Source organism: Lygodium microphyllum, chromosome 13 (genome assembly GCF_053477565.2).
Source record: "Lygodium microphyllum isolate KBCC chromosome 13, Lygodium_microphyllum_v1.1.10, whole genome shotgun sequence".
Taxonomy (NCBI): domain Eukaryota; kingdom Viridiplantae; phylum Streptophyta; class Polypodiopsida; order Schizaeales; family Lygodiaceae; genus Lygodium; species Lygodium microphyllum.
In genome coordinates this window covers 146,940,615-147,012,703 of record NC_141147.1, presented here as the reverse complement: position 1 = coordinate 147,012,703, position 72,089 = coordinate 146,940,615, and the positions used below count along the sequence as shown (strand labels likewise).

The 72,089-nt window shown below is 41.0% G+C and overlaps 1 long non-coding RNA gene across 1 annotated transcript; it reads right to left on the bottom strand.

The window, feature by feature from the left end:
* Positions 1 to 36,442: 36,442 nt before the first annotated feature.
* On the bottom strand, positions 36,443 to 70,074 carry LOC148027322 (uncharacterized). The gene is made up of 3 exons (XR_015692971.1): positions 68,154 to 70,074; positions 67,959 to 68,051; positions 36,443 to 36,479 (listed from the first exon to the last, which is right to left on the bottom strand). It is a non-coding gene; the product is annotated as an uncharacterized LOC148027322 (long non-coding RNA).
* Between the last annotated feature and the right edge of the window lie 2,015 nt (positions 70,075 to 72,089).

Sequence of the window (72,089 nt, the reverse complement as noted above, 5' to 3'; positions counted from 1 at the left end):
TGTCTTGACTATGAATATTGATAAAGAAGTAAAGTGAATTGGTCACTTGACTGAAGGAATACGTGGACGTAGTTTCTGAAGAGTTAACAAAAACGCCCACTTCAAAGAGAAGTAGATCATGAGATCAAGCCAGTAATAGGAGCTGTGCCAATTGTGAAGAGAACCTATAGAATGTCTATATCGGAAGCAATTGAGTTGAAGGAACAACTCAAGCAACTACTAGATTAGGGCTACATCCGTCCTAACAGTTCACCATGGGAAGCACCAGTACTGTTCCAGAAAAGAAAGATGGAACACTTCACCATGTATTGATTACAGTGGGGTGAATCAATCAACAGTCAAGAAAAAGTATCCTATTCCTAGAATAGATGAGCTTCTTGATCGCCTTCAAGGTGCAAAGATCTTCTCCAAAATTGATCTCAGGTCAGGCTACTATCAAATCAGGATCAAGGATGAGGACATTCCAAAAACGGCCTTCAATACAAGATATGGGCACTTTGAATTCTTGGTTATGTCATTCGGACTTACAAATGCACCTGCCACCTTCAATAGATTAATGCAGGATATTTTTAGACCATATCTTGATGACTTCGTGCTTGTCTTCTTCGACGACATTTTAGTCTATTCTAAACAGGAAGAAGATCATGAACCTCAACTACGGATTGTTTTGGAGACAATGAGGTCTCATAAGCTGTATGCAAAAATGAAGAAGTGTGCATTCTTCAAACGTCAGATTGAATATCTAGGATTCATAGTATCATCAGAAGGAATATCAGTAGATCCAGCCAAAGTCAGAGATGTGCTTGAATGGCCAATACCATTATCCGTCAAAGAGATACGCAGTTTTCTTGGCTTGACAGGATGGTATAGGGTCTTTATCAAAAACTATGCTTTGATTGCAGCACCTCTTACCGACTTACTAAAGAAGCAGACTTCCATTACATGGTCAACTCCCGAGCAAAATAGCTTCGACCAATTGAAGCAATGTTTGGTATCAGCACCTATTCTAAAACTTCCTGACCTCAATAAGGAGTTCGAGGTAGTAACTGATGCCAGCATTCTTGCCTTGGGGTGTGTTCTTATGCAGGAAGGTCATCCAGTAGCATATTCTTCAAGGAAATTGAAGAGTCACGAAAAGAATTATGCCACTCATGATCTGGAGTTATTAGTTGTCATCCATGCTCTAAAGCTTTGGAGACACTACCTGTTGGGAAATAAGTTCACTCTAGTAACCGATCATAAGAGTCTCAAATGGATTTTTACCCAGAACGAGCTTAACATGAGGCAACGTCGATGGATTGAAGTATTGGAGGAATATGATTTTAAGATCAAGTACTGACCTCGACAGGGGAATGTAGTTGTTGATGCATTCAATCGCAAGGCATTCCTTAATTCACTAATCTTGCAAAAATCTATCAATAGCTAGATCTCTAGCTACAGAGGTGTCCATGCTAAACAACCTAATACGTGAGCTAGCTAGAGAGGAAGGATGCCATGATCTAGCCTATCAAAGGATGCTAAGGGAAGTCTTTATCAAGGACCAGGAACAAAAGCTAGAGGCTAAGTATCGTGAATTCTCTGTCAATAATGGACATGTCTACTATAGAATGAGAGCATGTATACGAGCAAGCCAGTTATTTAAATAGAAGATATTGTGCGAAGCTCATGATTTCACTTTATCGGGACATCAAAGCTGCGAAGGATAGACAGAAGGCATACACGGATTTGAAGTGTCAAGATAGAATATTTGAGGAAGGAGACATGGTCTTCATTCACGTATGCCCAAGGAAGAGTTCTCTATCCTTATTAGATTGCAGGAAGCTAAGTCCAAGGTATTGTGGACCATACAAGATCCTCAAGTGCTTAAGACCTAATGTTTATAGACTGCAAACTTCCTGATAACCTAAAAGTTCACAATGTATTCCATATTAGTCTCTTGAAAAAGTATGTACCCAACCCAAATCATGTACTTGATGACCAACAAGTTGTAATGCCTAGTCAAGGAGTCCTTGAACTAAGACCGGAAAAGATTTTAGATGCTAGGGTGAGACAACTGAGATCCAGAACCTTGAAAGAATGCCTCGTCCAGTGGAAAGATTATCCTAAGGAGGACGCTACCTGGATGGATGAAAGCTCTCTCAATCTTCGATATCCCCAGTTTATCTCGAGATGAGGACATCTCGATTTTTCTAAGGGGGAGAGAATGTAATATTTCCGCACACTGCATGCCGCAAATATTGACTTCCCGCACGTCGTGTAAATCTCGTGCAAAGATTATCACTAGTGCCAGCAGCTAATCTATAGCCACACGTGGGAAATGGAGACACTCCACCTTAGGAAAATAAGGCCGGGGATTCAATCCTACATAGCCGCGGGAAAACTCCCTCTTGGGAGGAGGATAAGGGGATAAAGGTGAAATTATTGCAAATTTTTTTATTATTTTCCCCAGCCGATGTGTGGCTGGGGGAAAGAGATGGGCTAGGGGAGCATGAGGACGTGGGGGAGAGAGCCATGCAACAGGCCACGTGGGGAGGTCCCCTCTCCCCCCTTGGACTATAAGAACCCCCTCTTGGGGGGGGGAAAAAAAAAGGGAGGATGGCTGCGACAGACTGCTTGAAGGGTGAGAGGAGGGAGAGGCTGTCAGACTGTAGGAGGTCGCCGTATGGAAGAAGGCAAATCTGGGACTATCGTGGAGAGGCGATGGAAGGAGCATGAAGGAGGGAGACGGCAGAGTTTCTGTCGTTGGCTCTTGGGGGGGGAAAGGTAGCATGGGAGGAAGGAGGAGAGCCGGACGTGCTAAAGGGGGTCGGACGTGAAGAGTGGAGGGCGGGCTGTGAGAAGGAGAAGGTCGCCGTCACCAGCCGCCACGCTGCCGCCCAGTCCGCCAGCCGCCAGCCGCCCTAGCTGCCGCCCCAGACCGCCTGACTGCTTCAGTGCCGCCGCCGCCCGCCTGGATCACGAACCCCCCCCCCCCCCCACCCCCCCGACGTGGACACTGCTGGTAGAAGCTTCTTAGAAGCTTCTCTAGGAAGCTTCTAAGGGGGCTTCTATAAGCCCCCTTCCCGTGGGAGTTCCCTTATAAGCCCATTTTTACCTCGGGATTCAATCCCCCTTTCCCATTGCATTTCCACACAGCCCATATTAGCCGGTGTAAGCTCCCCCCCTTCTCGTGGATTCCCAACACAAGTCCCTTCCCACCAATCACCCATAAACCTTCTAGGCTCGGATTTAAAGCCCCGTCCCACTAGATCCTCCAAAAGTCTAATTTTTTTCCCTCGGGTTTCGAAGAGGAAGCCTGTAAGGCCTTCCCACCAATCACCCCCAAAGCTGGGCCTAGGATTTTTGGGAAGGAGAAGAAGAACTCTAAAGCCCCATTCTTGCAAGGCCCATTCGCAAGAGGCCTTTTCCGCGAACATCATCGACCTCATAAGAACCCTAAGGCCTTCCCCAGTCAAATTCCGCAAGTCGGAACTTCGGTCAAGGAAGCCATATCTCAAAGGAAATTGCGCATACAAGGGAGACGGACCAAGGTCATAAAAACTGCAAGCCAAGGCAAAAAGTTGAAATCCACAAAGGCTAACTGGAGATCGAATTCGCGATGGCCTCTAGAAAGATCACAAGGTGCGATGCGGGAGGTTCACCCCGAGCATACGTGGATATTTCCCCAAGTCCGCAAATCCAGGTTTTATCTATTTGGATTCCACACAAAAGTATTTACGATAACTTCACGAATTAGGAAGCACGCATGCATGTTCGAATTCAACTAGTCAAGTTAAATGCAATTGGAAAATGAATTGGCTATTTGAACATTATTAGAAATAGCTTAAGTTATGGAAATTGATCATTGGTACGTTCAAAGGAATGAATGAAAAAGCATAAGGTGTCTACACTATTGTAGGACCTTATTAGCAAGTTTCCTTTTGGTGTATTCAAAAGTAACGGGCCTAGGACAACTGCTGCCTCATTACAAGGTTGAAATTATTGAGGTACACCTTTTTACTAGGTATGGAAAGATTAATGGCATGTCCCATTTTTTAGATAGATCTTCCTTGTAATGATTCATGAGGAAAAGTTAACACCCATAAGACGTTATTCGAAAAGGAATATAAGGGCACAAACATGATCTATGGACTTGCAAGTGGCATGATTATTTGATGTAAGTCCTAGTAGGACCTAGGAAAGTTAGTGTCCGGATTATCAGGCATTTTTACCTTACCAAGGAAGGATAGGGTTATTGTGAACCATGTGATGCGTAGAAGCAGTGAATCGCATGTTGACACGTATTGGTGTAGTTGTAACTGTTGTTCTCCATTAAATCTAGTTTATTACCTTTGGGAAAGGTTCATCCTTGTCGCAGGACAAGTATATTGTGTTGTCTAAATCACATAAACCACACGGGATTCATATGGGCATGGTTCAGACGATATGACAAGTATCCCAAGTGCTAACTAGGGTTTAGTGCGATAAGAATTCGACCTAGTTTTACACTTGTTGCCAAGTCAAAACCCGCAAACCCAAAGATCTTACACACATTCACTAAATGTTGAGTCAATTGGATGCTCATGCATGAAATGATCTAAGGTTTTATCCCAAGGATCATTCGTTTAAAATGATGAAACTCCGACGGAGTTGCCTATTTTTAGGATCATGGGCCAACATAATTAGGAATGGTTTGGAGGATACCCTAAAACCCTGCCACTCGGCTGGAGGTAAATTCCGTGACCGGAAAACGCTAAGCAATTGGGTAGAATGATCCCGTGGAATGATGCAACGCATGTGCAAAAAGGTTGCAACATCGTATAGACTTGAGATTTGTCCACAAGAGAGTTTTGTCATCTCTCGAAATGAGGTTGGCAAGTTATTGAAAGAATTTAACTTACAAGAGGATGAGTAATCATCCTGTTACTCACTTTTCTTGGGGGATAACTGCCAAGGAAAAGGAAAGGTTAGGTGTTTGCCTTGAAGCAAATGACCAGACAATAAACTAAAGCGACATGGTCGCTGGATCCTGCCACAACAAAACCTAAAGTATTGGTAGGGTATGACCCTAACCCAAGAATGATAGGAATCTTGCCAAGTTGCAATTGATTCCGGATCGAATGCGGGTTGCATTCGGAGAAAAGGAGTCACTCCTTAACAGTTTGCCAGCTAAACGACCACTGGAATTTGATTGTGCTTGTAACAGTTTAGGAAGCACTGTTTGCATTGTTTGCTCAATGAACTAAAGGACGAAAACATATCTAAATACTTCAGGTTGAAGCCTGAAGGGAGAGGCAGCTTCAGTTACCCCCGACTGCCTGCCTGACCCTAACCAAGGAGGTTGTTAGCCGCGCCGGGAACGTGGACCGAACCCGCCGTGAGAGGTCTCTCCGTTGAGTTCTACTTGGAGCAGGAGGACGCTTGGGTGCCAGGGGGGGCTCTGGCTGTAAATCCCTCGCCTTCCGGGCCCTGCACAAGAGACTAACGTGACTCGGGATTGGATCTCGAGGCCCGCATACTAGTCTACGGGCGGAAACTTGGATTAGTGATCCCTGGTGGATTACTAGATAGCCTTCGGGCGGATTATGAATACGCCTACAGGCGGGAACTCCTTGTATTTCAAAGATAAAAGGATAAAATGATAATAAAGAAGTTGTTTAGCATTGTTTTCTTTATGTCCTGTGATAAGATTACGTGAAGGAACCAGTGCATAACAGGGTTAATCAAAGAAGTTGTTTGTATATGTCAAACTAATGTGGTAGGTAATTACATAACTAAAACAAACTGAGGAAAGTGCGGAGGATGGACCATGGGTCCGTCCTATGGATGGGTGGTCCCGGTTAGCCGGGAACTTTTCTCAAAGCATTTGACGAACAGAAGGACGATCGACATCACCGAAACAAGTAATGAGAACGATGACTCGGAATTACCGATTACCCGATTCAAGCTGTTTTAGGGGAACGGAATGGGACTATGCCTTTTGGCAAAGAGGTCAAGCCTTGCATCCCTCTCGTTTCCCATTCTCCTTGAACCAAGTGCAGCATGAGTCCGCTTCAGACCTGGCGTTTCTGTGTAAAGTAGTTCGATCAGGTCTGACGCTAGTCGCTGTTAGTAAAAATGACCAAACAATTCCAGTCGATCCTAGTGGGAATGGCCAAGACGCTTCCGTTACGTGGCAGACGCGAAAAGTCCTAGATTGCAAAACCCGCAACATTCCGTGGGAGTGCCGGGTGGAGTTTTCTAGACAACCTTTCCGATGGACTGCTAAGACGTGTCCTAGAGGATTCTAGTGGACACGTTACACAAACAGGAAGGAGATCATGAACCCCAACTTCGGATTTTCCTTGAGACAAGGAGGTCACACAAGCTGTATGCTAAGATGACGAAATGTGCATTCCTCAAACATCAGATTGGTTATCTGGGATTCATCATATCAGCAGAAGGAATCTCAGTAGGAGCTGGCCTAAGTCAGAAATGTTCTAGGATGGCCAAATACCAACAACTGTCAAAGAAATACGCAGCTTTCTTGGATTGACAAGATGGTATAGGGTCTTCATAAAAAACTATGCTTTGATTGCAGCACCTTTGACAGACTTACTGAAGAAGCAAACATTGCATGGTCAACTGCCGAACAAACTAGCTTTGATAGGTTGAAGCAAAGTTTGGTATTAGCACCCAATCCTAAAACTTCTAGACCACAGTAAGGAGTTGAGGTAGTAACTGATACTAGCATGCTTGCCTTAGGATGTGTGCTCATGTAGGAAAGTCATCCTATAGTATAATCTTCAAGAAACTGAAGAGCCATGAGAATAATTATGCTACCCATGATCTTGAACTTTTAGTTGTCAAGCTTTGGAGACACTACCTGCTGGGTAACAAGTTACACTAGTGACTGATCATAAAAGTCTCAAGTGGAACTTTACCTAGAACAAGCTCAACATGAGGCAATGTCAATGGATTGGAGTATTGGAGGAATATGACTTTGAAAGCAAGTACCGACCAGGGAAAGAGAATGTAGTTGCCGATGCACTTAGTCATAAGGCATTCCTAAATTTCCTAATCTTGTAGAATCCATCAACAGCCATATCTCTAGCTACAAAAGTATCTATGCTAAACAACCCTATACTTGAGTTAGCTAGAGAGGAAGCATGCCATGATTTGGCCAACCAAACAATGCTAAAGGAGATCTCTATCAAGGTGTAGAACCAAAAGTTGCAGGTTAAGTATCAGGAATTTTTCCATTAATAGTGGACTTGTCTACTACAGAACAAGGCTGTGTATAGCAGTAAGCCAGCCACTTAAGCAGAAGATATTGTGGGAAGCTCATGATTTTCCTTTCACAGGACATCCTGGCTATGCTAAATCTCTTAATCCAGTTAGGAAGAGCTACTAGTGGGAGAGGCTCAAAGGTGACATTGTCAAATATGTCACTGAGTGTTGTCTTGCCAACCTATCAAAGCCGAACATGTCATGATGCTGGAGAAATTGCAACCGCTTGACATTTCCCAAATGAAATGGGAATTCATCAGTGTGGATTCTTGTTGTAGGCCTACCCCAAGTCCTGGGAGGATACAACTCCATCATGGTTGTGGTTGACATGTTTACCAAGGTTGCACACCTGATACCAGTAAAGACAAACTATAAAGCCTCCGACATTGCAAGATTGATTATCAAGGAGATATTCAAGCTACATGGGCTACCTAGAAGAATCATTAGTGATCATGATTCTGTTTTCACATCACATTTTTGAAAAGCTATCTTTGAAGCCATTGGGACTCAACTTTGTTTTAGCACCGCTTACCATCCCCAAATGGATGGCCAAACAGAGCGAGTAAATCAAATCATCGAAAATATGCTTAGGGCATACGGCTCTCGAGAGCCGAAGAGGTGGATTCAATACTTGCCATTGGTTGAATTTGCCTACAATACTTCTTACCAGCAGAGCATTCTGATGACTCCTTTCCAGGCATTGTATGGTCATGATTGTCGAAGTCCCCTAAACTTTTCTGATCCAACCATAAGAGTTGAAGCATCAAGGCAGATGTTGGAAGACATGGATGATCAAATAAAGTCAATAAGACAAGACATACAAGCGGCCAAGGATAGACAAAAGGCATACGCAGATTTGAAACGTCAAGAAAGAGTCTTCGAAGAAGGAGACATGGTCTTCATTCGTGTACGCCCTTTAAAAAAAAGTTCTCTATCCGTAGGAGAATGCAAGAAGCTAAGTCCAAGGTATTGTGGGCTGTACAAAATCCTCAAATGCCTAAGACCCAATGCCTATAGATTGCAACTCCCTGAGAATCTAAAGGTTCACAATGTATTCCATATCAGCCTCTTGAAAAAAATATATAACTAATCCTAACCATGTGCTTGATGACCAACAAGTTGTAATGCCTAGTCAAGGATTCCTTGAACTACGGCATGACAGGATCTTAGATGTTAGGGAGAGACAACTGAGATCCAGAACCTTGAGGAGATGCCTCGTCCAGTGGAAAGATTATCCCGAGGAGGATGCCACTTGGATAGATGAAAGCATTCTCAAACCATCAATATCCCTAGTTTATCTCGAGATGAGGACATCTCGATTTCTCCAAGGGGGAGAGAATGTAATATTTCTGTTGAAAATATTACGAGGCCGTGTGAAGTCTCGGGCATTATAGTCATGGATGGTGCAATCTTTGAATGGTATACTCTCCACGGGCCAATCGAGACTTAGAACTAAGGTTTAATAAAAATCCACATTCTTCATAAGAACCTCCTCTTGGTAGGAGGCCAAACAGATAATTGATGGATTTATGGCAAATTTTTTTTAAATTGTTCCCTCCTTCCCCCAGCCGACTATCGTGCATGGGGAGAGAGAGGGAAGGTAGGATGACTAAGCATTCGTGCTGGATGCTTGGGGGGGGGGGGGGGGGGGGGGGGGGGGGGTGAACCCATGCAGGATGCCGCATGGGGGAGGGAGGATCCCCTCCCTTCACCTAATAAAACCCTCGCTATGGGGTGGAGGGAAAGGAGGTGGAAAGGCTGACGGTCAGCAGAAAGTAGTACGGGCCGCCATTGACAAGAGAAACTGAGGAGATCGTAAGTTTGCATCGTGAGGAGGAGCTACCGTAGATGAGCCGTGCTGCCATCATTTCGCCTTCTGCCGCTAGCTCTGTCTAGATCCACCGCCGCCTGGCCACATTGGCTACCGTCCTCAAAAGCTCATTTTCACGCCACGTGCTATTGTAGCCAGAAGCCTTAGAAGCTTCTTAGAAGCTTCTAAGGGGGGGCTCTCTAAGCCCCCTTTCTCACTGCAATTTCCACCCAAGTCCATTTAAGACCCTTCCCGTGGGATTCCACCAAAGCCTATAAAGCTCACCTTAACCTGGGGTTTAAGCCCCTTTTCCCCCCTTCCATCCTCCATAAAGCTCACACTAGCCGTGTTTTTAAGCCCCTTTCCATAGCATTTCCACAAGGCTTTTAACCTCGTTTCCTTTTAAAGCTTCCCATTGCATTCCTACACAAGCCATATTAGTAGGTTTTAAACCCTCTTTTCCATTGGTTCTCCGTAAGTTCACTCTAACCACCCGATTCAAATACCATCTTTCCCATTTCATCCCCCACAAGCCATTTTATCTTCAGGTTTTTCTTAATCCCCCTTTCCGTGAAGATCAATTGTATTCCCGAAACTTCTACGAAAAGAAGGGGAGTTCATAAGTTGCCATTTTCAAAGCCTAAATTCCGCAAGAAGGTGCATTGGTCAAGGAAGCCCTATTTCAAAAAGGGAATTGCGTGTGCAAGGGAGACGGGCCAAGATCATAAGTCTACGGCCAAGGCAAGAGGGTCGAATTCACGATGGCCCTTAAAAAGGCAAAAGGCACAACCGCAGGAGGATCATCTCCTAACATTCATGTGGATATTTCACCGAACCCACAAGTCCAGTTTTTCTTCCTAATTTTAGTTTACGTCGAAGTATTGCAATTGTGCATGGATAATTTATGGAATTAGGATGCACTTTTATGATTGAAATACATTGGCTATTTTAAAGGAAATAACTCACGAATGAAGATTGGTCAATTGTATTTTTTTAAGGGAATGAACGAAAGATGTTTATGCATTTTTAGCAAGTGGCTTCTGTGCATTGCAAAGTAACGAATCTAGAACAAACAATGATTATTATCTACAAAGTCGGAATTATTATAGTACACCTTTGACTATGCATGGAAAGATTAAATCACATGTCGCATTATTAGACGAATCTTTCTTAGTAATGATTCATTAAAGAAGATTGCTGACAACTGTAGGAATTTGCAAGGCATGGAAATGATTCTAGGGCTGCATGAAGTAGGTTAAACTCTAGTCAATTGGCATAAATCGCAATCAACTACGTAAGTAGTTAGAGAAAGGTTGTGTAATGCTTATTCATCGTACGAATATTTCATTAAGAAATGAAATTAGGGAAAGATTGCATGGTTCGTTTTAACATAAAACCCTAAAAGCTTAGTAGCATGAATCATGAATGGATTAATGGAAATTATGTCGTAACTTAACATACGCTTTGATCTTAACAAGAAAAGTTAGGAGTTGTAAATCTAATCATAGGTAGGCAATGAATCGTGTATGGTATCGTAATGCAACTAGTTTTTCTTCTCTTTGATCAAGACCCTAAACACCTAAACCGCAAAGGACTTGCTTAGGACTGGTTAAATCGATGCAACATATCCTAAGTGCTAACTAGGGTTTAGCACGTTGAGGACATGACCTAGTCACACTTATTGCCAAGTTGAAACTCTTATACCTTAAAGACTTGCCCTCATTCACGGAATGTAGGGACAATGGGACACACTTGCGAGAAACGATCTATGGTTTTTACCCTAAGGATCGCTCGCTAAAAGAATGAAACTCGATTTGGACTTGGACCTTTAGGACCGACAATATCGACCTAGTGCAATCAGGAACGGATTGTTATGAAGATACCCTAGCCCTATTTCCTATCTAATCATGATTTCGTGATTAGACAACTCCATTCGATGGGTAAAATAGTCCTATGATTTTGATGCGACACTCGCGCAATAGGTTGCAGAGTCGCATGATCTTGTGATTTGATCAAAAGGGAATGGCCAATTCCTTGGAATGAGATTGGCAGATTCTTACACAAGTTTATCTTGCAAGAGGAGAAAGAATCATCGTGATATAGTACCTTTCTTGGGTAAAGTAACCAAGATACGAGGATTAGATATTTGCTTGGAAGAAAAAGACCAATTAGTAAATTGGAATAACATATTTCATGCTAATAGAACTTAAGGTATTGGTTAAGTTGGGTTAGTAGGGTACGGCCCTAACCCAAGGATATAGGGTTAACAAACAAACCCTTGGGGATCTTGCCAAGTCACAATTGATCCTGGATCGAGTGCTGGATGCATTCGGAGAGAGAGATTCACTCCTTAGCAATTGGCTAACCAAACGACCACTGGAATTGATTGTGCTTGTAACAGTTTAGAAAGCACTGTTTGCATTGTTTGCTCAAGGAACTAAAGGATGAAAAGATATCTAATACTTCAGGTTGAAGGCCTGAAGAGAGAGGCAGCTTCAGTTACCCCCGACTGCGTGCCTGGCCCTAACCAAGGGGGTTGTTGACCGCGCCAGGAACGTGGACCGAACCTGCCGCCGTGAGAGGTCTCTCCGTTGGTTTCTACTTGGAGCAGGAGGACGCTTGGGTGCCAGGGGGGGCTCTGGCCGTAAATCCCTCGCCTTCCGGGTCCTGCAGAAGAGGCTCACGTGACTCGGGATTTGATCTCGAGGCCCACATACTAGTTTACGGGCGGAAGCTTGGAATAGTGATATAATGATGGAATGATAATAAAGAATTTGTTTGATATTGTTTTTCTATGTCACGCGATAAGATTACGTGAAGGAACCAGTGCTTAACAGGATTAATTAAAGAAGCTGATTTTTATATGTCGAATTAATGTCTTAGATAATTACATAACTAAAACAAACCGAGGAAAGTGCGGAGGATGGACCATGGGTCCGTCCTACGGTTGGGTGGCCCCGGTTAGCCGGGAACTTTTCTCAAAAATCTCGAAGAACAGCGGGATGATCATCATCATCGAAACGAATAACGAGAGCGATGACCTAGAGTTACGTCTTACTCGATTTACGCTGTTTTAGGGGAATGGAATGGGACTATGCCTTATGGCAGAGAGGTTGAGCCTTGCATCCCTCTCGTTCCACATTCTCCTTGAACCAAGTGCAGCGTGAATCCGCTTCGGACCTGGCGTTTCTGCGTAAAGTAGTTTGCTCGGGTCTTACGCTAGTTGGTGTTAACTAATGAACAATCAGGAAAACCCTAATTCTGGTCGATCCTAAGTGGGAACGGCCAAGATATTTCCGCTACAACGCAGACGCGTTACTAGTGGACACGTTACAGTTGGTATCAGAGCAAACCAACAAAGGACTTGTTTTTAAGAAATTTTAATAAGAAGAAGTAAAGCAAATGTTACTGTCCCAAACATTTCCTTACTTTCAATGCTGTCTTGCAGAATTATGAAGCATGGAACAGGTTCTTAGTGTTCCGAGTCATGTTTATGACCGCGATGCATTCCACGGATTATCGACAAAGGGTTGAGATGATGAGCATCCTAGACCGCATTTACAATCCATCGCCAGTGTACGTGGAACGGAGATGGATGGGTGTTTCAGGGATCTATTACATAACTGCCCATCGACCTGCGTACCTTCAAATTAACTTGAAGAGAATTAAGTGGATGGAGGATTTGAAAATCGTAAAGCTGTTCATCTTTGTTGAGGCTCACGCAAATGCGACCCTACAGGTCGGGGGTCGAAGGGTTCACCAGAATAAGTATGTGTACGGGGGAGTGATTCAAAGAATCCTTGTCGACCGAATCAAGGTTTTGGGACATCATGAGAAGAATGGATATCAAAGGAAAAGATACCCTAATCTTCCAATGAACTATTGATTATTGAAAATCGATGACCCCAATCCGTACTACTACTCAATTCCTGTAGTTGAATGCAACAACATCTTATTCTCCTCGAATTAATAAAGAAGTAAAGTGATTTGGTCACTTGGCTAAACAAATACGCGGACGTAGTTCCTGAAGAGTTAACAGAACTCCCGCTTCAAAGAGAAGTAGATCATGAGATCAAGCTAGTAATAGGAGTTGTGCCAATTGCGAAGAGACCCTATAGAATGTCTATACCGGAAGTAATTGAGCTGAAGAAACAACTCAAGCAACTGCTAGATCAGGGCTACATCCGTCCTAGCAGTTCACCATGGGAAGCACCAGTACTGTTCCAGAAAAAGAAAGATGGAACACTTCGACTATGTATTGATTACAGAGGGTTGAATCAATCAACAGTCAAGAACAAATATCTTATTCCTAGAATAGATGAGCTTCTTGATAGTCTTCAGGGTGCCAAGATCTTCTCCAAGATTATCTGAGGTCTGGTTACTATCAGATAGGAATCAAAGAAGAAGATATCCCAAAGACGACCTTCAACACTAGATATCGACACCTTGAGTTCTAGTTATGTCATTAGGGCTTACGAATGCGCCTGCCACCTTCAATAGGTTAATGCAGGATATCTTTAGACCATATCTTGATAACTTCGTGCTCGTCTTCTTTGATGACACTCTAGTTTATTCCAAACAGGAAGGAGATCATGAACCCCAACTTCGGATTTTCCTTGAGACAAGGAGGTCACACAAGCTGTATGCTAAGATGACGAAATGTGCATTCCTCAAACATCAGATTGGTTATCTGGAATTTATCATATCAGCAGAAGGAATCTCAGTAGGAGTCGACCTAAGTCAGAAATGTTCTAGGATGGCCAAATACCAACAACTGTCAAAGAAATACGCAGCTTTCTTGGATTGACAAGATGGTATAGGGTCTTCATAAAAAACTATGCTTTGATTGCAACACCTTTGACAGACTTACTGAAGAAGCAAACATTGCATGGTCAACTGCCGAACAAACTAGCTTTGATAGGTTGAAGCAAAGTTTGGTATCAGCACCGATCCTAAAACTTCTTGACCACAGTAAGGAGTTGAGGTAGTAACTGATACTAGCATGCTTGCCTTAGGATGTGTGCTCATGTAGGAAAGTCATCCTATAGCATAATCTTCAAGAAACTGAAGAGCGATGAGAAGAATTATGCTACCCATGATCTTGAACTTTTAGTTGTCAAGCTTTGGAGACACCACCTGCCAGGTAACAAGTTACACTAGTGACTGATCATAAAAGTCTCAAGTGGAACTTTACCTAGAATAAGCTCAACATGAGGTAATCTCAGTGGATTGGAGTATTGGAGGAATATGACTTTGAAAGCAAGTACCGACCAGGGAAAGAGAATGTAGTTGCCGATGCACTTAGTCACAAGGCATTCCTAAATTTCCTAATCTTGTAGAATCCATCAACAGCCATATCTCTAGCTACAAAAGTATCTATGCTAAACAACCCTATACTTGAGTTAGCTAGAGAGGAAGCATGCCATGATTTGGCCAACCAAACAATGCTAAAGGAGATCTCTATCAAGGTGTAGAACCAAAAGTTGCAGGTTAAGTATCAGGAATTTTTCCATTAATAGTGGACTTGTCTACTACAAAACAAGGCTGTGTATACTAGTAAGCCAGTCACTTAAGTAGAAGATATTGTGGGAAGCTCATGATTTTCCTTTCACAGGACATCCTGGCTATGCTAAAACTCTTAATGCAGTTAGGAAGAGCTACTAGTGGGAGAGGCTCAAAGGTGACATTGTCAAATATGTCACTGAGTGTTGTCTTGCTAACGTATCAAAGCCGAACATGTCATGATGCTGGAGAAACTGCAACTGCTTGACATTTCCCAAATGAAATGGGAATTCATCAGTGTGGATTCTTGTTGTAGGCCTACCCCAAGTCCTGGGAGGATACAACTCCATCATGGTTGTAGTTGACATGTTTACCAAGGTTGCACACCTGATACCAGTAAAGACAAACTATAAAGCCTCCGACATTGCAAGATTGCTTATCAAGGAGATATTCAAGCTACATGGGCTACCTAGAAGAATCATTAGTGATCATGATTCTCTTTTCACATCACATTTCTGAAGAGCTATCTTTGAAGCCATTGGGACTCAACTCTGTTTTAGCACCGCTTATCATCCCCAAACGGATGGCCAAACAAAGTGAGTAAATCAAATCATCAAAGATATGCTTAGGGCATACGGCTGTCGAGAGCCGAAGGGGCGGATTCAATACTTGCCATTGGTTGAATTTTCCTACAATACTTCTTACCAGTAGAGCATTCTGATGAATCCTTTCCAGGCATTGTATGGTCATGATTGTCGAAGTCCCCTAAACTTTTTTGATCCAACCCTAAGAGTTGAAGCATCAAAGGCAGATGTTGGAAGACATGGATGATCAAATAAAGGCAATAAGACAAGACATACAGGGGGCCAAGGATAGACAAAAGGCATACGCAGATTTGAAACGTCAAGAAAGAGTCTTCCAAGAAGGAGACATGGTCTTCATTCGTGTACGCCCTAAAAAAAAAAGGTTCTCTATCTCTAGGAGAATGCAAGAAGCTAAGTCCAAGGTATTGTGGGCCGTACAAAATCCTCAAATGCCTAGGACCCAATGCCTATAGATTGCAACTCCCTGAGAATCTAAAGGTTCACAATGTATTCCATATCAACCTCTTGAAAAAAATATATACCTAATCCTAACCATGTACTTGATGACCAACAAGTTGTAATGCCTAGTCAAGGATTCCTTGAACTACGGCATGACAGGATGTTAGATGTTAGGGAGAGACAACTGAGATCCAGAACCTTGAGAGAATGCCTCGTCCAGTGGAAAGATTATCCCGAGGAGGATGCCACTTGGATAGATGAAAGCATTCTCAAACCATCAATATCCCTAGTTTATCTCGAGATGAGGATATCTCGATTCCTCCAAGGGGGAGAGAATGTAATATTTCTGTTGAAAATATTATGAGTGTTACAACTATATATATCATCTCTCACTTGACTTGGGTCTCACCTATATATACTAACTCTACATCAATATGAATCATTCTTTGGGAGCATGTCTTGTGTATCTCTCTCGTACTCTCTCTTTCTCTCAACATGGTATTAGAGCTATGGATGCGTAGCAACGACAAGGAAGATAAGTTGTTTCATTGTTTATACTTGATTGAATTCTTTGCACAAGTGATGATTTGATACATGAACTTGTTCAAATTAGAAGTATTAGTTAATTTTGTCAAAACCGCTTGTCAATCGGAGTTCTGGATCAAAAGTTATGAAAGTTCAGGATTCAAGACAGCAAGTCTGCTCGAATCTGCGATTCTTTATTTAAAACTGTATTTCTAATTACAGTTTATTAATCGCTCATCTTTGTTAATGATGTTGATTACGACAAGCACACATCTTGCTATTTTTAGCGATGTTTTATTATCGTTCACGTTCTTTGCTCGATCGAAATAGCACTTTTCTTATATGCGCCATCTCGTCTTGCACGTTACGCCTCTCTATTTCAGGCTTTCTTTTTAGTCACTCAATACTTTTCGTCGTTCTTACGTGCATATCCCTGTTTTGATTGTCATGCGTCTCAACTACGCTCGTCTTGATCATGGTTTGCAGATTCTGCGATCTCATCTTATTTATTTTCTTTGGACATACAGGCATGGCCAATTGCGTAATTGTTAACGGATATCCGTCTGGCCAACGTTCGGTTCCCTTCTTCCAAGGACAAGGCTTTCCTGGGTGGAAAGCAAAGATGATGCTAATTCTTGAAGGTGACGAATTATTTGATATTGTTTTGGGCGACCTGTCTTGCCCAGTTCAACCTATTGATGTGATGAATAATAATTCTGTGATTACTGATGGTCCATTATTTGAACAATGGAAATTTGATCATACTGATTGGATTCGTCGTGATAAAGCGGCTCGACGTTATATATTGTCTGCACTTCCTGACTCACTTATGTTGGATGTCTTTCATCTGGAAACCTCTCATGCTATTTGAGAGTATCTTATCTCAACGTTTGAGAAGAAATCGGTCATCGAAATGTTATATCTCCAAACTTGTTTGAATAATCTTCAATATAAGGTTGGTACCTCTATGCACTCTCATATCGAGGCTTTTAAAGACATTATCAATCAGCTTGGTGCTGCCGGCGCTCCTGTTGTTAAAAATCAGATTGTTACTCAACTTCTTCATACCATCAAAGATCCTTTATATGACAATATCATCACTATTTTCTCTAAGAAGGATGATATCCACTTTGACAAAGCATGTATATCTCTTATTGAATATTCTCAACGTCATGAGCATCATTATGCTGTTTTGGTCACTCGGGAACAAAGGGATTTTGATGCTGCTTTTGTTGCTCGCAAGCATCCTGCTTCACGTTTTCAGCAGGGTGGATGCCCTAATCCAGGTAGTAAATATTCTTGTCTTGCTTATCCTAACAAACATTGTTCTTATTGTGATAAGAAAGGCCATGTGGCTTCTGATTGCTGGGCACGTCAATATGATGAGGAGCATGGAGTTACTACAAAGGAACCTCGCTCGTCCAAAAGTTTTCCTCCTTGTGATTATTGTGCACATACAGATCATCCATCTCGTCGTTGTTATAAACGCAGATATGATGAAGAATGTTCTCGAGCTTATATTGTTCAACAAACTACAACTGATGATGATCATACTCATCAGGAGCTCAATTTCGTCCATTATGATATCTCTCGAGAGAAGGTACTTCATGTTCATGATGGTTCTCTATTCATCGTTGATTTAGGTGCCACTGGAAACATGACATACCAATTGCAATGGCTTCACAATTATCATTCTCTTCCTGTCAATAAGTTTTTTTACCTTGTGGATGATACGACTTGTCAAGTCAAAGGAGTGGGTGATTTATATTTGGGGACTGTTTCATCCACTAGAATATTAAGAGGAGTTCTTTATGTTCCAGATTTGCAAAGAAATCTTCTTTCTATTGCTCGTCTAGTTGATCTTGGTTTGTTTGTTGGCTTTGATCATAATCAATGTCGTATAGAGAAAGACGGGCATACTATAGCAGTGGCTCCTCGACATGGTAATCTATTTGAGCTATCATTGAATGATACAGTTGCAAATGTTGTTACTGCCCCTGGAGATGCAGATTGCAAATTATGGCATCAATGATTTGCACACTCCGATTTTGCCAAAATTCTTGATCTTCATCGTCATGGTCTTGTGCAAGGTATGGATCTTAAATCTCATCCACATATGGGAATATGTGAGTACTGTGCACTTGGAAAACACCATCATTCGCCTTTCCACACTTCTACTTCATCACATTCCTGTGCTCTCTTGGATTTGGTTCATACCGATATTTGCGGTCCTTTTCCTGCCTCAAAGTCTCAATATCGATATTTAATAACTTTCATTGATGATTTCTCACAGTACACACATGTCTATCTTCTTCGACATAAGTCTGAGGCTTTATCTATATTTAAACAATACAAGATAAGTGTGGAGCTTCAAACTGGATTCTCTATAAAGACGCTTCGTAGTGACAATGGCGGTGAATATGTATCCAATCTATTTCATGACTTCTGTAAGGATCAAGGTATTCATCATGAGTTTACAGTTCCTTATTCTCCTCAGTAAAATGGTGTTGCTGAGCGCAAAAATCGCACGATTCTTAATGCTATACGTTGCATGCTTATACACTCTTGTTTGTCTCAAAAGTTTTGGACTGAAGCACTTCTAACAGCTGTTTTTATTCAAAATCATCTTCCAACTACTGCACCTGCTAGTAAAATTCCTATAATAATTTGGACAGGGAAGACACCTTCAGTCTCTCACTTTCGCACATTTGGCTGCATTGCTTATATTCATGTGCCCAAGGACACTCGACATAAGTTGGATCCTCCAGGTTTGAAGGTTATTTTTCTTGGTTATTCAGATCATTCCAAAGGTTACAAATTTTATGATCCTTCTTCTCAAAAGGTTATCATTAGTCGTGATGCTATATTTGATGAGAAGACTATGGGTGGCACATGGTTGTCAGATGTTTCAGATGATACACAATCTTTGCTTAGTGCATTTCCTTACTTGCTTTGTGATTCTACTAATTCTGATGATCATAAACCTCCTCCACCTCCAAAGAAGATTGATGAAAATTTGGAGATCTATGTTGATCTTCCTATTGAGATAGAGCATGGATTCTATTCTATTGAATATGATGTCTTTGATGATGCTATGTCTGTCCAGGAGGATCCAATATCGTATATGGAAGCTATCAATTCGTCTCAAAGGGATCAATGGCAAGAAGCTATGCAAGCTGAGTACGATTCTTTAATCTCCAAAGGTACATGGATTCTTACTGAACTCCCCCCAAATCGTGTTCTTATCAAATGTAAATGGGTTTATAAAACCAAGACAAAAGCTGATGGATCGTTTGATAAGTTCAAAGCATGACTTGTTGCAAAAGGTTACTCACAGATTGCAGGAGTAGATTATCAAGAAACATTTTCTCCCGTTGTGCGCTCCACAACTGTTCGTATGATTTTGGCTTTTGCAACACTATTTGATCTAGAAATTCACCAAATGGATGTTAAAACGGCTTTTCTCAATGGAGATCTTGAAGAAGAAATCTATATGGAGCAACCTAAAGGTTTTATGATTGCAGGAAAGGAGCATCTTGTATGTCAGCTTCATCGTGCATTATATGGATTGAAGCAAGCCTCTCGTGCTTGGTATATTAAGATTGATCAGTTTCTCACATCTAAAGGTTTCGTTGCATGTTTTGCTGATCCAAATCTTTACATCAAAAGGAAGGACATATATTTTATTATTCTTGCTCTATATGTTGATGATACTATTCTTGTGTCAAATAATATTGCTTTCTTGGATGCTATGAAGAAGCTTTTATCGACTGCATTTGAAATGGTGGATCTTGGTGAGATACATTCTTGTTTGGGTATTCAAGTTCAACGACACCGACAACAAGGCATTCTTCTTCTTCGCCAGACAAAGTTTATTAATGATATTGTTAAGAAGTTTGGGTTGACAAATGTGCACTCTGCTAACACTCCCATTCTTTCAAGCTCTACCAAGGGTACATCTACAACACACAATGAAGAATCAGCCATTCATCAACCTTTTGCTAATCTTGTTGGTTGTCTTCAATTTATTGGTTTAAACACAAGACCATATATTTTATCTGCAGCTAATTTTTTGGGACAGTATCTTTCTTCTCCTTCCACTATTCATTGGAGTTCTGCAAAACGTATTCTTAAGTACCTCAAGGGTACTAAGGAATTTGGTCTTATTTATCATTGTCGAGAGGATTCTTCTTTATCTTCTTCAACTTCTCTTGACCTTATTGGATATACAGACACTGATTGGGCAAGTTCACACTTATCCATGCGATCTACAAGTGGGAATTGTTTCTTTGTAAATGGATGTTTGGTTTCTTGGTCCAGCAAGAAACAACGATGTGTTGCGGTTTCTACAACTGAAGCCCAATATGTTGCTGCATCATTAGCAGCTCGTGAGCTAGTTTGGCTTGGACAACTACTTGCAGATTTGGGACATCCTTCATCATCTAGTACACCTCTTCGATGCGATAACCAAAGTGCTATTAGTTTTACCAAAGACTATATACAACATAGTAAATCAAAGCATATTGCTATTCATTATCATTATGTTCGACATGAACTCAAGAAAGGTTCCATTATGGTGGAGCATTGTCCCAGTGATCAAATGGTTGCAGACATCTTCACAAAAGCTCTTAGTGAAGCTCGCTTTAGATCATTAAGACATGAACTTGGTATTGTTCCAAGTTCTTGTCTCACTGATTGAGGCATGTATCATTGTACTCAAGAAAACTTTATAGTAAATCATTTTTGTATCGTAGGTATGTGTAGGGGCTCGGGTTATTCCCTTGTTCTCCCAAGGGATTTTTCACTCGCAGCCAGAGACCTTTGTTTGAGTGGAGATGTTACAACTATATATATCATCTCTCACTTGACTTGGGTCTCACCTATATATACTAACTCTACATCAATATGAATCATTCTTTGGGAGCATGTCTTGTGTATCTCTCTCGTACTCTCTCTTTCTCTCAACAACGAGGCCGTGTGAAGTCTCGGGCATTGTAGTCACGGACGGTGCGATCTTTAAATGGTAAACTCTCCACGGGCCAATCGAGACTTAGGACTAAGGTTTAATAAAAATCCACATTCTTCATAAGAACCTACTCTTGGTAGGAGGCCAAAGGGATAATTAATGGATTTATGGCAAATTTTTTTTAAATTATTCCCTCCTTCCCCCAGCCGAGTGTCATGCTGGGGGAGAGGGAGGGAAGGTAGGATGACTAAGCATCCGTGCTGGATGCCTGGGGGGGGGGGGGGGGGGGTGAACCCATGCAGGATGCCGCGTGGGGGAGGGACGATCCCCTCCCTTCACCTATAAAAACCCTCGCTATGGGGTGGAGGGAAAGGAGGTGGAAAGGCTGACGGTTAGCAGAAAGAAGTACGGGCCGCCATTGACGAGAGAAGCTGAGGAGATCGTAAGGTTGCACCGTGAAGAGGAGATACCGTAGATGAGCCATTCTGCCATCATTTCGCCTTCTGCCGCTAGCTCCGTCTAGATCTGCTGCCGCCTGGCCACATTGGCTACCGTCCTCAAAAGCTCATTTTCGCGCCACGTGCTACTGTAGCCAGAAGCCTTAGAAGCTTCTTAGAAGCTTCTAAGGGGGGGGCTCTCTAAGCCCCCTTTCTCACTGCAATTTCCACCCAAGTCCATTTAAGACCCTTCCCGTGGGATTCCACCAAAGCCTATAAAGCTCACCTTAACCTGGGGTTTAAGTCCCTTTTCCCCCCTTGCATCCTCCATAAAGCTCACACTAGCCGTGTTTTTAAGCCCCTTTCCATAGCATTTCCACAAGGCTTTTAACCCCGTTTCCTTTTAAAGCTTCCCATTGCATTCCTACACAAGCCATATTAGTAGGGTTTAAACCCTCTTTTCCATTGGTTCTCCTTAAGTTCACTCTAACCACCCGATTCAAATACCATCTTTCCCATTTCATCCCCTACAAGCCATTTTATCTTCAGGTTTTTCTTAATCCCCCTTTCCGTGAAGATCAATTGTATTCCCGAAACTTCTACGAAAAGAAGGGGAGTTCATAAGTTGCCATTTTCAAAGCCTAAATTCCGCAAGAAGGTGCATTGGTCAAGGAAGCCCTATTTCAAAAAGGGAATTGCACGTGTAAGGGAGACGGGCCAAGATCATAAGTCTACGGCCAAGGCAAGAGGGTCGAATTCACGATGGCCCCTAAAAAGGGAAAAGGCGCAACCGCAGGAGGATCATCTCCTAACATTCATGTGGATATTTCACTGAACCCACAAGTCCAGGTTTTCTTCCTAATTTTAGTTTACGTCGAAGTATTGCAATTGTGCATGGATAATTTATGGAATTAGGATGCACTTTTATGATTGAAATACATTGGCTATTTTAAAGGAAATAACTCACACATGAAGATTGGTCAATTGTATTTTTTAAAGGGAATGAACGAAAGATGTTTATGCATTTTTAGCAAGTGGCTTCTGTGCATTGCAAAGTAACGAATCTAGAACAAACAACGATTATTATCTACAAAGTCGGAATTATTATAGTACACCTTTGACTATGCATGGAAAGATTAAATCACATGTCGCATTATTAGATGAATCTTTCTTAGTAATGATTCATTAAAGAAGATTGCTGACAACTATAGGAATTTGCAAGACATGGAAATGATTCTAGGGCTGCATGAAGTAGGTTAAACTCTAGTCAATTGGCATAAATCGCAATCAACTACGTAAGTAGTTAGAGAAAGGTTGTGTAATGCTCATTCAGCGTACGAATATTTCATTAAGAAATGAAATTAGGGAAAGATTGCATGGTTCGTTTTAACATAAAACCCTAAAAGCGTAGTAGCATGAATCATGAATGCATCAATGGAAATTATGTCGTAACTTAACATACACTTTGATCTTAACAAGAAAAGTTAGGAGTTGTAAATCTAATCATAGGTAGGCAATGAATCGTGTATGGTATCGTAATGCAACTAGTTTTTCTTCTCTTTGATCAAGACAATATCTTCATGAATGGACAAGGATAGTGTTTTACCCTAAACACCTAAACCGCAAGGGCCTTGCTTAGGACAGGTTAAATCGATGCAACATATCCTAAGTGCTAACTAGGGTTTAGCACGTTGAGGACATGACCTAGTCGCACTTATTGCCAAGTTGAAACTCTTATACCCTGAAGACTTGCCCTCATTCACGGAATGTAGGGACAATGGGACACACTTGTGAGAAACGATCTAGGGTTTTTACCCTAAGGATTGCTCGCTAAAAGAATGAAACTCGATTTGGACTTGGACCTTTAGGACCGACAATATCGACCTAGTGCAATCAGGAACGGATTGTTATGAAGATACCCTAGCCCTGTTTCCTATCTAATCATGATTTCATGATTAGACAACGCCATTCGATGGGTAAAATAGTCCCATGATTTTGATGCGACACTCGCGCAATAGGTTGCAGAGTCGCATGATCTTGTGATTTGATCAAAAGGGAATGGCCAATTCCTCGGAATGAGATTGGCAGATTCTTACGCAAGTTTATCTTGCAAGAGGAGAAATAATCGTCGTGATATAGTACCTTTCTTGGGTAAAGTAACCAAGATACGAGGATTAGATATTTGCTTGGAAGCAAAAGACCAATTAGTAAATTGGAATAACATATTTACTGCTAATAGAACTTAAGGTATTGGTTAAGTTGGGTTAGTAGGGTACGGCCCTAACCCAAGGATATAGGGTTAACAAACAAACCCTTGGGGATCTTGCCAACTCGCAATTGATCCTGGATCGAGTGCTGGATGCATTCGGAGAGAGAGATTCACTCCTTAGCAATTGGCCAAATAAACGACCACTGGAATTGATTGTGCTTATAACAGTTTGGAAAGCACTGTTTGCATTGTTTGCTCAAGGAACTAAAGGATGAAAAGATATCTAATACTTTAGGTTGAAGGCCTGAAGGGAGAGGCAGCTTCAGTTACCCCCGACTGCTTGCCTGACCCTAACCAAGGGGGTTGTTGACAACGCCGGGAACGTGGACCGAACCCGCCGCCGTGAGAGGTCTCTTTGTTGAGTTCTACTTGGAGCAGGAGGACGATTGGGTGCCAGGGGGGCTCTGGCCGTAAATCCCTCGCCTTCCGGGTCCTACACAAGAGGCTAACGTGACTTGGAATTGGATCTCGAGGCCCGCATACTAGTTTATGGGCGGAAGCTTGGAATAGTGATCCCTGGGGATTATTGGATAGCCTTCGATCGGATTATGGACAAGCCTACGGGCGGAACCCCTTGTATTTCAAAGATAAAATGATGAAATGATAATAAAGAATTTGTTTGATATTATTTTCCTATGTCACCTGATAAGATTACATGAAGGAACCAGTGCTTAACATGATTAATTAAAGAAGCTGATTGTTATATGTCAAATTAATGTGTTAGATAAGTACATAACTAAAACAAACCGAGGAAAGTGCGGAGGATGGACCATGGGTCCGTCCTACGGTTGGGTGGTCCCAGTTAGCCGTGAACTTTTCTCAAAAATCTCGAAGAACAGCGGGATGATCATCATCATCAAAACGAATAACGAGAGCGATGACTAGAGTTACGTCTTACCCGATTTACGTTGTTTTAGGGGAATGGAATGGGACTATGCCTTATGGTAGAGAGGTTGAGCCTTGCATCCCTCTCGTTCCCCATTCTCCTTGAACCGAGTGCAGCATGAATCTGCTTCTGACCTGGCGTTTCTGCGTAAAGTAGTTCGCTCGGGTCTGACGCTAGTTGCTGTTAACTAATGACCAATCAGGAAAACCCTAATTCTGGTCGATCCTACGTGGGAACGGCCAGGATATTCTGGCTACGTGGCAGACGCGGGAAGACCTAGATCGCAAAACTTGTAACATTCCATGGGAGTGCCAGGCGGAGTTTTCTACACATCCTTTCCGATGGACTGCTAAGACTTGTCCTGGATGATACTAGTGGACATGTTACAGTTGGTATCAGAGCAAACCAACAAAGGACTTGTTTTTAAGAAATTTTAATAAGAAGAAGTAAAGAAAATGTTACTGTCCTAAACATTTCCTTACTTTCAATGCTGTCTTGCAGAATTATGAAGCATGGAACAGGTTCTTAGTGTTTCGAGTCATGTTTATGACCGCGATGCATTCCACGGATTATCGACAAAGGGTTGAGATGATGAACATCCTAGACCGCATTTACAATCCATCGCCTGTGTACGTGGAACGGAGATGGATGGGTGTTTCAGGGATCTATTATATAATTGCCCATCGACCTGCGTACCTTCAAATTAACTTGAAGAGAATTAAGTGGATGGAGGATTTGAAAATTGTGAAGCTGTTCATCTTTGTTGAGGCTCATGCAAACGCGACCCTACAGGTCGGGGGTCGAAGGGTTAACCAGAATAAGTATGTGTACGGGGAAGTGATTCAAAGAATCCTTGCTGACCGAATCAAGGTTTTGGGAAGTCATGAGAAGAATGGATATCAAAGGAAAAGATACCCTAATCTTCCAATGAACTATCGATTCTTGAAAATCGATGACCCCAATCCGTACTACTACTCAGTTCCTGTAGCTGAATGCAACAACATCTTATTCTCCTCAAATTAATGTATCAACTTGTTCCATCGCCCCAAGAAATAATTGTACCTCGAAAGGCTGTGCCGAGACGAATGGAATAAAACTTTTTTTTTAAATCAACGATTGTCTTGACTATGAATATTGATAAAGAAGTAAAGTGATTTGGTCACTTGGCTAAAGGAATACGCGGACGTAGTTCCTGAAGAGTTAACAGAACTCCTGCTTCAAAGAGAAGTAGATCATGAGATCAAGCTAGTAATAGGAGCTGGGCCAATTGCGAAGAGACCCTATAGAATGTCTATACCGGAAGCAATTGAGCTGAAGGAACAACTCAAGCAACTGCTAGATCAGGGCTACATCCGTCCTAGCAGTTCACCATGGGAAGCACCAGTACTGTTCCAGAAAAAGAAAGATAGAACACTTCGACTATGTATTGATTACAGAGGGTTGAATCAATCAACAGTCAAGAACAAATATCTTATTCCTAGAATAGATGAGCTTCTTGATAGTCTTCAGGGTGCCAAGATCTTCTCCAAGATTATCTTAGGTCTTGTTACTATCAGATAGGAATCAAAGAAGAAGATATCCCAAAGACGACCTTCAACACTACATATGGACACCTTGAGTTCTAGTTATGTCATTAGGGCTTACGAATGCGCCTGCCACCTTCAATAAGTTAATGCAGGATATTTTTAGACCATATCTTGATAACTTCGTGCTCGTCTTCTTTGATGACACTCTAGTCTATTCCAAACAGGAAGGAGATCATGAACACCAACTTCGGATTTTCCTTGAGACAAGGAGGTCACACAAGCTGTATGCTAAGATGACGAAATGTGCATTCCTCAAACATCAGATTGGTTATCTGGAATTCATCATATCAACAGAAGGAATCTCAGTAGGAGCCGGCCTAAGTCAGAAATGTTCTAGGATGGCCAAATACCAACAACTATCAAAAGAAATACGCAGCTTTCTTGGATTGACAAGATGGTATAGGGTCTTCATAAAAAACTATGCTTTGATTGCAGCACCTTTGACAGACTTACTGAAGAAGCAAACATTTCATGGTCAACTGCCGAACAAACTAGCTTTGATAGGTTGAAGCAAAGTTTGGTATCAGCACCGATCCTAAAACTTCTAGACCACAGTAAGGAGTTGAGGTAGTAACTGATACTAGCATGCTTGCCTTAGGATGTGTGCTCATGTAGGAAAGTCATCCGATAGCATAATCTTCAAGAAACTGAAGAGCGATGAGAAGAATTATGCTACCCTTGATCTTGAACTTTTAGTTGTCAAGCTTTGGAGACACTACCTGCTGGGTAACAAGTTACACTAGTGACTGATCATAAAAGTCTCAAGTGGAACTTTACCTAGAACAAGCTCAACATGAGGCAATGTCAGTGGATTGGAGTATTGGAGGAATATGACTTTGAAAGCAAGTACCGACCACGGAAAGAGAATGTAGTTGCCGATGCACTTAGTCACAAGGCATTCCTAAATTTCCTAATCTTGTAGAATCCATCAACAGCCATATCTCTAGTTACAAAAGTATCTATGCTAAACAACCCTATACTTGAGTTAGCTAGAGAGGAAGCATGCCATGATTTGGCCAACCAAACAATGCTAAAGGAGATCTCTATCAAGGTATAGAACCAAAAGTTGTAGGTTAAGTATCAAGAATTTTTCCATTAATAGTGGACTTGTCTACTACAGAACAAGGCTATGTATACTAGTAAGCCAGTCACTTAAGTAGAAGATATTGTGGGAAGCTCATGATTTTCCTTTCACAGGACATCCTGGCTATGCTAAAACTCTTAATGCAGTTAGGAAGAGCTACTAGTGGGAGAGGCTCAAAGGTGACATTGTCAAATATGTCACTGAGTGTTGTATTGCCAACGTATCAAAGCCGAACATGTCATGATGCTGGAGAAACTGCAACCGCTTGACATTTCCCAAATGAAATGGGAATTCATCAGTGTGGATTCTTGTTGTAGGCCTACCCAAAGTCCTGGGAGGATACAACTCCATCATGGTTGTGGTTGACATGTTTACCAAGGTTTCACACCTGATACCAGTAAAGACAAACTATAAAGCCTCCGACATTGCAATATTGCTTATCAAGGAGATATTCAAGCTACATGGGCTACCTAGAAGAATCATTAGTGATCGTGATTCTCTTTTCACATCACATTTCTGAAGAGCTATCTTTGAAGCCATTAGGACTCAACTCTGTTTTAGCACCGCTTACCATCCCCAAACGGATGGCCAAACAGAGCGAGTAAATCAAATCATCGAAGATATGCTTAGGGCATACGGCTGTCGAGAGCCGAAGAGGTGGATTCAATACTTGCCATTGGTTGAATTTGCCTACAATACTTCTTACCAGCAAAGCATTCTGATGACTCCTTTCTAGGCATTGTATGGTCATGATTGTCGAAGTCCCCTAAACTTTTCTGATCCAACCCTAAGAATTGAAGCATCAAGGCAAATGTTGGAAGACATGGATGATCAAATAAAGTCAATAAGACAAGACATACAAGCAGCCAAGGATAGACAAAAGACATACGCAGATTTGAAACGTCAAGAAAGAGTCTTCGAAGAAGGAGACATGGTCTTCATTTGTGTACGCCCTTTTAAAAAAAAAAGTTATTTATCCCTAGCAGAATGCAAGAAGCTAAGTCCAATGTATTGTGGGCCGTACAAAATCCTCAAATGCCTAGGACCCAATGCCTATGGATTGCAGCTCCCTGAGAATCTAAAGGTTCACAATGTATTCCATATCAGCCTCTTGAAAAAAAATATACCTAATCCTAACCATGTACTTGATGACCAACAAGTTGTAATGCCTAATCAAGGATTCCTTGAACTACGGCATGAAAGGATCTTAGATGTTAGGGAGAGACAACTGAGATCCAGAACCTTGAGAGAATGCCTCGTCTAGTGGAAAGATTATCCCGAGGAGGATGATACTTGGATAGATGAAAGCATTCTCAAACCATCAATATCCCTAGTTTATCTCGAGATGAGGACACCTCGATTCCTCCAAGGGGGAGAGAATGTAATATTTCTGTTGAAAATATTATGAGGCCGTGTGAAGTCTCGGGCATTGTAGTCAGGGACGGTGCGATCTTTAAATGGTATACTCTCCACGGGCCAATCGAGACTTAGGACTAAGGATTAATAAAAATCCGCATTCTTCATAAGAACCTCCTCTTGGTAGGAGGCCAAAGGGATAATTGATGGATTTATGGCTAATTTTTTTAAATTATTCCCTCCTTCCCCCAGCCGACTGTCGTGCTGGGGGAGAGGGAGGGAAGGTAGGATGACTCAGCATCCGTGCTGGATGCTTGAGGGGGGGCGTGAACCCATGCACGATGCCGCGTGGGGGAGGGAGGATCCCCTTCCTTCACCTATAAAAACCCTCGCTACGGGGTGGAGGGGACGGAGGTGGAAAGGCTGATGGTCAGCAGAAAGAAGTACAGGCCGCCATTGACGAGAGAAGCTGAGGAGATCGTAAGGTTGCACCGTGAGGAGGAGCTACCGTAGATGAGCCGTGCTACCATCATTTCGCCTTCTGCCACTAGCTCCGTCTAGATCCGCCGCCGCCTGGCCACATTGGCTACCGTCCTGAAAAGCTCATTTTCACGCCACGTGCTACTGTAGCCAGAAGCCTTAGAAGTTTCTTAGAAGCTTCTAAGGGGGGGGGGCTCTCTAAGCCCCCTTTCTCACTGCAATTTCCACCCAAGTCCATTTAAGACCCTTCCCGTGGGATTCCACCAAAGCCTATAAGGCTCACCTTAACCTGGGGTTTAAGCTCCTTTTCCCCCCTTGCATCCTCCATAAAGCTCACACTAGCCATGTTTTTAAGCCCCTTTCCATAGCATTTCCACAAGGCTTTTAACCCCGTTTCCTTTTAAAGCTTCCCATTGCATTCCTACACAAGCCATATTAGTAGGTTTTAAACCCTCTTTTCCATTGGTTCTCCTTAAGTTCACTCTAACCACCCGATTCAAATACCATCTTTCCCATTTCATCCCCCACAAGCCATTTTATCTTGAGGTTTTTCTTAATCCCCCTTTCCGTGAAGATCAATTGTATTCCCGAAACTTCTACAAAAAGAATGGGAGTTCATAAGTTGCCATTTTCAAAGCCTAATTTCCGCAAGAAGGTGCATTGGTCAAGGAAGCCCTATTTCAAAAAGGGAATTGCACGTGCAAGGGAGACGGGCCAAGATCATAAGTCTACGGCCAAGGCAAGAGGGTCGAATTCACGATGGCCCCTGAAAAGGCAAAAGGCGCAACCGCAGGAGGATCATCTCCTAATATTCATGTGGATATTTCACGGAACCCACAAGTCCAGGTTTTCTTCCTAATTTTAGTTTACGTCGAAATATTGCAATTGTGCATGGATAATTTATGGAATTAGGATGCACTTTTATGATTGAAATACATTGGCTATTTTAAAGTAAATAACTCACGAATGAAGATTGGTCAATTGTATTTTTTTAAGGGAATGAACGAAAGATGTTTATGCATTTTTAGCAAGTGGCTTCTGTGCATTGCAAAGTAACGAATCTAGAACAAACAACGATTATCATCTACAAAGTCGGAATTATTATAGTACACCTTTGACTATGCATGGAAAGATTAAATCACATTTCGCATTGTTAGATGAATCTTTCTTAGTTATGATTTATTAAAGAAGATTGCTGACAACTGTAGGAATTTGCAAGGCATGGAAATGATTCTAGGGCTGCATGAAGTAGGTTAAACTCTAGTCAATTGGCATAAATCTCAATCAACTACGTAAGTAGTTAGAGAAAGGTTGTGTAATGCTCATTCAGCGTACAAATATTTCATTAAGAAATGAAATTAGGGAAAGATTGCATGGTTCGTTTTAACATAAAACCCTAAAAGCATAGTAGCATGAATCATGAATGCATCAATGGAAATTATGTCGTAACTTAACATACACTTTGATCTTAACAAGAAAAGTTAGGAGTTGTAAATATAATCATAGGTAGGCAATGAATCGTGTATGGTATCGTAATGCAACTAGTTTTTCTTCTCTTTGATCAAGACAATATCTTCATGAATAGACAAGGATAGTGTTTTACCCTAAACACCTAAACCGCAAAGGACTTGCTTAGGACTGATTAAATCGATGCAACATATGCTAAGTGCTAATTAGGGTTTAGCACGTTGAGGACATGACCTAGTCGCACTTATTGCCAAGTTGAAACTCTTATACCCTAAAGGCTTGCCCTCATTCACGGAATGTAGGGACAATGGGACACACTTGCGAGAAACGATCTAGGGTTTTTACCCTAAGGATCGCTCGCTAAAAGAATGAAACTCGATTTGGACTTGGACCTTTCGGACCGACAATATCGACCTAGTGCAATCAGGAACGGATTGTTATGAAGATACCCTAGCCCTGTTTCCTATCTAATCATAATTTCGTGATTAGACAACGCCATTCGATGGGTAAAATAGTCCCATGATTTTGATGCGACACTCGTGCGATAGGTTGGAGAGTCGCATGATCTTGTGATTTGATCAAAAGGGAATGGCCAATTCCTCGAAATGAGATTGGCAGATTCTTACGCAAGTTTATCTTGCAAGAGGAGAAATAATCGTCTTGATATAGTACCTTTCTTGGGTAAAGTAACCAAGATACGAGGATTAGATATTTGCTTGGAAGCAAAAGACCAATTAGTAAATTGGAATAACATATTTCATGCTAATAGAACTTAAGGTATTGGTTAAGTTGGGTTAGTAGGGTACAGCCCTAACCCAAGGATATAGGGTTAACAAACAAACCCTTGGGGATCTTGCCAACTCGCAATTGATCCTGGATCGAGTACTGGATGCATTCGGAGAGAGAGATTCACTCCTTAGCAATTGGCCAAACAAACGACCACTGGAATTGATTGTGCTTGTAATAGTTTAGAAAGCACTGTTTCCATTGTTTGCTCAAGGAACTAAAGGATGAAAAGATATCTAATACTTCAAGCTGAAGGCCTGAAGGGAGAGACAGCTTCAGTTACCCCTGACTGCCTGCCTGTTCCTAACCAAGGGGGTTGTTGACCGCGTCGGGAATGTGGACCAAACCCGCCGCCGTGAGAGGTCTCTCTGTTGAGTTCTACTGGGAGCAGGAGGACGCTTGGGTGCCAGGGGGGGCTCTGGCTGTAGATCCCTCGCCTTCCGGGTCTTGCACAAGAGGCTAACGTGACTTGGGATTGGATCTCGAGGCCCGCATACTAGTTTACGGGCGGAAGCTTGGAATAGTGATCCCTGGGGATTAATGGATAGCCTTCGGGTGGATTATGGACATGGCTATGGGTGGCAAGATTTTTTGATGATGACAAACATGAGGATGAACTCGACGATGACATTGGTGTTGACAACGAACACGATGAGGGTTTAGTGCAAGTAGAGGCCATTTTTAAGTGTTTAAAAAGATTTAGTTGAGGTCGTTACATCTTCTTCCCCTTAGAGAAATCGAGATGTCCTCATCTTGAGAGACATTAGGGTTACCACTCCTCTTTCTATGGTAAGTTTGATCATATGACCTATGGGTTAGGGGTACTCGACCCTATGGCTTGGAAATAATCTTCCATAGACCTAATCCAAAATTTCGCGTTGATTTCCATGTCCTTCTCTTTCCCATCAAATTCATGAGGTTTGATCTGCTGCTTGAGAAGATATCTCTTCTCTTGTAGTTTGATAGGATCGATGACAATTGCAATATCTTGCTTTTTAATACATAAGGACAGTTTAATACGTGTCATAAAGCTTACCCATGCTTTAACTTAAGATTCACTTTAAGAACTATCGTTTTTATACATATTGGAGAGAGAATACCATCTTTTATTCAAATTATTTTCAATATCCAAAGGCATTATGGTCATCATGACGAGGGTTCTCTTATGAAGATTTACTTATAGAAGTTCAATGCATCAATAGTATGATAGTAAGGAGGCTCTGCAAAAACTTATAGGATTCTATATTTGAAAGGAAGGTTTCGGTAGTATTTTTTATAATATTTTTTGCAACGTGAGCGGCTAAGGATAACAACTTTATAAGCTAGCATGACTTGGATTACTTGCTCAAAGACATAACGATTTTATTGAATTCGGCATCCATCTATGTGGATGATAAGGTTTGATTTAGATTCTTAAAAAATAAAAAAGTAGATAACCTTAAGACTTTCTACCCACTAAATTTGCTTAAGGTTTATCTGGATGTAAGCAAGATGATCGATGTTAAGAACAAACTATATGCCTTCACACCTCCAATGTCTTTCACACGAGTATCCTCCATTGTATAGTGAAGATGTGTTATAAATTCTATAAAAAATAAGCATGAAGTGATCTCTTTTCTCAAAGTTCAGAGAGTGCATGGTTGATGTAAACATAGTCTGACTGAAATATTAAGAACCTTTGCCATGGTGATCTAAATTCATTAAGTGTTAGTAGCATTAAAAAATTATTCCCACCTAATTCTTGCTTAATTTTAATGGTTTGTAGTATCTATGTTCATTCAAAATCTATTTTTTTGCTATGATACCAAGTGTAACATGCCTACCTAATGAACATCAATAGTAAATATTTTTGTAGCCTATCAATAAGTAATCAAGACTACTGCCATTCGAAACTTGTTAGAACAAATGAATGATTGTAATCTTAAGCTACTTGAGTTTACCTCGTAGGGAAAGCTTTGACTCAACCCCACAAGGATTGATTTGAAATCATGAATTTGATTTAAAAGCTACACTTTCTTATTAGCCATCTAGTGTTAGAATTTGAGTTGATTGCATTGCTATTATCCCTCAAGTTGAAGTGTTGAACTTGGTTCAAAGAGGATAAGAAAGGAGGGGGAGTGATGCGCATCAAGCCCTCTACCCATAGGGTAAATTTTCAACTCCAACCTCTTAAAACATCACTAGTTGGGCTCTAATGACAACCTACTAATATAGTCAATGTTTGACTCTTCTTAGACTTGCATAATCAATCACTTGAATTGTGATGGAAGCCGCTCGATGAGTCAAGATCACATTGCCTTTGGCAAGACCTATCGGGGATCTAGCTACCTACTTATCTCTAAGGTTTTCTTTAGAGGAGGCTAATTAGTTCTAGTACACTTTAGTTTGACATATAAAATTTAGCTACATTAATTAACCTTATTAAAACAATGTTCATTTACGTAAGTTAGGGTACAAATACAAAAAGTCATTTGAAAAAAATTGCGAGCACTGTATATTTTTGCACATTCTCCAAGGTGTGATGCCATGTCAGCATTTTGTCCCTTACACTCAGACCTGTATCCAAAGTACCTGGGTACTCAAGCATAAGCACAATCCAACAATAAGCTTTAATCCTAGTACACTTTAATTTGAAAATTTAAAATTAGCTTCATTAATTAATATTCTAAAACAATTTTCATTTGCATAAGTTAGGTGTGAACACAAATATAATTTTAAACAATCCTTTGAAAACAATTGCAAGTAGTATATATTTTTGAATCTTTTCCAATGTACAATGATGTATTGGCATTCTATCCCTTACATTGGGACCCGTATCCAAAGTATCTGGGTACCCATGCATAAAAATAATCCACCAATCCACCCTTATCTAGAATCATGGCCTTTTGGGAAGACCATCTTGGCATTGCAAGGGCTAGAGGCTAATCTTTGATGCCCAAGGAATTTAATAGCCAGAGCCCCCTTGGCACCCTTGTCACCTCCTACCCTAACGTCCTTCCTACGCAAAGATCTCTCACATCTGGGGCTGGTCTAAGCAAGAGCCAACTAAACATAAGCTTAATCAATTAATCAATCATTCATTTGACTTAATAAAAAATACTTTAAATGTATCCAATGACACTTGAATAGAAGTTGGTGTAAATGGGAATTTGTTCAAATATGCAACCTCTTGTCTTGCTCCACCAACTCTCCATAGCTTTGGGGCCATTGTAGCAAGCGAACTTTTTCTACCACACTCTTTGCTCTATCCCTTCTTGGACCCTTGTAACACCTCCAAACCCATATGTAACACTTGGTAATATACAATGGAGTACTTAGAGTCTGGTAAAGTAAGGGAGTATCTTGGCTATGAGAAGGGGATAATTAAGAATGTAATGATGGTGAAGATCAAAGAGGGAAAAATAGATGTCACTTTCAAGGAAAAGTTGTTGCTAGTAAGTCAATTCTTAGAATTGGTGGTCTTATGAGGTCCTCTTCTTTTGATCCTTCTTTCCCTCCCCCCTAACTCTCTACCTCTCTATCTCCTTCCCTCTCACTACCTTTCTCTCTATTTCCCTCTCATTCTACTATCTCCATCTCTCCCTCTTTCCCTCTCTCACTAGGTATCTCTCTCTCTCTCTCTCTCTCTCTCTCTCTCTCTCTCTCTCTCTCTCTCTCTCTCTCTCTCTCTCTCTCTCTCTCCCCTCTTTCTATCTTATTATATTTCACACACACACACACACACACTCTCTCTCTCTCTCTCTCTCTCTCTATATATATATATATATATATATATATATATATATATATATATATATATATATATGACCACACTCTCTCTTTTCAGCAATGCAACTTTGAAGTGATCAATGGTGCTAATCTTATAAGCAATAGGCTTTGTATAGCCTTTGAGTTGCCCAATTATCCAGCCCACTTTGCTCATATGTGTGTAGGCTTTACTTTGCTTCATCATTGGTTTCAGTGCGCTTTGAGGGATCATTGTCATGGCATTTCGGCTATGTGATTGCATCTTTCAACATGTGGCAAGCTTTTTTGACGATGATAAGAAACATGAGGATGATCTTGAGGATGATGTTGGTGTTGATGGATAGACACAAGGATAGTTTAGTATAGGTTGTGGCCATTTTTAAGTGTTTAAAAAGATTTAATTAAGGTAATTGAACCCACACAATGGCCACTTTATAATCACCTAGTAATTGTGATAAATAACTTTCAGTTAGAATCTTCAATCAAATCTTACATTAAGAATAGATAAGTTGTTATTTAAGCTTGTTGTGGATTGTTTTACTTTTTTAAAACCCATAATCCCAAAATACAAATTATTATTATTTTTTGACACAAGTTGGCTTCAAAGTCTATAGTGAAGGCTGGGCTTGACCTTGGTCACTTAAGAGATTTAATTGCTACAAATTAGATCTCTTAGACTCTTCAATCTAGTACTTTGAGCTATAGTGAACTATCTAAAATATCTAATTTAAAGACTTACTTTTATTTATGTGTTCTCCTCAAATGAATGTTCATTTAACAAGTTCAAATTACCTTAAAGCACTTTATCACTAAAGAATCTGAAAAAAAGTCAAATTTCTATTACATTCAATCTAGCATGTGTCTTAGTTTCAGGCACTTAGGAATGCTATTAAAGAAAACAACTACAATAGTAGATCTCACAAATTCAAAAGTGTCTAGCATAAAGGGTTTAGATCCAATCTAAAAGCTACGGCTAAGTTTGGTATGTTGTCATGCTAGACCAAAGAGAAGCAATTCTGAAGTGCACAAACTTGATTTTGACATCTTGATTATGCTGGATAAATGAAAGAAATTCTATTTGACTTGAATCACTCACACTTGACTTTGACATTGCGGATATAAAGTTGATGTTTAACCAATAGAGTACATAAAGGCCCAAGTATACGTAAATTAGTTAATAAAAATATCATATAGAGTTTTGGGACTACAAGAAAATTTTTTGTCATACGGTTGAGATATTGATTCTTCAATCCACTTGAGACTTGAACACCCTTCAATGAATGTAACCTGGAAGGAAGAAGCATCCCAGTTAGGTGTGGAATGAAAAGTATCTCACTTACAATAGAGTGTGGGGAACAAAGCATATATGTAGGATATTTCTATATTAAGCTAATATGATGCAAAGGACAAACAAAAATGTCCAAATGAACTAGGTTTTAACTTCAAGAATACATATGTTAGACCTACGAAGAATTGTAGAAAGATGCTAGATAGCTAGATTTGACATGTAAAATGTCAAATGGGTGCTATTGTTTGGAAAATAAGAACTTTATTAAAAGTTGTACATGAATGGATTATGCAAAGTTCATGTTCCATGGAATTCAAGCACGTCGAGTTTAAGAAAATAAAATGAGCAAAAATTTCAACTTGTAGTGTAAAATCAACTTATGAGATCTCACAAGGAATGCGTCGTGAACAATGCGATAACCTACATCCTCCCACAAGAGGAAGCGTAGTGAAGGAGCACTGAATGACTATGTGGAGAGATAGCAGGATGCATATCCTTGGGAAGAGACTGCAAGGAGATCGCTCGACTCATAGGAAGACTACCGCCTATGGGTCAAGGTTGTGGTCACAGATCTGCTGAATATACCATTACACTTTACACCCTATAGCATTTGCTAACAACATTACCCTTACACCACACCTTACACCCTTGTAGCTTTAGAACACACCTTTGAAAATCATACCTTTAGTACTCCTTTATGTCCCTAAAGCTTCAAAAATCCCTATCAATTTGATGATGGCATCACAATTCATGCACACTCCAATTTTTGATGAGGATGTTGTCCAGTTAAAAACCTATGGGTTGAGGGCCCCATCTCCAGTTAGGCGTTGGGCTTGGGATATATTTGGAGCCATCACATATACCATTACACTTTACCCCCTATAGAGAGAGAGAGAGTGAGAGAGAGAGAGGGAGTGTGTGTGTGTGTGTGAGGGAGAGAGAAACAAAGAGAGAGCGTGCACACACACACACACACACACACAAATAGATAGATTGAGAGAGCAAGTTGTACTTACACACACACATGCATATAGAGAGAGTGAAAGACAGATAGACATAAAGAGAGAGAGAGAGAGAGAGAGAGAGAGAGTCATGCAATGATAGTATATATTCAATGTAATTATACATTGCACCATGGGCTTCATGAGCTTATGTTGAGATGTTTCCAATCACACCTACTTGAGTCTCTTTGTAAGGAGCAGTGAGGGCTCATGACTAGAATCCCATATGCACAGTAGGAGAAATGCTACCACCCAGTTTCCTATAAAGCATTGTACTTGCTCTCTTTTCTAATGCAATGATAGTACTCTTTTCTTTCCAGTTAAGTGTCTATGTCATTGTCCACACACAAGATTTTGTTTATTAGTCCAAGTCTCAATCTCGAAACCTAATTCACTTGTGTGACAATTTGTCTTGTCAGTGTCAATGTCTTCATGAGTTCATTCTTCCTCTTTCAACCTCCATAGCTTCTATCATAGCCATGCCATAGATCCATGTTTTCATATGGTATCAGTGGGTGTGGTTGAGATGTTTGCAATCACACCTACTTTAGTCTCTTTGTAAGGAGCAGTGAGGGCTCAAGACTAGAATCCCATATGCACAGTAGGAGAAATGCTACCATCCAGTTTCCTATAAAGCATTGCACTTACTCTCTTTTCTAATGCAATGATAGTACTCTTTTCTTTCAAGTAAAGTGTCTATGTCATTGTCCACACACAAGACTATGTTTATCAGTCTAAGTCTCAATCTTGAAACCTAATTCACTTGTGTGACAATTTGTGTTGTCAGTGTCAATGTCTTCATGAGTTCATTCTTCCTCTTTCAACCTCCATAGCTTCTATCATAGCCATGTCCTAGATCCATTTTTTCACATGGTATCAGTGGGCATGGCATAGCTCCTTCTCTATTCTCTCAGTCCCTCTCCAGCTCAGTCCAAGCTCAGGGTGAGTATCTAACTTCATCTCCATCCCTATCTCTACTTGACCTTCCATGGTAGCCATAGCCTATAGCTTAGGATGAGTATCTAACTTCATGTCCATCCCTATCTCTACTTGACCTTCCATGGTAGCCATAGCCTATAGAACCTACCTTGCTTGGAGCCTCTTTTTCTCACTCTAGAGGCTGTAATACATCATGCTTCCTTCTCTGAATGTGTTCTTTTGCTCAGGGCATGGCATCCTATTATGCTACATCTTGACATTGGTGTTGTTTTGGTCTAGCATTGGCAACATTCTCCATCGCAACATAGATCTGCTCCATGTATGGTCATACAGCTCTAGTGGCGGAGCTACAGGGCGCAATCTCGCGACTGAGCATAGTAAAATTTTAGCCCATGGCGTGAGCTCCTTGGCCACTACATTTTGTGGCAAATGCCTTCTCCTGAAACTCGCTGCAAACAAAGATGCAAATGGGTCTAAAACCCTAGAAGCAGTCTACCATAGCCACTCTATCATATACAAATGGGTCTAAAACCCTAGAAGCAGTCTACCATAGCTCATTTTCCACTTCTTCTTTCACTCCCATTGGGAAAAACTAATATCTTTCACTCTGATTTGCTTCAAAATAGAGGTCTTAGCAAACTTTGGGCCATCAAATCATTGAGGAGGGGAAGTGCTTGAAGATCCTTTGAAGTCTTAAAGAAATCAAACCTCTTACATCTCATCCTTCTCATTCTTCTACCCTACTCAAGGTTCTGCCACTTTGAGTTTCCAGCAAGCAGTTCAGCAAGCAAATCAAGGACGAGAATAGAAGACCTATTGAGCATTTACCAAGCATTTGGATCCACTAGTATCTCTTGATACTAGTCACTTAGTGTTTTTTGGCACTTGTGCTTGTTAGCACACTCAAGATTATCTCTTATGATACTCAAAATCTGAGAATTTTGGTGTTGATTTACTACTGCTCCAGCCATCTAACATAGGCAAAGACTCTCCAACTGCTCGCTTCAAAGGAGTCAGGTTTCACACCTGGCAAACCCGCATCAAACTCAACTTGATGAAGAAGGGCCTTTGGGCCATTACCACTAGAAAAGAAAAGAAGCCTCATGATGTAGACCTTGCAGTCACTTGGCAAAAGAATGAAGATAAGGCTCAGGCCATTATCAAACTAGAGCTAGATGATAGCTATATCCACCATGTGGATAACTGTGATACTTCACAGGATACATGGAAGAGACTTGACACCTTGTTTGGTGCACAGTCATCAAAGTATGGTCTGTTGATTGAATTTTTTAGGCTTGAAATGAAGTCCAGCACATCACTTGCCACACTTCTAAATTACATGGAAGGACTTCTAACCCAACTTGTAGGAATCAACACTAAAATGGAAGAAGATGTTTGCATTGGTGTTCTACTTAAAAGTTTTCCTCCTGAATATAATAATGTATCAACAACTCTAATCAATATGCCAAACCCTAAGCTTGTTGATATCTAGGCATCACTGTTAGAGGAGGAAAAGAAGTTAAAAACTAAGGAAGAACCAAGCACCTCTAGAGATGAACAAGCATTATATGTTGGCAACAAGTACAAAGGCAAGAAAGATAAGCTTCTCTGTGACCTTGCACTACACCCTCTGTACACTTTGTGAGGCCCCTATTATAGCCTCTAGATGTCCATCATGTTTATGATACCAACACTTAGCCTTTCTTGCGACAGCCTCTGGTGTTTTGCCATGTTTATGGTGTGCCCACTCTTTGTAGGTGTTGCTTTCACTAAAGCCTCTATATGCTCTGTACTTTTGGTTGTGATTGAGGAGGGGTGTTGAGATGTTTGCAATCACACCTACTTCAGTCTCTTTATAAGGAGCAGTAAGGGCTCATGACTAGAATCCCATATGCAGAGTAGGAGAAGTTCTACAATCCAATTTCCTATAAATCATTGTACTTGCTCTCTTTTCTAATGCAATGATAGTACTCTTTTCTTTCCAGTAAAGTGTCTATGCCATTGTCCACACACAAGATTGTGTTTATTAGTCCAAGTCTCAATCTTGGAACCTAATTCACTTGTGTGAAAATTTTTCTTGTCAGTGTCAATGTCTTCATGAGTTCATTCTTCCTCTTTCAACCTCCATAGCTTCTGTCATAGCCATGTCCTAGATCCATGTTTTCACAGCTTGTTAGATTCAAGACTCCTTTTATATGTCCTAACCTTGATGTGTTCTAAGTAAATGTGGTAGAGAATCGAAAAGAGATGCTAGGGGGTTAGCAACAGGGCTAGTTCACCTAGGTCATGAGTTAGTTCACCTAGGTCATTGCTAGATGTACTAAAGTAGGAAATTGTGCGACTGACTCCTTAGGGAGATATTTCTAACCATAGAAAAGTCATGAATCCTTTTATATGTCCTAACCTTGATGTGCAATGAGTAGATGTGGAAGAAAATGGAAAAGAGAGGCTAGGGGTTTGGTGACAAAGCCAGTTCACCTAGGTCATGAGCTAGTTGACCTAGGTCCCTAGATGTATTGAAGTTCAAAATTTGTAGGTGTAATGTAGTACCTGTGAGTGCCTATGCTATTTGTTCTCTTTGCTTGTCTTCTTCAGTTTTGTTCTTTTTTTTTCTTTGAACAAATATAGTGTCAAACAACCTTTTTTGCAACCTTGCAAAGTTGAATTTTGAAATATAAGAGATCAAAAGGCCGACTATAGATTGTAAATCTCACTTTCAAACAAGGGAGATGTGTACTAAAGTAGTGTGTAAAATGTAGATTGAGTTAGAAAAATAAAACTTTATGCCTTGTTGTTGTTGAAGTTGTTGCTAAAAAAGAACTATAGTTTCTTATGATGACTAAAGTTGTTAATGAAGCAAAATGAAGCTCTTTCTATGGAAGTCAATGCAACTCCTCCTTCTATGGAAGTAGAGGTCAAGGTTTATCTTTCTTGAAGAAGTTGTGCCTGAGTGTGATGATTCTTGCATCTCTTTGGCTCTCATTTGAGGCTTCAAAAGGATCTTGTTGTCTTGATATTCCTACAACCTTGGATATAGTTTAATCTAGAAGCTTTGATAAAAGATTTTAAGATCGAAAATATCTCTAAGTTGAAGAAATGGACTTAAGACTAAGAAACTTGGTTACAAGAATAAACCTTAAACTGGGAAGGTAGAGACCCCAAAATCTAGATACCCTTAGTTAAATTCCAAGGGGAAGAGTTCATTATGTGAAATTCAAGTATCAATTTCTACTAGATTAATCATCAGTTGAAAGAAGCATGATTGATTGAAGTCATAATTTCTTGAAGACATCAATCTTGTTTGTGATTTTCTAGATTAGATAATGATTGAATTAAGTATTGGAACATATATAAATTGAGGAGCCCTATACCTCCCCCAAGGATAGGTGCTAAATCCCCATACCAAGAGGGGATGCTTTTATTGCGGCGGAAGCATGGACCGACTTCGATGGTGAGAGGTCTCCCAGCAGGGATCGCATTAAGTAGGAGGTGGTTAGGGTGCAAGGAGCGCTTTGTGTAATATTTCTGTTGAAAATATTACGAGGCCGTGTGAAGTCTCGGGCATTGTAGTCACGGACGATGCGATCTTTAAATGGTATACTCTCCACGGGCCAATCGAGACTTAGGACTAAGGTTTAATAAAAATCCGCATTCTTCATAAGAACCTCCTCTTGGTAGGAGGCCAAAGGGATAATTGATGGATTTATGGCAATTTTTTTTTAATTATTCCCTCTTTCCCCCAACCAACTGTCGTGTTGGGGGAGAGGGAGGGAAGGCAGGATGACTAAGCATCCATGCTGGATGCCTGGGGGGGGAGGGGGGGGGGGGGGGGGTGAACCCATGCAGGATGCCGCGTGGGGGAGGGAGGATCCCCTCCCTTCACCTATAAAAACCCTCGCTATGGGGTGGAGGGGAAGGAGGTGGAAAGGTTGACGGTCAGCAGAAAGAAGTACGGGCCGCCATTGACGAGAGAAGCTGAGGAGATTGTAAGGTTGCACTGTGAGGAGGAGCTATCGTAGATGAGCCGTGCTGCCATCATTTCGCCTTCAGCCGCTAGCTCCGTCTAGATCCGCCACCGCCTGGCCACATTGGCTACCGTCCTCAAAAGCTCATTTTCACGCCACGTGCTACTGTAGCCAGAAGCCTTAGAAGCTTCTAAGGGGGGGGGCTCTCTAAGCCCCCTTTCTCACTGCAATTTCCACCCAAGTCCATTTAAGACCCTTCCCGTGGGATTCCACCAAAGCCTATAAAGCTCACCTTAACCTGGGGTTTAAGCCCCTTTTCCCCCATTGCATCCTCCATAGAGCTCACACTAGCCGTGTTTTTAAGCCCCTTTCCATAGCATTTCCACAAGGGTTTTAACCCCGTTTCCTTTTAAAGCTTCCCATTGCATTTCTACACAAGCCATATTAGTAGGTTTTAAACCCTCTTTTCCATTGGTTCTCCTTAAGTTCACTCTAACCACCCGATTCAAATACCATCTTTCCCATTTCATCCCCCACAAGCCATTTTATCTTGAGGTTTTTCTTAATCCCCCTTTCCGTGAAGATCAATTGTATTCCTGAAACTTCTACGAAAAGAAGGGGAGTTCATAAGTTGCCATTTTCAAAGCCTAATTTCCGCAAGAAGGTGCATTGGTCAAGGAAGCCCTATTTCAAAAAGGGAATTGCGCGTGCAAGGAAGACGGGCCAAGATCATAAGTCTACGGCCAAGGCAAGAGGGTCGAATTCACGATGGCCCCTAAAAAGGCAAAAGGCGCAACCGCAGGAGGATCATCTCCTAACATTCATGTGGATATTTCATCGAACCCACAAGTCCAGGTTTTTTTCCTAATTTTAGTTTACGTCGAAGTATTGCAATTGTGCATGGATAATTTATGGAATTAGGATACACTTTTATGATTGAAATACATTGGCTATTTTAAAGGAAATAACTCACGAATGAAGATTGGTCAATTGTATTTTTTTAAGGGAATGAACGAAAGATGTTTATGCATTTTTAGCAAGTGGCTTCTGTGCATTGCAAAGTAGCAAATCTAGAACAAACAACGATTATCATTTACAAAGTCGGAATTATTATAGTACACCTTTGACTATGCATGGAAAGATTAAATCACATGTCGCATTATTAGACGAATCTTTCTTAGTAATGATTCATTAAAGAAGATTGCTGACAACTGTAGGAATTTGCAAGGCATGGAAATGATTCTAGGGCTGCATGAAGTAGATTAAACTCTAGTCAATTGGCATAAATCTCAATCAACTACGTAAGTAGTTAGAGAAAGGTTGTGTAATGCTCATTCAGCGTACGAATATTTCATTAAGAAATGAAATTAGGGAAAGATTGCATGGTTCGTTTTAACATAAAACACTAAAAGGTTAGTAGCATGAATCATGAATGCATCAATGGAAATTATGTCGTAACTTAACATACGCTTTGATCTTAACAAGAAAAGTTAGGAGTTGTAAATCTAATCATAGGTAGGCAATGAATCGTGTATGGTATCGTAATGCAACTAGTTTTTCTTCTCTTTGATCAAGACAATATCTTCATGAATAGACAAGGATAGTGTTTTACCCTAAACACCTAAACCGCAAAGGACTTGCTTAGGACTGGTTAAATCGATGCAACATATCCTAAGTGATAACTAGGGTTTAGCACATTGAGGACATGACCTAGTCGCACTTATTGCCAAGTTGAAACTCTTATACCCTAAAGACTTGCCCTTATTCACGGAATGTAGGGACAATGGGACACACTTGCGAGAAACGATTTAGGGTTTTTACCCTAAGGATCGCTCGCTAAAAGAATGAAACTCGATTTGAACTTGCACCTTTGGGACCGACAATATCGACCTAGTGCAATCAAGAACGGATTGTTATGAAGATACCCTAACCCTGTTTCCTATCTAATCATGATTTGGTGATTAGACAACGCCATTCCATGGGTAAAATAGTCCCATGATTTTGATGCGACACTCGCGCAATAGGTTGCAGAGTCGCATGATCTTGTGATTTTATCAAAAGGGAATGGCCAATTCCTAGGAATGAGATTGGCAGATTCTTACGCAAGTTTATCTTGCAAGAGGAGAAATAATCGTCGTGATATAGTACCTTTCTTGGGTAAAGTAACCAAGATACGAGGATTAGATATTTTCTTGGAAGCAAAAGACCAATTAGTAAATTGGAATAACATATTTACTGCTAATAGAACTTAAGGTATTGGTTAAGTTGGGTTAGTAGGGTACGGCCCTAACCCAAGGATATAGGGTTAACAAACAAACCCTTGGGGATCTTGCCAAGTCGCAATTTATCCTGGATCGAGTGCTAAATGCATTCGGAGAGAGAGATTCACTCCTTAGCAATTGGCCAAACAAACGACCACTGGAATTGATTGTGCTTGTAACAGTTTAGAAAGCACTGTTTGCATTGTTTGCTCAAGGAACTAAAGGATGAAAATATATCTAATACTTCAGGTTGAAGGCCTGAAGGGAGAGGCAGCTTCAGTTACCCCCGACTGCCTACCTGACCCTAACCAAGGGGGTTGTTGACCGTGTCGGGAACGTGGACAGAACCCGCCGCCGTGAGAGATCTCTCCCTTGGGTTCTACTTGGAGCAGGAGGACGCTTGGGTGCCAGGGGGGGCTCTAGCCGTAAATCCCTCGCCTTTCGGGTCCTACACAAGAGGCTAACGTGACTCGGGATTGGATCTCGAGGCCCGCATACTAGTTTACGGGCAGAAGCTTGGAATAGTGATCCCTCGGGATTACTGAATAGCCTTCGGGCGGATTATGGACAAGCCTACGGGCGGAACTCCTTGTATTTCAAAGATAAAATGATGAAATGATAATAAAGAATTTGTTTGATATTGTTTTTCTATGTCACGTGATAAGATTACGTGAAGGAACCAGTGCTTAACAGGATTAATTAAAGAAGCTAATTGTTATATGTCGAATTAATGTGTTAGATAATTACATAACTAAAACAAACCGAGGAAAGTGCGGAGGATGGACCATGGGTCCGTCCTACGGTTCGGTGGTCCCGGTTAGCCGAAAACTTTTCTCAAAAATCTCGAAGAACAGCGGGATGATCATTATCATCGAAACGAATAACGAGAGTGATGACCTAGAGTTACGTCTTACCTGATTTACGCTGTTTTAGGGGAATGGAATGGGACTATGCCTTATGGTAGAGAGGTTGAGCCTTGCATCCCTCTCGTTCCCCATTCTCCTTGAACCAAGTGCAGCGTGAATCCGCTTCGGACCTGGCGTTTCTGTGTAAAGTAGTTCGCTCGGGTTTGACGCTAGTTGCTGTTAACTAATGACCAATCAGGAAAACCCTAATTCCGGTCGATCCTAAGTGGGAACGGCCAGGATATTTCCGCTACGTGGTAGACGCGGGAAGACCTAGATTGCAAAACCCGTAACATTCCATGGGAGTGCCGGACGGAGTTTTCTAGACATCCTTTCCAATGGATTGCTAAGACGTGTCCTAGATGATACTAGTGGACACGTTACAGTTGGTATCAGAGCAAACCAACAAATGACTTGTTTTTAAGAAATTTTAATAAGAAGAAGTAAAGCAAATGACTTCATAAGAAGAAATTTTAATAAGAAGAAGTAAAGTAAATGCTGTCTTGCAAAATTATGAAGCATGGAACAGGTTCTTAGTGTTCCGAGTCATGTTTATGACCGCGATGCATTCCACGGATTATCCACAAAGGGTTGAGATGATGAACATCCTAGACCGCATTTACAATCCATCGCCTCTGTGCGTGGAATGGAGATGGATGGGTGTTTTAGGGATCTATTACATAACTGCCGATTGACCTGCGTACCTTCAAATTAACTTGAAGAGAATTAAGTGGATGGAGGATTTGAAAATCGTGAAGCTGTTCGTCTTTGTTGAGGCTCACGCAAACGCGACCCTACAGGTCGGGGGTCGAAGGGTTAACCAGAATAAGTATGTGTACGGGGAAGTTATTCAAAGAATCCATGCCGACCGAATCAAGGTTTTGGGACGTCATGAGAAGAATGGATATCAAAGGAAAAGATACCCTAATCTTCCAATGAACTATCGATTCTTGAAAATCGATGACCCCAATCCATACTACTACTGAGTTCATGTAGCTGAATGCAACGACATCTTATTCTCCTCGAATTAATGTATCAACTTGTTCCATCGCCCCAAGAAATAATTGTACCTCGAAAGGCTGTGCCGAGAAGAATAAAATAAAACTTTTTTTTTAAATCAACGACTGTCTTGACTATAAATATTGATAAAGAAGTAAAGTGATTTGGTCACTTGGCTAAAGGAGTACGCGGACGTAGTTCCTGAAGAGTTAACAAAACTCCCACTTCAAAGAGAAGTAGATCATGAGATCAAGCTAGTAATAGGAGCTACGCCAATTGTGAAGAGACCCTATAGAATGTCTATACCGAAAGCAATTGAGTTGAAGGAACAACTCAAGCAACTGCTAGATCAAGGCTACATCCGTCCTAGCAGTTCACAATGGGAAGCACCAGTACTGTTCCAGAAAAAGAAAGATGGAACACTTCGACTATGTATTGATTACAGAGGGTTGAATCAATCAACAGTCAAGAACAAATGTCTTATTCCTAGAATAGATTAGCTTCTTGATAGTCTTCAGGGTGCCAAGATCTTCTCCAAGATTATCTTAGGTCTGGTTACTATCAGATAGGAATCAAAGAAGAAGATATCCCAAAGACGACCTTCAACACTAGATATGGACACCTTCAGTTCTAGTTATGTCATTAGGGCTTACGAATGCGCCTGCCACCTTCAATAGGTTAATGTAGGATATCTTTAGACCATATCTTGATAACATCATGCTCGTCTTCTTTGATGACACTCTAGTCTATTCCAAATAGGAAGGAGATCATGAACCCCAACTTTGGATTTTCCTTGAGACAAGGAGGTCACACAAGCTGTATGCTAAGATGACGAAATGTGCATTCCTCAAACATCAGATTGGTTATCTGGGATTCATCATATCAGCAAAAGGAATCTCAGTAGGAGCCGACCTAAGTCAGAAATATTCCAGGATGGCCAAATACCAACAACTGTCAAAGAAATACGTAGCTTTCTTGGATTGACAAGATGGTATAGGGTCTTCATAAAAAACTATGCTTTGATTGCAGCACCTTTGAGAGACTTATTGAAGAAGCAAACATTGCATGGTCAACTGCCGAACAAACTAGCTTTGATAGGTTGAAGCAAAGATTGGTATCAGCCCCGATCCTAAAACTTCTAGACTACAGTAAGGAGTTGAGGTAGTAACTGATACTAGCATGCTTGCCTTAGGATGTGTGCTCATGTAGGAAAGTCATCCTATAGCATAATCTTCAAGAAACTGAAGAGCCATGAGAAGAATTATGCTACCCATGATCTTGAACTTTTAGTTGTCAAGCTTTGGAGACACTACCTGCTGGGTAACAAGTTACACTAGTGACTGATCATAAAAGTCTCAAGTGGAACTTTACCTAGAACAAGCTCAACATGAGGCAATGTCAGTGGATTGGAGTATTGGAGGAATATGACTTTGAAAGCAAGTACCGACGAGGGAAAGAGAATGTAGTTGCCGATGCACTTAGTCACAAGGCATTCCTAAATTTCCTAATCTTGTAGAATCCATCAACAGCCATATCTCTAGCTACAAAAGTATCTATGCTAAACAACCCTATACTTGAGTTAGCTAGAGAGGAAGCATGCCATGATTTGGCCAACCAAACAATGCTAAAGGAGATCTCTATCAAGGTGTAGAACCAAAAGTTGCAGGTTAAGTATCATGAATTTTTCCATTAATAGTGGACTTGTCCACTACAGAACAAGGCTGTGTATACTAGTAAGCCAGTCACTTAAGCAGAAGATATTGTGGGAAGCTCATGATTTTCCTTTCACAGGACATCCTGGCTATGCTAAAACTCTTAATGCAGTTAGGAAGTGCTACCAATGGGAGAGGCTCAAAGGTGACATTGTCAAATATGTCACTGAGTGTTGTCTTGCCAACATATCAAAGCCGAACATGTCATGATGCTAGAGAAACTGCAACCACTTGACATTTCCCAAATGAAATGGGAATTCATCAGTGTGGATTCTTGTTGTAGGCCTACCCCAAGTCCTGGGAGGATACAACTCCATCATGGTTGTGGTTGATATGTTTACCAAGGTTGCACACCTGATACCAGTAAAGACAAACTATAAAGCCTCCGACATTGCAAGGTTGCTTATCAAGGAGATATTCAAGCTACATGGGCTACCTAGAAGAATCATTAGTGATCGTGATTCTCTTTTCACATCACATTTCTGAAGAGCTATCTTTGAAGCCATTGGGACTCAACTCTGTTTTAGCACCACTTACCATCCCCAAACGGATGGCCAAACAGAGCGAGTAAATCAAATCATTGAAGATATGCTTAGGGCATATGGCTGTCGAGAGCCGAAGAGGTGGATTCAATACTTGCCATTGGTTTAATTTGCCTACAATACTTCTTACCAGCAGAGCATTCTGACGACTCCTTTCCAAGCATTGTATGGTCATGATTGTCGAAGTCCCCTAAACTTTTCTGATCCAACCCTAAGAGTTGAAGCATCAAGGCAGATGTTGGAAGACATGGATGATCAAATAAAGTCAATAAGACAAGACATACAAGCGGCCAAGGATAGACAAAAGGCATACGCAGATTTGAAACGTCAAGAAAGAGTCTTCGAAGAAGGAGACACGGTCTTCATTTGTGTACGCCCTTTTAAAAAAAGAGGTTCTCTATCCCTAGGAGAATGCAAGAAGCTAAGTCCAAGGTATTGTGGGCCGTACAAAATCCTCAAATGCCTAGGACCCAATGCCTATAGATTGCAACTCCCTGAGAATCTAAAGGTTCACAATGTATTCCATATCAGCCTCTTGAAAAAAATATATACCTAATCTTAACCATGTACTTGATGACCAACAAGTTGTAATGCCTAGTCAAGGATTCCTTGAACTACGGCATGACAAGATCATAGATGTTAGGGAGAGACAACTGAGATCCAGAACCTTGAGAGAATGCCTCGTCTAGTGGAAAGATTATCCCGAGGAGGATGCCACTTGGATAGATGAAAGCATTCTCAAACCATCAATATCCCTAGTTTATCTCGAGATGAGGACATCTTGATTCCTCCAAGGGGGAGAGAATGTAATATTTCAGTTGAAAATATTACGAGGCCATGTGAAGTCTCGGGCATTGTAGTCTCGGATGGTGCGATGTTTAAATGGCATACTCTCCACGGTCCAATCGAGACTTAAGACTAATGTTTAATAAAAATCCGCACTTCATAAGAACCTCCTCTTAGTAGGAGGCCAAAGGGATAATTGATGGATTTATGGCAATTTCTTTTTAATTATTCCCTCCTTCCCCCAGCCGACTGTCGTGTTGGGGGAGAGGAATGGAAGGTAGGATGACTAAGCATTCGTGCTGGATGCCTGGGGGGGGGGGGTGAACCCATGCAGGATGCCGCGTGGGGGAGGGAGGATCCCCTCCCTTCACCTATAAAAACCCTCGCTATGGGGTGGAGGGGAAGGAGGTGGAAAGGCTGATGGTCAGCAGAAAGAAGTACGGACCGCCATTGACAAGAGAAGCTGAGGAGATCGTAAGGTTGCACCGTGAGGAGGAGCTACCGTAGATGAGCCATGTTGCCATCATTTCGCCTTCAGCCGCTAGCTCCGTCTAGATCCGCCGCCGCCTGGCCACATTGGCTACCGTCCTCAAAAGCTCATTTTCATGCCACGTGCTACTTTAGCCAGAAGCCTTAGAAGCTTCTAAGGGGGGGGGCTCTCTAAGCCCCCTTTCTCACTGCAATTTCCACCCAAGTCCATTTAAGACCCTTCCCGTGGGATTCCACCAAAGCCTATAAAGCTCACCTTAACCTGGGGTTTAAGCCCCTTTTCCCCCCTTGCATCCTCCATAAAGCTCACACTAGCCGTGTTTTTAAGCCCCTTTCCATAGCATTTCCACAAGGCTTTTAACCCCGTTTCCTTTTAAAGCTTCCCATTGCATTCCTACACAAGCCATATTAGTAGGTTGTAAACCCTCTTTTCCATTGGTTCTCCTTAAGTTCACTCTAACCACCCGATTCAAATACAATGTTTCCCATTTCATCCCCCACAAGCCATTTTATCTTGAGGTTTTTCTTAATCCCCCTTTCCGTGAAGATCAATTGTATTCCCGAAACTTCTACGAAAAGAAGGGGAGTTCATAAGTTGCCATTTTCAAAGCCTAAATTCCGCAAGAAGGTGCATTGGTCAAGGAAGCCCTATTTCAAAAAAGGAATTGCGCGTGCAAGGGAGACGTGCCAAGATCATAAGTCTACGGCCAAGGCAAGAGGGTCGAATTCACGATGGCCCCTAAAAAGGCAAAAGGCACAACCGCAGGAGGATCATCTCCTAACATTCATGTGGATATTTCACCGAACCCACAAGTCCAGGTTTTCCTCCTAATTTTAGTTTACGTCGAAGTATTGCAATTGTGCATGGATAATTTATGGAATTAGGATGCACTTTTATGATTGAAATACATTGGCTATTTTAAAGGAAATAACTCACGAATGAAGATTGGTCAATTGTATTTTTTTAAGGGAATGAACGAAAGATGTTTATGCATTTTTAGCAAGTGGCTTCTGTGCATTGCAAAGTAACGAATCTAGAACAAACAACGATTATCATCTACAAAGTCGGAATTATTATAGTACACCTTTGACTATGCATGGAAAGATTAAATCACATGTCGCATTATTAGACGAATCTTTCTTAGTAATGATTCATTAAAGAAGATTGCTGACAACTGTAGGAATTTGCAAGGCATGGAAATGATTCTAGGGCTGCATGAAGTAGGTTAAACTCTAGTCAATTGGCATAAATCTCAATCAACTACGTAAGTAGTTAGAGAAAGGTTGTGTAATGCTCATTCAGCGTATAAATATTTCATTAAGAAATGAAATTAGGGAAAGATTGCATGGTTCATTTTAACATAAAACCCTAAAAGCTTAGTAGCATGAATCATGAATGCATCAATGGAAATTATGTCATAACTTAACATACGCCTTGATCTTAACAAGAAAAGCTAGGAGTTGTAAATCTAATCATAGGTAGGCCATGAATCATGTATGGTATCGTAATGCAACTAGTTTTTCTTCTCTTTGATCAAGACAATATCTTCATGAATAGACAAGGATAGTGTTTTACCCTAAACACCTAAACCGCAAAGGAATTGCTTAGGATTGGTTAAATCTATGCAACATATCCTAAGTGCTAACTAGGGTTTAGCACGTTGAGGACATGACCTAGTCGCACTTATTGCCAAGTTGAAACTCTTATACCCTAAAGACTTGCCCTCATTCACGGAATGTAGGGACAATGGGACACACTTGCGAGAAATGATCTAGGGCTTTTACCCTAAGGATCGCTCGCTAAAAGAATGAAACTCGATTTGGACTTGGACCTTTAGGACCGACAATATCGACCTAGTGCAATCAGGAATGGATTGTTATGAAGATACCCTAACCCTGTTTCCTATCTAATCATGATTTCGTGATTAGACAATCCCATTCGATGGGTAAAATAGTCCCATGATTTTGATGCGACACTCGCGCAATAGGTTGCAGAGTTGCATGAACTTGTGATTTGATCAAAAGGGAATGGCCAATTCCTCGGAATGAGATTGGCAGATTCTTACGCAAGTTTATCTTGCAAGAGGAGAAATAATCGTCGTGATATAGTACCTTTCTTGGGTAAAGTAACCAAGATACGAGGATTAGATATTTGCTTGGAAGCAAAAGACCAATTAGTAAATTGGAATAACATATTTACTGCTAATAGAACTTAAGGTATTGGTTAAGTTGGGTTAGTAGGGTACGGCCCTAACCCAAGGATATAGGGTTAACAAACAAACCCTTGGGGATCTTGGCAAGTCGCAATTGATCCTGGATCGAGTGCTGGATGCATTCGGAGAGAGAGATTCACTCCTTAGCAATTGGCCAAACAAACGACCACTGGAATTGATTGTGCTTGTAACAGTTTAGAAAGCACTGTTTGCATTGTTTGCTCAAGGAACTAAAGGATGAAAAGATATCTAATACTTCAAGTTGAAGGCCTGAAGGTAGAGGCAGCTTCAGTTACCCCCAACTGCCTGCCTGACCCTAACGAGGGGGGTTGCTGACCGCGCCAGGAACATGGACCGAACCCGCCGCCATGAGAGGTCTCTCCATTGAGTTCTACTTGGAGCAGGAGGAGGCTTGGGTGCCAGGGGGGCTCTGGCCATAAATCCCTCGCCTTTCAGGTCCTGCACAAGAGGCTAACGTGACTCGGGATTGGATCTCGAGGCCCGCATACTACTTTACGAGCGGAAGCTTGGAATAGTGATCCCTGGGGATTACTCGATAGCTTTCGGGCGAATTATGGACAAGCCTACAGGCAGAACTCCTTGTATTTCAAAGAAAAATGATGAAATGATAATAAAAAATTTGTTTGATATTGTTTTTCTATGTCACGTGATAAGATTACGTGAAGGAACCAGTGCTTAACAGGATTAATTAAAGAAGCTGATTGTTATATGTCGAATTAATGTGTTAGATAATTACATAACTAAAACAGACCGAGGAAAATGCGGAGGATGGACCATGGGTCCGTCCTACGGTTGGGTGGTCCCGGTTAGCCGGGAACTTTTCTCAAAAATCTCGAAGAACAGCGGGATGATCATCATCAAAACGAATAACGAGAGCGATGACCTAGAGTTACGTCTTACCCGATTTACGTTGTTTTAGGGGAATGGAATGGGACTATGCCTTATGGCAGAGAGGTTGAGCCTTGCATCCCTCTCGTTCCCCATTCTCCTTGAACCGAGTGCAGCGTGAATCTGCTTCGGACCTGGCGTTTTTGCGTAAAGTAGTTCGCTCAGGTCTAATGCTAGTTGCTGTTAACTAATGACCAATCAGGAAAACCCTAATTCCGGTCGATCCTAAGTGGGAACGGCCAGGATATTTTCGCTACGTGGGAGATGCGAGAAGACCTAGATCGCAAAACCTGTAACATTCCATGGGAGTGCCGGGTGGAGTTTTCTACACATCCTTTCCAATGGACTGCTAAGACGTGTCCTGCATGATACTAGTGGACACGTTACAGTTGGTATCAGAGCAAACCAACAAAGGACTTGTTTTTAAGAAATTTTAATAAGAAGAAGTAAAGCAAATGTTACTATCCCAAACATTTCCTTACTTTCAATGCTGTCTTGCAGAATTATGAAGCATGGAACAGGTTCTTAGTGTTTCGAGTCATGTTTATCACCGCGATGCATTCCATGGATTATCAACAAAGGGTTGAGATGATGAAAATCCTAGACCGCATTTACAATCCATCGCCTGTGTACGTGGAACGGAGATGGATGGGTGTTTCAGGGATCTATTACATAACTGCCCATCGACTTGCGTACCTTCAAATTAACTTGAAGAGAATTAAGTGGATGGAGGATTTGAAAATCGTGAAGCTGTTCGTCTTTGTTGAGGCTCACGCAAATGCGACCCTATAGGTCGGGAGTCGAAGGGTTCACCAGAAGAAGTATGTGTACGGGGAAGTGATTCAAAGAATCCCTGTCGACCGAATCAAGGTTTTGGGACGTCATGAGAAGAATGGATATCAAAGGAAAAGATACCCTAATCTTCCAATGAACTATCGATTCTTGAAAATCGATGACCCCAATCCGTACTACTACTCAGTTCCTGTAGTTGAATGCAACAACATCTTATTCTCCTCGAATTAATGTATCAACTTGTTCCATCCCCCCAAGAAATAATTGTACCTCGAAAGGTTGTGCCGAGATGAATGGAATAATTTTTTTTAAAAAATCAACGATTGTCTTGACTATGAATATTGATAAAGAAGTAAAGTGATTTGGTCACTTGGCTAAAGGAATACGCGGACGTAGTTCCTGAAGAGTTAACAGAACTCCCGCTTCAAAGAGAAGTAGATCATGAGATCAATTGAGTTGAAGGAACAACTCAAGCAACTACTAGATCAGGGCTACATCCATCCTAGCAGTTCACCATGGGAAGCACCAGTACTGTTCCAGAAAAAGAAAGATGGAACACTTCGACTATGTATTGATTACAGAGGGTTGAATCAATCAACAGTCAAGAACAAATATCTTATTCCTAGAATAGATGAGCTTCTTGATAGTCTTCAGGGTGCCAAGATCTTCTCCAAGATTATCTTAGGTCTTGTTACTATCAGATAGGAATCAAAGAAGAAGATATCCCAAAGACGACCTTCAACACTAGATATGGACACCTTGAGTTCTAGTTATGTCATTAGGGCTTACGAATGCGCCTGCCACCTTCAATAGGTTAATGCAGGATATCTTTAGACCATATCTTGATAACTTCGTGCTCGTCTTATTTGATGACACTCTAGTCTATTCCAAACAGGAAGGAAATCATGAACCCCAACTTCGGATTTTCCTTGAGACAAGGAGGTCACACAAGCTGTATGCTAAGATGACGAAATGTGCATTCCTCAAACATCAGATTGGTTATCTGGGATTCATCATATCAGCAGAAGGAATCTCAGTAGGAGCCGGCCTAAGTCAGAAATGTTCTAGGATGGCCAAATACCAACAACTATCAAAAGAAATACACAGCTTTCTTGGATTGACAAGATGGTATAGGGTCTTCATAAAAAACTATGCTTTGATTGCAGCACCTTTGACAGACTTACTGAAGAAGAAAACATTGCATGGTCAACTGCCGAACAAACTAGCTTTCATAGGTTGAAGCAAAGTTTCGTATTAGCACCCGATCCTAAAACTTCTAGACCACAGTAAGGAGTTGAGGTAGTAACTGATACTAGCATGCTTGCCTTAGGATGTGTGCTCATGTAGGAAAGTCATCCTATAGTATAATCTTCAAGAAACTGAAGAGCCATGAGAAGAATTATGCTACCCATGATCTTGAACTTTTAGTTGTCAAGCCTTGGAGACACTACCTAGAACAAGCTCAACATGAGGCAATGTCAGTGGATTGGAGTATTGGAGGAATATGACTTTGAAAGCAAGTACTGACCAAGGAAAGAGAAAGTAGTTGCGGATGCACTTAGTCACAAGGCATTCCTAAATTTCCTAATCTTGTAGAATCCATCAACAGCCATATCTCTAGCTACAAAAGTATCTATGCTAAACAACCCTATACTTGAGTTAGCTAGAGAGGAAGCATGCCATGATTTGGCCAACCAAACAATGCTAAAGGAGATCTCTATCAAGGTGTAGAACCAAAAGTTGCAGGTTAAGTATCAGGAATTTTTCCATGAATAGTGGACTTGTCTACTACAGAACAAGGCTGTGTATACTAGTAAGCCAGTCACTTAAGCAGAAGATATTGTGGGAAGCTCATGATTTTCCTTTCACAGGACATTCCGGCTATGCTAAAACTCTTAATGCAATTAGGAAGAGCTATCAGTGGGAGAGGCTCAAAGATGACATTGTCAAATATGTCACTGAGTGTTGTCTTGCCAACGTATCAAAGCCAAACATGTCATGATGCTGGAGAAACTGCAACCGCTTGACATTTCCCAAATGAAATGGGAATTCATCAGTGTGGATTCTTGTTGTAGGCCTACCCCAAGTCCTGGGAGGATACAACTCCATCATGGTTGTGGTTGACATGTTTACCAAGGTTGCACACCTGATACCAATAAAGACAAACTATAAAGCCTCCGACATTGCAAGATTGCTTATCAAGGAGATATTCAAGCTACATGGGCTACCTAGAAGAATCATTAGTGATCGTGATTCTCTTTTCACATCACATTTCTGAAGAGCTATCTTTGAAGCCATTAGGACTCAACTCTGTTTTAGCACCGCTTACCATCCCCAAACGGATGGCCAAACAGAGCGAGTTAATCAAATCATCGAAGATATGCTAAGGTCATACGGATGTCGAGAGCCAAAGAGGTGGATTCAATACTTGCCATTGGTTGAATTTGCCTACAATACTTCTTACCAGCAGAGCATTCTGATGACTCCTTTCCAGGCATTGTATGGTCATGATTGTCGAAGTCCCCTAAACTTTTCTGATCCAACCCTAAGAGTTGAAGCATCAAGGCAGATGTTGGAAGACATGGATGATCAAATAAAGTCAATAAGACAAGACATACAAGCAGCCAAGGATAGACAAAAGGCATACGCAGATTTGAAACGTCAAGAAAGAGTCTTCGAAGAAGGAGACATGGTCTTCATTCGTGTACGCCCTAAAAAAAAAAAGTTCTCTATCCCTAGGAGAATGCAAGAAGCTAAGTCCAAGGTATTGTGGGCCGTACAAAATCCTCAAATGCCTAGGACCCAATGCCTATAGATTGCAACTCCCTGAGAATCTAAAGGTTCACAATGTATTCCATATTAGCCTCTTGAAAAAAATATATACCTAATCCTAACCATGTACTTGATGACCAATAAGTTGTAATGCCTAGTCAAGGATTCCTTGAACTACGGCATGACAGGATCTTAGATGTTAGGGAGAGACAACTGAGATCCAGAACCTTGAGAGAATGCCTCATCCAGTGGAAAGATTATCCCGAGGAGGATGCCACTTGGATAGATGAAAGCATTCTCAAACCATCAATATCCCTAGTTTATCTCGAGATGAGGACATCTCGATTCCTCCAAGGGGGAGAGAATGTAATATTTCTGTTGAAAATATTACGAGGCCGTGTGATGTCTCGGGCATTGTAGTCACAAACGGTGCGATCTTTAAATGGTATACTCTCCACGGGCCAATCGAGACTTAGGACTAAGGTTTAATAAAAATCCGCGTTCTTCATAAGAACCTCCTCTTGGTAGGAGGCCAAAGGGATAATTGATGGATTTATGGCAATTTTTTTAAAATTATTCCCTCCTTCCCCCAGCTGACTGTCGTGCTGGGGGAGAGGGAGGGAAGGTAGGATGACTAAGCATCCGTGCTGGATGCCTGAGGGGGGGGGGGTGAACCCATGCAGGATGCCGCGTGGAGGAGGGAGGATCCCCTCCCTTCACCTATAAAAACCCTCGCTATGGGGTGGAGGGGAAGGAGGTGGAAAGGCTGACAGTCAACAGAAAGAAGTACGGGCCACCATTGACGAGAGAAGCTGAGGAGATCATAAGGTTGCACTGTCAGGAGGAGCTACCGTAGATGAGCCATGCTGCCATCATTTCGCCTTCTGCCGCTAGCTCCGTCTAGATCCGCTGCCGCCTGGCCACATTGGCTACCGTCCTCAAAAGCTCATTTTCACGCCACGTGCTACTGTAGCCAAAAGCCTTAGAAGCTTCTAAGGGGGGGGGGCTCTCTAAGCCCCCTTTCTCACTGCAATTTCCACCCAAGTCCATTTAAGACCCTTCCCGTGGGATTCCACCAAAGCCTATAAAGCTCACCTTAACCTGGGGTTTAAGCCCCTTTTCCCCCCTTGCATCCTCCATAAAGCTCACACTAGCTGTGTTTTTAAGCCCCTTTCCATAGCATTTCCACAAGGCTTTTAACCCCGTTTCCTTTTAAAGCTTCCCATTGCATTCCTACACAAGCCATATTAGTAGGTTTTAAACCCTCTTTTCCATTGGTTCTCCTTAAGTTCACTCTAACCACCCGATTCAAATACCATCTTTCCCATTTCATCCCCCACAAGCCATTTTATCTTGAGGTTTTTCTTAATCCCCCTTTCCGTGAAGATCAATTATATTCCCGAAACTTCTACGAACAGAAGGGGAGTTCATAAGTTGCCATTTTCAAAGCCTGAATTCCGCAAGAAGGTGCATTGGTCAAGGAAGCCCTATTTCAAAAAGGGAATTGCGCGAGCAAGGGAGACGTGCCAAGATCATAAGTCTACGGCCAAGGCAAGAGGGTCGAATTCACGATGGCCCCTGAAAAGGCAAAAGGCGCAACTGCAGGAGGATCATCTCCTAACATTCATGTGGATATTTCACCGAACCCACAAGTCCAGGTTTTCTTCCTAATTTTAGTTTACGTCGAAGTATTGCAATTGTGCATGGATAATTTATGGAATTAGGATGCACTTTTATGATTGAAATACATTGGCTATTTTAAAGGAAATAACTCATGAATGAAGATTGGTCAATTGTATTTTTTTAAGGGAATGAATGAAAGATGTTTATGCATTTTTAGCAAGTGGCTTCTGTGCATTGCAAAGTAACGAATCTAGAACAAACAACGATTATCATCTATAAAGTCGGAATTATTATAGTACACCTTTGACTATGCATGGAAAGATTAAATCACATGTCGCATTATTAGACGAATCTTTCTTAGTAATGATTCATTAAAGAAGATTACTGACAACTGTAGGAATTTGCAAGGCATGGAAATGATTCTAGGGCTGCATGAAGTAGGTTAAACTCTAGTCAATTGGCATAAATCTCAATCAACTACGTAAGTAGTTAGAGAAAGGTTGTGTAATTTTCATGAATAGACAAGGATAGTGTTTTACCCTAAACACCTAAACCGCAAAGGACTTGCTTAGAACTGATTAAATTGATGCAACATATCCTAAGTGCTAACTAGGGTTTAGCACGTTGAGGACATGACCTAGTCGCACTTATTGCCAAGTTGAAACTCTTATACCCTAAAGACTTGCCCTCATTCACGGAATGGAGGGACAATGGGACACACTTGCGAGAAACGATCTGGGGTTTTTACCCTAAGGATCGCTCGCTAAAAGAATGAAACTCGATTTGGACTTGGACCTTTAGGACCGACAATATCGACCTAGTGCAATCAGGAATGGATTGTTATGAAGATACCCTAACCCTGTTTCCTATCTAATCATGATTTCGTGATTAGACAACGCCATTCGATAGGTAAAATAGTCCCATGATTTTGATGCGACACTCGCGCAATAGGTTGTAGAGTCACATGATCTTGTGATTTGATCAAAAGGGAATGGCCAATTCCTCGGAATGAGATTGGCAGATTCTTACACAAGTTTATCTTGCAAGAGGAGAAATAATCGTCATGATATAGTACCTTTCTTGGGTAAAGTAACCAAGATACGAGGATTAGATATTTGCTTGGAAGCAAAATACCAATTAGTAAATTGGAATAACATATTTACTGCTAATAGAACTTAAGGTATTGGTTAAGTTGGGTTAGTAGGGTACAGCCCTAACCCAAGGATATAGGGTTAACAAACAAACCCTTGGGGATCTTTCCAAGTCGCAATTGATCCTGGATCGAGTGCTGGATGCATTCGGAGAGAGAGATTCACTCCTTAGTAATTGGCCAAACAAACAACCACTGGAATTGATTGTGCTTGTAACAGTTTAGAAAGCACTGTTTGCATTGTTTGCTCAAGGAACTAAAGGATGAAAAGATATCTAATACTTCAGGTTGAAGGCCTGAAGGGAGAGGCAGCTTCAGTTACCTCTGACTGCCTGCCTGACCCTAACCAAGGGGGTTGTTGACCGCGCTGGGAACGTGGACGGAACCCGCTGCCGTGAGAGGTCTCTCCGTTGAGTTCTACTTGGAGCAGGAGGACGCTTGGGTGCCAGGGGGGGCTTTGGCCATAAATCCCTCGCCTTCCGGGTCCTGCACAAGAGGCTAACGTGACTCAGCATTGGATCTCGAGGCCCGCATACTAGTTTACGGGCGGAAGCTTGGAATAGTGATCCCTGGGGATTACTGGATAGCCTTCGGGCGGATTATGGACAAGGCTACGGGCGGAACTCCTTGTATTTCAAAGATAAAATGATAAAATGATAATAAAGAATTTGTTTGATATTGTTTTTCTATGTCACGTGATAAGATTACGTGAAGGAACCAGTGCTTAACAGAATTAATTAAAGAAGCTGATTGTTATATGTCAAATTAATGTGTTAGATAATTACATAACCAAAACAAACCGAGGAAAGTGCGGAGAATGGACCATGGGTCCATCCTACGGTTGGGTGGTCCCGGTTAGCCGGAAACTTTTCTCAAAAATCTCGAAGAACAGCGGGATGATCATCATCATCAAAACGAATAACGAGAGCGATGACCTAGAGTTACATCTTATCCGATTTACGCTGTTTTAGGGGAATGGAATGGGACTATGCCTTATGGTCAGAGGGGTTGAGCCTTGCATCCCTCTCGTTCCCCATTCTCCTTGAACCAAGTGCAGCGTGAATCCGCTTCGGACCTGGCGTTTCTGCGTAAAGTAGTTCACTCGGGTCTGACGCTTGTTGCTGTTAGCTAATGACCAATCAGGAAAACCCTAATTTCGATCGATCCTAAGTAGGAACGGCCAAGATATTTTCGCTATGTGGCAGACGCAGGAAGACCTAGATCGCAAAACCCGTAACAGTCCATGGGAGTGCCGGGCAAAGTTTTCTAGACATCCTTTCCAATGGATTGCTAAGACGTGTCCTGGATGATACTAGTGAACACGTTACACTTTGGCTAGTAAATCCTTTACGCACCTAGAAACTACTTGGTCCCTTGTATGGCCCAAGTTCTACTTGGGACACCTAAAAACACTAGCTATAGGTGGATTTGATCTTGGTGACGTGAAGATGCACCAGATGAGATAGCACATGAAATTGTAATTTTTCTCATGTATTAGCGAGTGAACACACATTATGGAACATAATCAATGAATTATTATTATTATGATTCTATGTCTGTGAGTAAATTACGCAAACAAACAAGTGTGCATAAAAGGATTCTTTTTAATTAATGAAGATGTTTTTATATGTTTCACGTAATGTGGTGGATAATTAGATAACTAAGAACTTCCATAGAGGGAAGCGGGTGTATGGATTCCCGACGAATCCAATCCTATGGAATGGTGGTCTCGGTTAGTTGATAGGTTTTCCCAAAAACAAAATATAGGTAGAAACTCTAGGAAGGACCGATTCACTGACTTACCAAGGGTTTGGTCTCAAAACCCAAATTGTAAATTATCTTAGGGGAAAGGTATAGCAGCTGTGCCAGCTTATATCCTTAGTCTGCTATCTACTGGAAAAAAGCATTGTACTCTATGAACCAAGGGTAATGGCAGTCGCTCCTTCCGGACAAGAAGCCTCTCTAAGGATACCTCCGGATGTTAGCTACTTATTGATAGGTGACTGTTAGGTCAATTAGAAACCTTCAAGTCGGTCCTCCGTGGGTAACGACAGGACACTTCCCCTACAGGGTAGACCTAGGGTTATAAAGCCAGACAAAATCCGATCAGTCTGGTTAGAGTATGGATAGTGACAGCTGGAAAGTAAACTCTGGGCAACTACTAAAACATTACTCGTCAGCGGGTACATTACAACTGGTATCAAAGCCAAAATAAATCCCAAACTTGGTAATTGTAGCCTGAGATATGAGTTGTTTTTCCCTTCCCTTGCTAATATGTGTTTTTATCCTATGCAGAGAGATGAAGATTGGGAGCAGTTCCTAGTCTTTCGAGCAATGTTTACATTGCAATGCATTTTTTACGGATTATGGATGGAGAATGCAAGTAATGCGGATTCTGGATCCCATCTATGATCATTCTCCACTATACTGGGAAAGATGTAGGATGATAAGTGGTGGATATTGTTATATCGATACTAGCCATCTTGCCTTCCTTCAGACCAATTTGAAGAGGATAAGATGGAAGGAAAACCTTAAAGTTGTGAAGGTTTATTTATTCCATGAAGCTAGAGTGAATTCAACTTTATTCACTAGAGGCCAAGAGGTTAAACTAAATTGATATACTTACAAGGAAGCAACAAAGGTCATCCCAACGGACCGAATTATAGTTGTTGATTGCTCTAAATGTTGCAACTACATCAAAGATGGATTTCTTGATCTTCCTTTAAAGTACTGATTTTTAGATATCCATTCTTCAAAGCCTGATTATTACCCAATGGATGTATCCAAATGCCACAGTTAGATTGTATTAGAGAAATATTCTCTCCCAAATAACCAGCCATCCCAAAATAAACCATGTATTTTTTTACTACACAAAAAAAAGAATTTATTTTGTCTATCCATTGAATATGAAATTGGTCACCATTCTAGCAATTAAGAATTACGAGTTGGTAGATATATCTAAAATCCATGGTTAGATTCCTTAAGTTAATTCAGAAAACTCTATCATGATGTAACCTTCTTTGAAACTTAAATATAAAGTATTTCTATCCTTGTGAAATGATTTCTCTTTTTGAAAAGATACAAGCAAATTGTATGATAACATTCGTAGAGCTGACTAGAGAAAATCTTACGATACCACAGGAAGTTGTTCCTACCCTTAATACTACTGATATCCAAGAAAAGAAGTTCTTGCTTAAGAAAATCAAACCACATGAGTTTGATGGCCAATGAAAAAACGTCGAGATTGAAGTAGAAATATGGGTCGAGTCCATGTAAGATTATTTCATTACTGCTGGAATTACTGCAACTAATCAATTAATGATCAACAAGTTAAAGCTAACAAGAGAAGGCCGAATTTGGTGGAAATAATGGTGTAAAGACCAAGGAATCTCCGAAGCGTTTGTTAGTTGGGACATATTAAAGAATGCAGTGCGAGGCTGGTATCTTCTGCTAGCATACTACACGCAAAAGATGAATGAATTATTTGATCTAAAGCAACTGGGAATGACACTGGAAGCCTACTACTCAAAGTTTGTAACACTTCTCAAGTATGCACCATTTATGGATATTGTGCAACAAGTACCCAAGTTTTGCCACAAATTGGATGATCCCCATCCGACTTCGAAGATGCATTAATAAGAGCACGACCTATTGTATAGGAACTCTAGTCGAAACCAAGAAATAATAAGCCTTGGAATAATAAGTTCCAAAGCAGAAATATAACTAGGGGCTATGCAAAAAGAGCCCAAGGTCAATTCTAAGCTAGAAATTATCACCGATCTTTAGTTTGTTTCTTTTTGGTGTCATGCACTAAAGAGATAGCCTCATCCAATATATTGGGTTTAAACATGTTGACTTCAACTTGGAAAAATGGAAGAAGACCGAACATATACTTTCTTTTAAAAGTAAATTTAGCTATAGGCTCGACCATTTGAAGTTGCAACAAAGTATTCCAAAATCTTTCAGTGTACTGAGGAATGGTCTCTCGCTCTTGCTGCATAAAGATATCCCATTGTTGTTGTATGCAAAGTTCGAATTGGGTAGGAAGAAACTTGTAAGAACCTTCTTATGAAATGCTTCCCATGTAAGAGGATGATAAATGCCCTTGCATGTGATATCCCATTATAAAGAAGCTTTGTCTATTAAATAAGATGAAATACACTTGATTTTATTATTTTTAACATAACTTTCATCATCAAAATATGAGTTAAATTAACTTACCCAAGAGAGAACCTTACGACTATCTTTAATACCATCGTAAGTCTCAAATTTAAATGTATGTTTACTTATCTTTGTCTCTTCACGGTTGGATTGTGCTTGAAGGATGGCATTGATGGTGTAGACCATAGCATCATTTATAGAGGAAATTTGAGAAGACGGACACTTGAGAGATTGCAACTCTTGCTTTAGTTGGGCTCGATGTTAACACTCTTCTTCTAGTTACATAGCCAATAAATCCATGAATTGCTCCATGGTTGGTTCAAGAAATGGCAATGTTGAATAAAAACTGCTAGCATTGATGGTGCGGACCATAGTGTCATTGCAATAGAGGAAATTTTGGAGGATGGATGCTTGAGAGATCACAACTCTTGCTTCGACTCCGCATTGATGCTCTCCTTTTAGTTGCATGGCCAATAAATCCATGCATTGCTCCATGCTTGGTTTAGGAAATAGCCACGCGGAATCAAAATTTGTAGTACTGGACGGTCCTTCACAAGACATTATGATTGCAGATGGCTTGATGAAGATATCCGAATAATAAAGGTGCCTTGGAGTTAAAAGACACTTTACTTATGATAATAAAATTTTGGCATATAAGTACCAAAATAAAGAGCGACTTCTTGGCAAAATACAAGGCTAGAAGCCAATCGTGATTTGGATTGATAGTTTGCGAGTGACTTGAAGTAGAATAATATTAAATTGGTTAAGTAGGAAGATATTAATCAAGGCTCTAAGACTTAGTTTAAAAGAAACTTGGCTTTTTAAGACAAAAACATTCCATGACTAATCACCGTGGCCTAAAAAATTGACGTGTGTGCCGTAAATTGCAAAAATAATATTTAAGATTTTTAAAGCTTAAGCAATGATTAATAACAAAGCTCAATTAATCTCTTACTAATCTTTCTTTGGCTTGAAACACATAGAATGATGGCGCCATGGTAGGAGAGTTGAAATTTTCAATCTTCGATTGAGCTGCAAAATTTATGAGCAAAGATAGAGGGGTTTGGGATTTTTAGGCCCTTGGAACCTAGCTGCGTAGTGGACCGTAGAACCAGATTGCTCCAAAGAGCTCGCCTTCACACAAGATGATAGACTATTGGAAGGCTCAAATGTAAGCTGAGCTCTGATACCAACTATTGCATAGACCGGATGCGAGTCTTACATGTAACGAACAAAAGAAGCTCTCCCTTACTCTCTTTTCTTATTAAAATTGAAAGCACGACTCATAAAACTCAAAATAAACTTAAAGAAGAGTAAAGCAAAATTGAGCGACTCAATATTGGGTGTAATTTCCCCCCGAACATGGAATGGGCATCTCCTCCATGCCGTATTTATAATATTAAAAGAAATCTTGTTTGCCCAAAGATGGGCTCTTTACAATCACCCTTTTTGCAAAAGAGTTTGAGTTAAGTGAAGAGATGGTTACAATCAGTTGCACAACTCACAATTGCTGAGAGCCATAAAATATTTCTAAAATATCTTCTAAAAATCTCAAGTATCAATGAATGTTTACAAAGAGGATATAGGCATGCCTTTGAATAAACAAGGGTGTATCTATTTTAAATAATTTAATGAAGAAGTCTTCTTTAAAAATAGCCATAATAAATCAACTAATCATTGGAGTTTCATTAAATAATCAAATCACGTAAATGTTATCACTTGAGATATGAATATTGTGCCATCACCCACGTACAACTTTACTCCCTCGTGTTCACACTTGCAAGTCTCACACCCAGAAAGGAAAGACGTTTCTAATCAACCTTCCGTCCAAGATGGAAACTAATTCACTCTTAGGAACCTGCTGCGCACTAATGGAGAACCATTCAAGACACTCATTCCATCAATGGGCACACAAGGGAGAACCATTGAAGGCACTCATTCCCTTGTGTAGGTACTTCTTGGCAACACTTTTGATAGGTAGATATATCAAGATATCATATGTATGGGTAATACTCGGTGCTAGATATACTTATGCTTGAGGAGTACATCCATGGTCGAAGAGGATACTGATGATCATTTGCTATCGGTGAATGAGGACGTAGAACTAACGTATTATTTATAATAGTGAAGGAACACATTAAGCGTGATGTGAATAAGGGAGGAGTGGCACTTAAGGCTTCCATTCACGAGCTAACACAATATTGGTGAGTTTGGGAATCTCCCAATTCCCATTTTTTGAATACTAAAAAGGTGGCACCCGGATAACATACCCATAAGTTTCTCAAAAACCATATGATGTGACCTATCATTGGAAAGCGCTAAAAAAATAGAATCTATCGAGCTATAGAGCGCTCAGTTTGGAGTTATAGTGTTCAAGTTATAACAAATCCAAAGATTTGACCACGTGACCCAAACTTATGGGAAATTCCCATATTCTCCGATATGGTGTTAGCTATTGCTTGCAATGCTAAAAGGATGGTTCAAGGAGATGATAAGGTTTGCCAATATGCAAATCATGTTAGAATCAGTTGAGTACCATTATAAAGGGATAGGATCTTTTGGAGCGTACTTGTAGCTAATGAAAGTAAGATGTGTCTAGCTCGCACATGAGTGTTTTGCCATAAAGATGTTAGTAATATGCTAGCTCAAGCAGATGCATCAGAGCAACTTGTGTGATATATACATTTAATTGAACCTTACAAGAATCATTCTCGTCCTATGTTAGGGGGTTTCTCACCGGTTGAACTAGTTTTGTGTTGGTGCTCTTGCAAAATTATTACCGTGTAGCTTTTAAAAAGGGCGTTTTGCTTCTCGCACCATTTTGAGAAGGTTTTTCTGAACACGAGTCAGCGTGTGAGAGAGAGGGAGAGAGGGGACACATTTCCAAGAATTTTGAAATTAGAAAAGGGCCGACTGCATCACAAGGAACTTTCAATCGATCCCCGTATAGGAAAAAAAGAGAATTCCCTATGGAATTCCCTAGTTGAAAATACATATAAGTGGGAAAAGTAAAAACTAGGAAAAATGGGACATTTCCTAGTGAGAACAAGTAGGGAATCACATAAGACCTTTCCTATGTAGGAAATATTTCCTACATAGGAAAATACAAAATTTTCTATGTAAGGAATAATTCCTATATAGGAAATATTTCATATATAGGAAAATTTTTCTAGAGGTGATTCCCTAGGTACTCTCACTAGGAAATCTCTCATTTTTCCTATTTTTTACATTCCCTACTTATATGTACTTTCAACTAGGGAATTCCATGGAAATTCTCTTTTTTCCTTATCACTTTATCTACTTTACCCTTCCTCTTAGACATGCTAAAATCAAACAAAAAATTGCACAATAAAATTTTAACTAGAAAATTATATAGAGAATGTCATCATTTCTAAGTAAGGATCAATAACATACATCTAATGATCAAAATAGATTAAACAAATTAAAACATCAACATCTACTTTTAGCAACCAAAAGAAAAATGAAAATAATTTTAAAGGAGCATAGAACTAAAAACTAATTAAGCAACATGTATGTCTTAATTGTTTTATCCCTTAAATCTCCAATATGTTGCAAAGTAATAAATGTTTGTCTACCCTCTTCTCTAATTTCAACATGGGTGGCCGATAGATATCATCATATGATGGTATGCGTATCACTCCTATTGATACTCAAGTGATCAAATATCATTAGTTAGTATAACCATTTCAAAAAATGACTCATTATCAACATAAAAAAGCTGATAATACTTGATTCTTGGCTTGAAGAAGTGTTAAGGCAAGCAATCTCAATGTCTTCCTTTCTTGCATTGTCTCGTGTCATCTTTAGTAACTTGTTTACGTATATATACATAGAGTTAACCAAAGTTCACGATAATACAAGATTATGAAAAATTTCAATAACACAAAAGAAAGTAATTAGATATTTTGTATCAATTTGGGTCACCAAATTTGTACAAGTTTTTTGTCCTTAAAGTTGGTACTTGCATCTTGACTTGAAGAAACATTATTGCAAGTAACCTCCTGATCTCCCTTTCTTACATTACCTCTTTTCCCACCTTTTGTTGTTCTTTAATCTATATTTATATATATACACACAATTACTCAAAGTTTAAATATATAAATAACTATGAACATTTTAAATTAGACAAAGAGATTAATTAAAGCTAGTTAATTTCAAAATGAATCACCTAATAAAGCAAGATGTAAAATATGTACAAATTTTAATTTTCAAAGTTTAGTAGAAATAAAGACATATACCTCTATCGTGATTTGAAGAGACATTAGGGCCAATGGCCTCCTTAGCTTTCATTGTTCCATTATCTCTTGTACCATCATTTGTGATTTTGTTACCTTTATGTACACATAATAAACCAAAGTTTAGAAACATAAGAGACATTTGTAAAACATCAAAACACGCATTTATAAAACATCAAAACATCAAAACACTCATACCTTTTTTGCCCTGTTCTTTACACCATCTGATAGTAAATTGAGCAAATGAAAACAAGGAATTCATTGTTCATACTTTTATGGGCTCACCAACTTCTCCTTCTGGTTTGAAGCATCTTACAGACTTCCTGTTGAACAGTGCGCAAGGGAGACGAGGAACGGAGGAAGAGAGAAGAGAAGAGAGACACAAGACACCGGAAGTGGAATCCCAGAAGTGCATCAAGTGAGCACACATTAGCTGCAACATCAGCTCCTTAGCTAGAATAGATAAAACATCAAGTAGAATAAACATAAGCTTGAACAGACGAATCAACTGAAAATAGACAAACAACAACTGGAAACAATGAAACATCAGCTAGAACAACTCAACAACTGGAATAATAATGAAACATCAGCTGGAACATATCAACAGCTGGAATAAGAATGAAATGAAGGTTGTCATCTACCATGACAAACCCAGATGTAAACAGCCCTGCTGCAGATTCTCTGGACTAGCATTCCCAGATCTTGCAGACAATATTGGGAGAAGTTCACTTTCACCCAGGTTGTCGTTTACCATGACAAACCCAGATGTAATCAGCCCTGCTGCAGATTCTCTGGACTAGCATTCCCAGATCTTGCAGACAATATTGGGAGAAGTTCACTTTCACCCAGGTTGTCGTTTACCATGACAAACCCAGATGTAATCAGCCCTGCTGCAGATTCTCTGGACTAGCATTCCCAGATCTGCAAATTGTCGTCTACCATGACAAACCAAGATGTAATCAGCCCTGCTGCAGATTCTCTGGACTAGCATTCCCAGATCTTGCAGACAATCTTGGGAGATGTTCACTTTCACCCAGGTTGTCATCTACCATGACAAAACCAGATGTAATCAGCCCTGCTGCAGATTCTCTGGACTAGCATTCCCAGATCTTGCAGACAATCTTGGGAGATGTTCACTTTCACCCAAATATACCACCACCACTACTGAATCAGAAGATGAGATGGCATCAACCCAACGTTGAGCAAGAAAATTTGCAATATCAGCAAATAAGTAACATCTTGACATTGGGCCTCAACCCCCTTCACCACGCAAATCAGTACCATCGAAGTTGTCCCTGTGTGACAGAGTATCAACTTCCACAAATCTTGATGTTGGGCCTCCTACTCACGAAGTCTCTAGGATCATGTCACGACCCCCTTCACCACACAAATCAGTACCATTGAAGTTGTCCCTGTGTGACAGAGTATCAACTTCCACAAATCTACTTGCAAGTTGCTGGTGAAAGGGACCATCACCTCCGATAGGATTTGACCTGGTTTCCTCACCAGATCCAGTGAAGCTAATAGAAGAAGTATCCTGACCTGATGAATGTTGGAAAAAGAGCCTATTCATAGACAGGATTTGACCTGGTTAACAACACCGCTATCCAGAACAGCCTTTACACCAGCTTCAATTCCACATGCAAAAACTCCCAATAGCAGTAGCAGACTGTACCAACAATGGTGTCTTTGTGTCGCTGGCCAATATCTCCACCACTCGAGGTAGAGCCCCTAGCTTGATGTATAAAAGTTTCTTGGTCTTGTTGCCAATAATCTGGTTCTTGACATCCCGAAGAGCTTGAGTCTCGCAGTCGTGTCAAGCAAGCTAAGATTCTCCACGAGGTCCTCCAGTTTGCTCCATCCTGTGGAACCCGCCATCTCCACTCACGAAGGAAAGGCCCCGTAGAGCTGGCTATCACAGGCGGAAGAGGACAGAGGCCTTTTCTCAGCTCTGTACATAAGAAGAAGGGTGATCGTCAAAAGCGGGAGCCAAGGTGATCGTCGAATGCGGGAGCCAGTCGTTGTGCTGACCCAGAGCTCTGGCCAGGTTTATCGACGCCGCGCATCTCGCTGTGAGGAGGAGAGTGACGGTGTTGACGGATGAAGAAGGAGAGTGACGGTGTTGACGGATGATGAAAATATCTTTTAACAAAAAGCCAAAGCTCCGTGGCTATGGCGGAAGGGTGGAACCCTTAGTGAAGACTCTTCAACCCCAATCCTTGCAGTACCATCACTTTTCTCAGATCTATCACGCTCTGCCGCATAGGACTTCTCGGGGTAGTGTCTATCGAAATGCTCATGGATCGACACCTTTCTCAAGGCATTGCGGCTTCTGTCCGCTCTGTCAGAGCTGTCCTCATACTCGTCCCCGCCTTCCTTCTCAATGTCATGCCCTTTTCTTCTGAATTCGCACCCCTCCTCGCCCCTGTCCTTGCCATCGCGGTAGACAAAGGACCGAGAGGCAGGCAAGCTGACCAGCATCTCCTCCGACGAGGCCTTGTCACTGCTGCCTCACTCGTGCGAGGCTCCTCCATTCTCGCAGTCACGGGAGGGGGTGGAGCGCTTGAGGTCGTCGTGGCGGCCGGCAGGGCCAGCAGAACGGGGCCGATCACGGTTGCTGCTAATATCTATCTACAGACTTGCAAGTTCCAGGTTGCTGCTCTATTACTCACCACATGAATATCCCCAAGACCATGTCCAGATCTAGGACATATTGATTACCAGCCTTATTTTGTAAGCCCCATATCCAAGTGTATCACTGTTTAAAAATTTACTCTGAATTGCTACCTTGAATAGTGCATTCAACAATATGTATCGCTATTTGAAAAATTCGTGCACAAAGAAAAAAGATCTTAAGTCCACTTACATGTTGGAAATCTGTCAAAGGTGCTTGTGAATGGAAACACGAGTTGTTTTGCTTGAAGATGACTTATGGTCCTCTTCTATCCTTCTACTAGAATAATCTCCTGCCTACCTACCAAACATAAGAAATTTACCCCTTTTACTACCATGGAACCTGTCATTTGCAACTTGAAAGAAGCAAGGATGGTGGTTATACACCATACATCATTTGATCCAAAAGAAACATCTAAGATCGTGTTCCTCCAGATGTGAGCCCCGAATGTATGGCCATTGGTTAATGCAAAAAGCAATGCAGTAGCAGCAACCTTCTAGCATCCTCAAGCCATGTCAATATGTTGCACAGTAATGCCAAGGTCAATCGATGTTTACAGCAACAACAAATAAATAAAGTTGTGCTGGAACTCACCATACAGATCCATGGGAAGAAATTTCTCTCTTTGTGCACATCAGGGTGCACCAATATCCATCAACCATTTGTCCACCAGATATTTGCGAAATCATTTCTCCAATATGCTCATCATTCATTCCAATCTATACCTAGTAGAAATAGAATGAAATTTTTATTTTCCACTTTTGGCTTATCCCTTCACTTGTGTTTTTTATGCTGTATTGAGAGGTGGAGCCTATATGCTCTACTTTATATGCAAACAAGTGATAAGCTAAAGTTTGATTATTTTAATTCGTTTGGCTCAAGGTATAGCCTATATGGGAACTTTCACATACAAAAACTTTAAACTTTCTTTAGACTTTAGGTTTAAAACTTAGCCTTCAATACCAAGTTTTTTAACAAATGTCTTTGTGGATTAGATATAAGGATTGCACATGCTAGCAAGGGAAATATGGAACGAATACCATTGGGTTAGATTTCAAGTGGCTATCACCAAACATGACATGGAGCAAGGTAGAATAGATCATCTTTATCCTTACACTATGTTTGCTCTCTACTTGTGGATGATGATTTGCATGTATTTTTAAAGAGATTCCCTTATGGTAGAAATAAATACTTGCATGTGAGGTTGTACAATGCAAGAGAAGCCCAACCAGGTTCAGCCTACTGCAACACTCTATTTATCTTGATTTCACAAGACATTATCCATCCTTCTGCTAATGATTTGCTGCAATTACTAGTTTTGTTTGTATCAACCTCTTTTCATAGTTTGGTCACCTTCTTCACCATGGTCTTCTTCTTAATGCAAGTCCAGAATATCATTTGCCTCCCTTGAAAGATAGTAGTAGCCCCTAATCAAGGTTTTCATGGACCGACCACAATCT